This window comes from Hordeum vulgare, chromosome 1H (assembly GCF_904849725.1).
Source record: "Hordeum vulgare subsp. vulgare chromosome 1H, MorexV3_pseudomolecules_assembly, whole genome shotgun sequence".
NCBI classification, from domain to species: domain Eukaryota; kingdom Viridiplantae; phylum Streptophyta; class Magnoliopsida; order Poales; family Poaceae; genus Hordeum; species Hordeum vulgare.
The window spans coordinates 425,456,355-425,528,046 of record NC_058518.1 but is presented as its reverse complement, the minus strand read 5'-3'; the positions used below and the strand labels follow the sequence as shown (position 1 = coordinate 425,528,046).

Genomic DNA, 71,692 nt, shown 5'->3' with positions numbered 1-71,692 from the left:
GGGTCACATCTTGGGCGTGACAAAACTCAAATAAGATTCATAGATAATCTGATCATAAATCCACAATTCATCGGATCTCGACAAACACACTGCAAAAGAAGATTACATCGGATAGATCTCCTTGAAGATCATGGAGAACTTTGTATTGAAGATCCAAGAGAGAGAAGAAGCCATCTAGTTACTAGCTATGGACCCGTAGGTCTATGGTGAACTACTCACGCATCATCAGAGAGGTCATGGTGTTGATGGAGAATCCCCCCGTGTCCGAATCCCCCCTCCGGCAGGGCACCAGGACGAGCCCAGATGGGATCTTGCGGAGACAGAAGCTCGCAGCGGCGGAAAAGTGGTTGCGACGATCTCCTGATTTTTTCTGGAATTTATGGGAATATATAGGCGAAAGACCTAGGGAAAATGGCGTCTAGGGGGCCCACAAGCCTAGATGGCGCGCCCCCTGGCCGCGGGGTGGGGCTTGTGGGACCCCTAGGGCTCCCCTGCTTGGCTCCCAAGCTCCCCGATCTTCTTCTGTTCCAAATTAAATCTTTTCAGAGATTTTCTTCCGTTTGGACTCCGTTTCAAAATCTCCTCTGAAAGGGGTCAAAAACATGGAAAAACAGGAACTAGCACTTGGCACTGAGTTAATAAGTTAGTCCCAAAAAATATATAAAAGGCATGCAAAACATCCAAAGTCTGACAAGATAATATCATGAAACCATAAAAAATTATAGATACGTTGGAGACGTATCACACATCATTAGGAGAATCATGTGATGGACTAGACCCAAACTATGAACATAGCATGTGATCATGTCATTTTATTGCTATTGTTTTCTGCGTGTCAAGTATTCATTCCTATGACCATGAGGTCATATAACTCACTAACACCGGAGGAATACCTTGTGTGTATCAAACATCGAGTTAGTATGGATCAAGATTGCGATTTGTCACTCCGTGTGATGGAGAGGTATCTCGGGGCCCACTCGGTAATACAACATCACAAACAAGCCTTGCAAGCAATGTGACACAAGTGTAAGTCCCGGGATCTTGTATTACGGAACGAGTAAAGAGACTTGCGGGTAACGAGATTGAAATAGGTATACAGATACCGACGATCGAATCTCGGGCAACTAACATACGAAGGACAAAGGGAATGACACACGGGATTATATGAATCCTTGGCATAGAGGTTCAACCGATAATATCTTCGTGGAATATGTAGGATCCAATACGGACATCCAGGTCCCACTATTGGATATTGACCGAGGACTGTCTGGGGTCATGTATACATAGTTCTCGAACCCGCAGGGTCTGCACACTTAAGGTTCGATGATGTTTTAGTATTGTTGAGTTATATGTGTGGTTACCGAAGGTTGTTCAGAGTCCCGGATGAGATCACGGAAGTCACGAGGGTTTCCGGAATGGTCCGGAAACAAAGATTGATATATAGGATGGTTTCATTTGGTTACCGGAAAGTTTTCATGCATTACACGCAGTGTACCGGGAGTAACGAATGGGTTCCAGATGTTCACCGGGAGGTGCCCACCCACCCGGGAGTGAGCCCAGTGACCCTAGGGTGGTGCACCAGCCCTTAGTGGGTTGGTGAGGCTAGCCCAAGAGGGCTATAGCGCCACAAGGGGAAAATACCAAAGGAAAGGGAAAAAAGGAAAGAGGGAGGTGGGTAGGAAGGAGTGGACTCCTTCCCCCAAACTGAATTGGGGTGTGATACGTCTCAAATGTATCTATAATTTTTGATGGTTTCATGTTGTTATCTTGTCAACTTTGGATGTTTTATATACCTTTTATTTCTTTTTTGGGACTAACTTATTAATTCAGTGCCAAGTGTCAGTTCCTATTTTTCTGTGTTTTTGACTCTTTTCAGATGTGATATTGGAACGGAGTCCAAACGGAATAAAATCCTCGAAATGAATTTTTCCAGAACAGAAGAAGATCGGGGGACTTGAGGGCCAAGGCAGGAGGCCCACAGGGAGCCCACAAGCCCTGACGCCGCGGCTAGGGGGGCCCGCGGCGACCAGGCTTGTGGCCTCCCTGGCGCTCTTTGGCCTATATATTCCCTAAAATCCCACAAAAAATCAGGGCGTCCATGAAACCACTTTTCTGCTGCCGCAAGCTTCCGTTTCCGTGAGATCTCATCCGGAGACCCTTCCCGGCACCCTGTCGAAGGGGACTTTGGAGCTGGAGGGCTTCTACATCAACATCATCGCCTCTCCAATGACTCGTGAGTAGTCTACTTCAGACCTACAGGTTCGTAGTTAGTAGCTAGATGGCTTCTTCTCTCTCTTGGATCTTCAATACAAAGTTCTCCATGATCTTCATGGAGATCTATCCAATGTAATCCTCTTTGGCAGTGTGTTTGTCGAGATCCGATGAATTGTGGATTTGTGATCAGATTATCTATGAATTATATTTGAGTCTTTGTTGATTTCTTATATGCATGATTTGATATCCTTGTAAGTCTCTCCAAGTCTTGGGTTTTGTTTGGCCAACTAGATCTATGATTCTTGCAATGGGAGAAGTGCTTGGTTTTGGGTTCATACCGTGCGGTGACCTTTCCTAGTGACAGAAGGGGCAGCAAGGCACACATCATGTTGTTCCATCAAGGGTAACAAGATGGGCTTTCATCATAGATTTGAGATTGTCCATCTACATCATGTCATCTTGCTTAAGGCGTTACTCTGTTCTTTTTGAACTCAATACACTAGATGCATGCTGGATAGCGGTCGACGTGTGGAGTAATAGTAGTAGATGCAGAAAGTATCGGTCTACTTGTTTTGGACGTGATGCCTATATATATGATCATTACCATAGATAACGTCATGACTTTGCGCGGTTCTATCAATTGCTCGACAGTAATTCGTTCACCCATCGTCTACTTGCTTTCATGAGAGAAGCCACTAGTGAACACTACGGCCCCCAGGTCTATTCACAACTATCGTCTCCACTTTCACTTTTACTTTGCTTTGTTTACTTTTTTGCTTTCAGGTCTCACTTTTCAAACAATCTATAAGGGATTGACAACCCCTTCATAGCATTGGGTGCAAGCCCTTTGAGTTTGTGCAGGTACTTGTGACTTGACGCGATCCTCCTACTGGATTGATACCTTCGTTCTCAAACTGAGGGAAATACTTACCGCCGTTGTGCTACATCACCCTTTCCTCTTCAAGGGAACACCAACGCAAGGTTCCAAGGTCGTGGGGGGGGATCCTTTGCATATTTGCCAAGGAAGTCCCTATAGGCATAACCAGCAGCAGAAGGATTTCTGGCGTCGTTGCCAGGGAAGGTCTTTTGTAGCCGTAGCAGGGTGGGAGTTCACTTCTCCCAATCGCCCGACGCCCTTGGGGCTCCCTTGAGCCCCAAGGCTAGCCCCTCCCCTCCTCCTATATATATTGGTGGTTTTAGGGCTTTTGAGAAACAACTTTGCCACGTGCAACTCAAACCTATACCATGTAGTTCTTCCTCTAGATCGGATTTCTACGGAGCTCGGGCGGAGCCCTGCTGAGACGAGATCATCACCAACCTCCGGAGCGTCGTCACGCTGCCGGAGAACTCATCTACTTCTTCGTCTCTCTTGCTGGATCAAGAAGGTCGAGATCGTCATCGAGCTGTACGTGTGCTGAACGCGGAGGTGTCGTTCGTTCGGCGCTAGATCCGAACGGATCGTGGGACGACGGTAATTTGGATCACGAAGCTATACCACTACATCAACCGCGTTTCTTAATGCTTCCCGCTTAGCGATCTACAAGGGTATGTGGATGTAATCTCCTATTGTAGATGGACATCATCATGATAGGTTTTCGTGTGCGTAAGAAATTTTTTGTTTCCCATGCAACGTTCCCCAGCAGGTTCGTCTCATTTCTCTCATCAACTTTCATGTTCAAAACTTTTTCATCCGAATTATGGTTTATTTTATATTAATTTTTAAAGCTTAATTAATATTAAAAACTTAAAACAGATTATTTAAATATAATAATTAGGATTATGACATCAGCATGATGTCAACATGACATCTGCAGTCAACAACTTAGTTGACTCGTCAATATGACCAGTGGGTCCCATACGTCATAGGCACATTTATCATTAGGGTTAACTAAATATTAATCAGGTTAATTTAGGGTAGGACCCACCTGCCATTCTCACTAAAACAATTAATTAATTAGATTAATTAACAGTTTAAATAACTAATCTATTTAATCTTAAACATTATATTACGTAATTAATTAATTCACTAACTAATTAATTAATTAATTTAACTATTTATTTATTTATTTATTTATTATACATATTTTTCTAACTCCCCATTTTTATAGCATTTTAGAGGGGGGTTCTGGGCCCCTCTGTCATTCTCACGGGAAGGGGTATTTTGTGACACCCGAGACCGACGTCCGAGAAGATTCCCCTTTATTTCTGTTTCCGTCGTGTGGTTATTTTATTTTGTGGCCTCTTCATTTAGTTTGGATCGTCGCATCATGCATGGCATCATGTGAACTGTGTTTTGTCGGTGTTGCTTGTTGCTCCGTGTTGTTGGGTGTTAATGCTTTTGAGTGCTTTGTGAGTGTGGCGTTGTTCGTTGGCGTGATGAGAGTGGGTGCAAGAGAGCCGCTGCAAACCCTCTTGCACCACGGACCAAAAACCTTCTCTCCCCTCCTCTCTTCTCTTTTATTTGCTTTGGGTTGCGTAAAAGTTTCCATTTTAACCCTTTTAAAAATCGTCTTCTTTTAAAACTCCTTTTATTAAAAGGTGGGGGCAACCCCTTGGGTTTTTCTTTTACTTTTTCTTTTGTTTCATTCCAAAACTAGAGTTGCATTTTAGTTATAAAAGGGGTTTGATTTTATTCTTTTGTAAGAAAAGGGTTTATTTATTTCTTCAAAAAAGGTTTTAGTTTTATTCGTTTAAAAAAAATGCCCAATCTATTTTAAAGTTGGGATATTTTTAAAGGATTCAAAGGGCATTTTTTTTAATTTTATTAAAACCTTTCTTTTAGTGGTTGTTTTCTGCTTTTAAAAAGAAAACCAAAAAAAACAAGAGTTAGAGGGAGAGGAGCCAGCCTGCCAGGCCCAAGACCCAGCCAGCTAGGCCCAGCTGCCCCCCCCCCTCCAACCCTAGTGTCGGCCTCCCGATTACCCTCCTCGTCCCTCGTCCCCCCGTGCGCGCAGCCTCCCCTCGTCCCTCTCCTCTCCCCGTTCTGCCCGATCCCCCGCCGGCTTGCTTCCCTGCCGCCGCCTGCTCCACCCCGCGCGCAGCCCCTGGTCGCCGCCGCCAACCCTCATGAGCCGTCGTCCACCTCGCCTCCCCGCGCCACCAGCGGCTCGCCACGTGCCCCAACGTGCTCCCCATGGCCGCTGCCTCCCTCGCCCCGCCATGGCTTGCCGTCGTTCGCCCTCGCCCCGACCCCCTCTCCCCGCCGGTTGCCCGCCTCATCTCCCGCGCCCCGCCGGTGCGCCGCGCCCGCCTCTTCGCCTTCCTGCGTCTCTCTATGCGCTGCCGTCCTGCCCGACCTCGCCTCTTGCCGCGCTGCGCCCCGCTCCCGCCATGCCGCCTGCGCCGGTTGCCCGTCGTGCTCTGACGCGCCGCGCCGCCCTCCAGGCCCGGCCTCCTCCTGTTGTGCCTGTGTCGCTGTGTGTTGCTGTTGGCCGCTGTTACTTGGACATGCCTTCCCATGCTGCTTGCTTGCATGTAGCTGCTCCTGCCGTCGTTGCTGATTTCGCTGCTGCCTGATGTGCCTGCCTCGTGGTGTGTTGTTGTGTCAAAGCTCTTGTTGTTGCGTAGGGTTGTTGCTTCTGCTTGGAGTTGCTCTAGCTGTTGCTGTCAGATGCGGTTGTTGTGATGCTGCTGCCGATGCTCTTACCTACCCTGTTGCTGTTGCTGGCTGTAGATGCTGGCCGATACTTGCCATTTTGCGTTGCCAAGCTGCTGCCGTTGTTGCTTGCCGGCTGATGTAGCTGCTGCTGCCGAGATGTTGTTGTTGTCCCGTGTTGTTGTGCCGATGCTTGCTGCTAGTTGCTAGATGTTAGTTGCTGCCGCTTGTAGCCGTGGCCTTCGCTCGCCTTTGCTCGTGCTGCCGCTTGCCGTCGCCGCGTGCCCCATCCCCTCCTTCATGGAACCGACAAGATCGCGTGTTCAACGACGTCCTCGACGGTCTCTTCGGAAACGTGTTCGACTCCCGATGCTGAAGATCGTGTACCGACGACAAGAGTACGACTACCGTCGACGAGACCCGAGTACCACTACTTTCGCGAGGACCACGACGTCCGCTTCGAACTGATCTGCTCCGACACGCACGCTTCCCAAGGTATACCATTGGAACGTGACGCGAACCGAATGCTTGTGATGTATGAGATGTATCGTATGTTTGCGCCGTATGTTTGCCCGTTGCACGTTATCTCTCTTTCATCGCGCCCTCAACACATGGGAACCCGGTAACCGGGATCACCCCATCTTTAATTGGATTGTCCCGCACACGCGCTCCCTACACGTTGGCACGATATCTCAACGAGTTATCGGGATAGAAATGTTGCCGTGGCATCGTTTCCGTCTTGCTGTCATGGTTCCCTCTCGCTCGTCGTGGCGACATATGCTTCTTTCTCTTCTTGCTCGTGTTGTTGAAACTTGCATGCATGACGCATTCATGGCATATATCAAGTGTTGCATGTTTTTTGTGACGTAGCTCCGATCTATGTTTCGCGTGTTAACCGACTAGGATGACTGGCAGAATCACCCGCTTCACCCCTTGCCATGTTAACAACATTAAATATTGCCGTGTAAATTAATCGGGAGTGAACTTAATAATTAAATGTGGAGTTTCGTCGATAGGCAACTCGTTGCATATCGAGCTTCACTTAATATGTAGTGTTTGTTTGAGGTGAATTGCCATGCCATGCCTTGCATCAATGATCTGTTCATGCATCATAGTAGGTTGTGCATCATGTTGTGCATCGTGTGGTGAATATCTGTGTTGATGTTTGTTTCCGGTTTGCTCCGTCCCGATAGAGTTCCGCAAGCGTGTCGGAATGTGAGAACCCGTTCGACTACGTTGGTTCGACTGCTTCTCGGCCTTTCTAGCCAAGTGTTTTGTTCCACCTTTGCCCCCTTAGTTTCGGCTACCGGTGTTATGTTCCATAATTGAGTGCTCCTAACACGATCGGGGTTGTTATGGGGACGCCCTTGATAATTCGTTTTAGATTAAAGCTGGTCCGGCAAGGCCCAACATTGGTACTACATTTGCCAACATAATAACTTTGTTAATACTGAAAGCATAGGGAGTCATGAACCCGAGGAGTAATTTCACATAATACAGGGGGCCAGTGCTGATGGTGCTGGTCCAAAACTAGAGCCGTTTGCGGGGCCAACCCGGGGCAACTCGGGAGATTTCTATGAGGCCACCGTACGCTGTGCTTATCCGTCGTGTCCTGAGAACGAGATACGCGGCTCCTATCGGGATCGTCGACACGTCGGGCGGCCTTGATGGATTAGTTTTACCTTTGACGAAATATCTTGTGCATCGGGATTCCGGTGATGCTTTGAGTAATCTCAGAGTTGAGGTTTTCCACTAAGGAATCCGACGAGATCGCGAGTGTCGTGATCCAGGATTTCTATGCGGCTTGTGGTAATTTGTGATGGACTAGTTGGAGCACCCCTGCAGGGTTAAATCTTTTCGGAAAGCCGTGCCCGCGGTTATGTGGCAACGTGGAAACTTTGTTTAACACTGGTTCTAGATAACTTGAAGTTATCTTAAATAAAACGTGCCAACTGTGTGCGTAACCGTGACTGTCTCTTTCGTGAGTTCCTTCTCCGATCGAGGACACGATGGGGTTATGTCTGACGTAGGTAGGTGTTCAGGATCATTCATTTGATCATCAGTAGTTCATGTCCGCTATGTGTAGATCATCCCCCCTCTTATTTCTTGTATCGTAAGTTTAGCCACCTCATATATGCTTAGCCGCCGCTACAACCTCACCAATTAACCATACCTCACCCATTAAGCTTTGCTAGTCTTGATACCTTTGGAAATGAGATTGTTGAGTCCCATGTGACTCACAGATTACTACAACAGCAGTTGCAGGTACAGGTAAAGGTTACTCGACGCGAGCGCGTTGATTGTTCATTTGGAGTTGCTTCTTCTTCTTCTTCATCATCAATCTAGGATGGGTTCCAGGCCGGCAGCCTGGGATAGCAAGGATGGACGTCGTTCTTATTTTCTCGTTTGTTTTCGTCCGTAGTCGGACCCTGCTCTTACTCTTGATGAATATGTAATGTACTGATGTGACTCTGATGTAGCTTGTGGCGAGTGTAAGCCCATTCTTTTATATATCTCTTCTTTTCAGTACATGTACTTGTAACGATATCCATTCTTGCGACACGATGAGATGCGCTTCTATCCCTGACAAGGCCCTCGTGCCAAATTGAGGATAGGGTCGCATCTTGGGCGTGACAAGTTGGTATCAGAGCAGTACCGACCTAGGAGCCCCCTTGATTGATCGAACTTGGCCGAGTCGAGTCTAGTGAAAAACTGCTTTGTGTCTAGTTATATATCGGAGAGTAGGATTCTTTTTTCTCCTCTTCTATGCTCTGGTGAGGAATCCTGACGTAATAATTTATTCTACTCCTCTTCTCACTCAATTTTTTTAGGATCACGCGGATATTTTTGGAATCTATATGATGCCGATGTGACGGAGTTCTGTCTTGGTGCCTCCTGTCTGACTTGATTTTCTTCCGGGGAGTTGAGCTCCAGGGGATTCTCGAGCACATCGTTATCATACAGATTTCTTAGTATCTCAGAACGAAGGATGTTCGTAATTGCTTCAATACTAGTAGTGGCGAGATAACCCTGATGTCCCTAGTACTGGTGCAGATTGTTCGGGAGTACTACCCTACTTTGTATCGTTGTGATCACGAGGGTTTGTTGTAGATGGAGGTCCGAGATTCTGGTCGTGTGTTGTCGGGTGTGATACAGGTGACGGGTTAGTATAGGAGTTCTGTGATTATTACTCCTTGTATCCATGTACCCGATTGCATGACCAGATATATCGGGAATTCTTAGGTGGGAATGCAAGTAGTTGCTTATAGGACAATCTTCCAACAAATGCATGATGTTAGGTTGGGGTTCGACATCTAGTGGATTCGTTTGTTGACGTTCGACTTACAGCGGTTCTCGTTGTGTCTTAAAGAGTCCATGTAGCTTGCTATGACTCGGGGACGCTTCGTATGTCAGGTGCACTGCCTTGCACTTGATGGCTACTGTAAGGTTCGAGCCCGTGCGATCCTGTCCACGAAAATATCGAATGGAAATCTCTCTCATGAGTTTGTTCTCGCTTGTTTCATAAGCCTCATCCCTTTGTTTTGTTGAATATGGTAATTCAAGTTGCTTCAATGCCAAGTGGTGATTTCAGATCTTTCCTAAGTGGTGTTCTCATATTTTTATGAGAATCCTAATCCTTTTGCTCAAATCAGATTGTCATGTCAATTCTTGTCAACCGGAGTCATCGTGTCAATTGTTTTCAACCGGTGTGCGTCTTTTTAGTCAATTCCATCCTCTCCAATTTTGCAAGATCAATCTCTCATATCTTCCGGAGTTCATATCATCTGTCCCAAGTTGTCTTTGTTTTTCCCCGCCCTCCCACCCTTTTCTTTAGTGATTCAATTTTCATCCTAGAGCTGTCTTTTCATTGTGCTTCCATTGTCTGCTCTTTTCTCCCTTACCCGGTGATTCATTGTGAAGATTCTCAGGAGCTTCTTGTTCATCTTATTTAGTCCGGTTTTTTTTCCGGTGAATTTAATTCACCTATCCGTGTTCATTATATCCTAGTCATCCTTGTTAATTCTTTCCCATGTTGGGAATTCTTATCAGCCTATGTTGTTTATTCATTCCTCTCTTTTTTATCCGGAGTGCTGAAGATATCTCTGAGTTTCATGTTTTCAATTTCTTTAATTATTTTGAGGTGCTATCCTCATCTAGTTTTCTTATACCGGTGCAACATCCCTCTTTCTAGCAATCTTTTCAACGGTGGTTTCTTTGAGTGGGCCCATAACCCACAGGTTCTTTCCCAGGATCTTTCCTATCGCTTTTAATCTTTTCCCGGAGATCATTAATTCTTTTCAACTATGTCGTAAGTATGAATTTCATCAGACATATTCCTTCTTCAAGATCGCTTCAAATTTATTTTCGTTATTGGCTCAACCTTTCATTCTTATTTATTCTGGAGTGTCTCAGCTATTCTTGGTGTTGTTTCTCGTCATCATTCTTAGCTTGCAAATTCGAAGGAGTGTTTCTCTCAGTCTTGTTCCATTCTTGTGAAGACTGTCATCTCAGCTTCGTGTATCCTCTCATTTGTTGTCAATCATGAGTAATTCCTTTCTTGCTATCCGGTGCTTCTCTGAGTTGTTTTCATTCTCGATCCTCCGAAGGCCATCATTTCGGAAGACTTCTTCGTTCTCATCTTTCAGCTTTCATCCTCAAATTCTTCTCAATTGTTGTCTCTTCGTTCGTCTCTCGATTATCCGGTGCCTTGTTTATTTTTTCTTCTCTCAGGTGGCTCATGACCTCTTCATTCTCTTGTATCTACATTAATTCGTGGTGTTTCCAGTCAATTGTGAATTCTTACTGGCGCGTCCTTCAATCATGCCTCAAGTGGTGCTTATCTCTCTGTCTCTCCAAGATTCATTTCTAGAAGATTAAGTCGTATGCTAAATCCGTTGATTGTCGTCAATTTAACTTGATGAAGGATTAGCATAACATAATTCTTATTCTTGTTTCATCAAATGATTTCAATTTTTCTTCCGGAGTGGCTCATAATATCAATTCCTTTTTCTCAAGTGTGCTTATCTTTCTTTTCCGAAGTGCCAAGTTCTTTCAAGTAGCTCGTTGAGAAGCTTCATCTAAATCCTGGCAAGGTCATACTCTTATTCTTTGCTACCTTGATATCTTTGCATCATTCATTCGTATACCGAGGTCCTTCTTGGTGGTTCATCAAGGTTTCAATCTATTCTTAAGTGTTCTTAAAGATTCTTGTTGGAGAACCTCAAGTATCATTCTCTTGCATTTATATGTGCAATTGTTCTTCCTTTATTCTTGAGGTGGTATTATAGCATTCTTGTTAGTGTAGGAGCCTCGAAGAGTTTTCCTTTCAAGAATGAGATAATTAAATCCACCAATTCTTTGATCATGACATATTTTCAACTCATGATTTCTTCATTGAACTATCTTGGTTTAGACTTCACCTAAAGCTTGTCCAAGGATGTGGCTATCATGCTGCTTGTCATTTATCCAAGTTCTCAAGGTACCCTCTTGGTGTAAGAAGTTCTGATATCTTTGCTTTCAACTATCCTTGTTTCTTTTAGTGGTTGGTTTTCACCTCATATTTGTTGAGATGATTTGCATAAGCCCACTACTATCTTGTTGTTCTTTTGTTGTTGTTTTTCCAACAACTACGTCAATTCTCTGGCCGGAGGCTCTTCAACTCTATTGTGATGATAGTTGTCATTCCTTTCTTCATTCTCTTCTTCCGCTTGAGCTAGTCCCTATTCTATTGTTCCGGAGGCATTGTGATGTTGCTATTTTGGGTCAATCTTGTTGTTCTACCAAGATTGTGGTCTTCCCTTGTTCTATTTAGTTGTTTGTTATGAATATTGTCTATTTCTTCCATCTTATCGAGAGAAAAATTGTCCCATTTTCCTACCGAAGTGCTGCCGAAATTTTCCGTGAATTCTTGCTTGTTTCTCATTTCATTCCTCATCGCCTGGCATTCTTTCAAGGATTGTTGGTGTCACTCATTTGTCAAAGAAGCGACTAAGTTTTACCTCTTGTTCTTTCTCATCCTCTCCCCCCTTTCATTCTTGGATCTTGGGGCGAGATCCTCTTGTAGTGTAGGAGAGTTGTGACAGCCCGAGACCGACGTCCCAGAAGATTCCCCTTTATTTCCGTTTCTGTCGTGTGGTTATTTTATTTTGTGGCCTCTTCATTTAGTTTGCATCGTCGCATCATGCATGGCATCATGTCAAATGTGTTTTGTCGGTGTTGATTGTTGCTCCGTGTTCTTGGGTGTTAATGCTTGTGAGTGCTTTGTGAGTGTGGCGTTGTTCGTTGGCGTGATGAGAGTGGGTGCAACAGAGCCGCTGCAAACCCTATTGCACCGCGGACCAAAAACCTTCTCTCCCCTCCTCTCTTCTCTTTTATTTGTTTTGGGGTTGCGTAAAAGTTTCTGTTTTAACCCTTTTAAAAATCGTCTTCTTTTAAAACTCCTTTTATTAAAAGGTGGGGGCAACCCCTTGGGTTTTTCTTTTATTTTTCTTTTGTTTCATTTCAAAACTAGAGTTGCATTTTAGTTATAAAAGGGGTTTGATTTTATTCTTTTGTTAGAAAAGGGTTTATTTATTTCTTCAAAAAAGGTTTTAGTTTTATTCGTTTAAAAAATGCCCAATCTATTTTAAAGTTGGGTATATTTTTAAAGGAGTCAAAGGGCATTTTTTTTAATTTTATTAAAACCTTTCTTTTGGTGGTTGTTTTCTGTTTTTAAAAAGAAAACCAAAAAAAACAAGAGTTAGAGGGAGAGGAGCGAGCCTCCCAGGCCCAGCTCGGGCCCCCCTCCAACCCTAGTGTCGGCCTCCCGAGTCCCCTCCTCGTCCCTCGTCCCCCCGTGTGTGCAGCCTCCCCTCGTCCCTCTCCTCTCCCCGTTCTGCCCGATCCCCCGCCGGCTTGCTCCCTTGCCCCGCCTGCTCCACCCTGCGCGCAGCCCCCGGTCGCTGCCGCCAACCCCCGTGAGTCGTCATCCACCTCGCCTCCCCGCGCCACCAGCGGCTCGCCGCGTGCCCCGCCATGCTCCCCATGGCCGCTGCCTCCCTCGCCCCGCCATGGCTCGCCGCCGTTCGCCCTCGCCCCGACCCCCTCTCCCCACCGGTTGCCCGCCTCATCTCCCGCGCCCCGCCCGTGCGCCGCGCCCGCCTCGTCGCCTCCGTGCGTCCCTCTACGCGTCGCCGTCCTGCCCGACCTCACCTCTTGCTGCGCTGCGCCCCGGCCCCCCATGCCGCCGTGCCGGTTGCCCGCCGTGCTCTGTCGCGCCGCGCCGCCCTCCAGGCCCGGCCTCCTCCTGCTGTGCCTGTGTTGCTGTGTGTTGCTGTTGGCCGCTGCTGCTTGGAGATGCCTGCCCATGCTACTTGCTTGCATGTAGCTGCTCCTGCCACCATTGCAGATTTCGCTGCTGCCTGATGTGCCTGCCTCGCGGTGTGTTGCTATGCCGAAGCTCTTGCTGTTGCGTAGGGCTGTTGCTTCTGCTTGGAGTTGCTCTAGCTGTTGCTGTCAGATGCGGTTGTTGTGATACTGCTGCCGATGCTCTTACCTGCCCTATTGCTGTTGCTGGCTGTAGATGCTGGCCGATGCTTGCCGTTTTGCATTGCCAAGCTGCTGCCATTGTTGCTGGCCGGCTGATGTAGCTGCTGCTGCCGAGATGTTGTTGTTGTCCCGTGCTGTTGTGTCGATTCTTGCTGCTAGTTGCTAGATGTTAGTTGCTGCCGCTTGTAGCCGCGGCCTTCGCTCACCTTTCCTCGTGCCGCCGCTTGCCGTCACCGCGTGCCCCATCCCCTCCTCAATGGAACCGACAAGATCGCGTGTTCAACGACGTCCTCGACGGCCTCTTCAGAAACGTGTTCGACTCCCGACGCCGAAGATCGTGTACCGACGACAAGAGTATGACTACCGTCGACGAGACCCGAGTACCGCTACTTCCACGACAACCACGACTTCCACGACGTCCGCTTCGAACCGATCCGCTCCGACACGCACGCTTCGAAGGTATACCATTGGGACGTGATGTGAACCGAATGATTGTGATGTATGAGATGTATCGTATGATTGCGCCGTATGTTTGCCCGTTGCACGTTGTCTCTCTTTCGTCGCGCCCTAGACACATGGGAACCCGGTAACCGGGATCACCCCATCTTTAATTGGATTGTCCCGCACACGCGCTCCCTATACGTTGGCACGATATCTCGACGAGTTATCGGGATAGGAACATTGCTGTGGCATCGTTTCCGTCTTGCCGCCATGGTTCCCTCTCGCTCGCCGTGGCGACATATGCTTCTTTCTCTTCTTGCCCGTGTTGTTGAAACTTGCATGCATGACGCATTCATGGCATATATCAAGTGTTGCATGTTTTTTGTGACGTAGATCTAATCTATGTTCCGCGTGTTAACCGACTAGGATGACTGGTAGAATCACCCGCTTCACCCCTTGCCATGTTAACAACATTAAATATTGCATGTAAATTAATCGGGAGTGAACTAAATAATTTAATGTGGAGTTTCGTCGATAGGCAACTCGTTGCATATCGATCTTCACTTAATGTGTAGTGTTTGTGTGAGGTGAATTGCCATGCCATGCCTTGGATCAATGATCTGTTCATGCATCATAGTAGGTTGTGCATCATGTTGTGCATCGTGTGGTGAATATCTGTGTTGATGTTTGTTTCCGGTTTGCTCCGTCCCGATAGAGTTCCGCAAGCGTGTTGGAATGTGAGGACCCGTTCGACTATGTTGGTTCGACTGCTTCTCGGAGTTGTTCTTCTTCCAAGCGGGATCTCAGGCAAGATGACCATTTCCCCAGATACCTTTACTATCATTGCCATGCTAGTTTTATCGCTTCTACTGATTATGTCTCGTTGCCTACCACATGTTAAATATCAGCCTCTCTACAATGCCATGAATCCTTCAACTGATCAACCTAGCAAACCACTGATTGGCTATGTTACTGCTTGCTTACCCATGTTGTTAGCGTTGCTAGTTGCGGGTGTAGTTGCTTCCATGTGATAACATGGGTCCCTTGTCATATCATCATAGTAATGCTATTTAATTTAATGCACCTATACACTTGGTAAAAGGTGGAAGGCTTGGCCTTTCTAGCCTCGTGTTTTGTTCCACCTTTGCCCCCTTAGTTTCGGCTACCGGTGTTATGTTCCATAATTGAGAGCTCCTAACACGATCGGGGTTGTTATGGGGACGCCCTTGATAATTCGTTTTAGATTAAAGCTGGTCCGGCAAGGCCCAACATTGGTACTACATTTGCCAACATAATAACTTTGTTAATACTGAAAGCATAGGGCGTCATGAACCCGAGGAGTAATTTCACATAATACAGGGGGGCCAGTGCTGATGGTGTTGGTCCAAAACTAGAGCCGTTTGCGGGGCCAACCCGGGGCAACTCGGGAGATTTCTATCACGCCACTGAGAATGATGGTGCTTATCCGTTTGCGGGGCCAACCCGGTCCAAAACTAGAGCCGTTTGCGGGGCCAGTGCTGATGGTGCTTATCCGTCGTGTCCTGAGAATGAGATACGCGGCTCCTATCGGGATCGTCGACACGTCGGGCGGCCTTGCTAGATTAGTTTTACCTTTGACGAAATATCTTGTGCATCGGGATTCCGGTGATGCTTTGAGTAATCTCAGAGTTGAGGTTTTCCACTAAGGAATCCAACGAGATCGCGAGTGTCGTGATCCAGGATTTCTATGCGGCTTGTGGTAATTTGTGATGGACTAGTTGGAGCACCCCTGCAGGGTTAAATCTTTTCGGAAAGCCGTGACCGTGGTTATGTGGCAACGTGGAAACTTTGTTTAACACTGGTTCTAGATAACTTGAAGTTAACTTCAATATAACATGCCAACTGTGTGCGTAACCGTGAATGTCTCTTTCGTGAGTTCCTTCTCCGATCGAGGACACGGTGGGGTTATGTCTGACGTAGGTAGGTGTTCAGGATCATTCATTTAATCATCAGTAGTTCACGTCCGCTATGCGTAGATCATCCCCCCTCTTATTTCTTGTACTCGTAAGTTTAGCCACCTCATATATGCTTAGCCGCCGCTACAACCTCACCAATTAACCATACCTCACCCATTAAACTTTGCTAGTCTTGATACCTTTGGAAATGAGATTGCTGAGTCTCGTGTGGCTCACAGATTACTACAATACCAGTTGCAGGTACAGGTAAAGGTTACTCGACGCGAGCGCGTTGATTATTCATTTGGAGTTGCTTCTTCTTCTTCTTCTTCATCAATCTAGGATGTGTTCCAGGCCGGCAGCCTGGGATAGCAAGGATGGACGTCGTTCTTATTTTCTTGTTTGTTTTCGTCCATAGTCGGACTCTGTTCTTACTCTTGATGAATATGTAATGTACTGATGTGACTCTGATGTAGCTTGTGGCGAGTGTAAGCCAATTCTTTTATATATCTCTTCTTTTCAGTACATGTACTTGTAACGATATCCATTCTTGCGACATGACGAGATGCGCTTTTATACCTGACGAGGCCCTCGTGCCAAATTGAGGATAGGGTCGCATCTTGGGCGTGACAAGTTGGTATCAGAGCAGTACCGACCTAGGAGCCCCCTTGACTGATCGAACTTGGCCGAGTCGAGTCTAGTGAAAAACTGCTTTGTGTCTAGTTATATATCGGAGAGTAGGATTCTTTTTTCTCCTCTTCTATGCTCTGGTGAGGAATCCTCACGTAATAATTTATTCTACTCCTCTTCTCACTCAAATTTTTTTAGGATCACGCGGATATTTTTGGAATCTATATGATGCCGATGTGACGGAGTTCTGTCTTGGTGCCTCCTGTCTGACTTGATTTTCTTCCGGGAAGTTGAGCTCCAGGGGATTCTCGAGCACATAGTTATCATTCAGATTTCTTAGTATCTCAGAACGAAGGATGTTCGTAATTGCTTTAATACTAGTAGTGGCGAGATAACCCCGATGTCCCCAGTACTGGTGTAGATTGTTCGGGAGTACTGCCATACTTTGTATCGTTGTGATCACGAGGGTCTGTTGTAGATGGAGGTCCGAGATTCTGGTCATGTGTTGACGGGTGTGATACAGGTGACGGGTTAGTATAGGAGTTGTGTTATTATTACTCCTTGTATCCATGTACCAGATTGCATGAGCAGATATTTCGGGAATTCTTAGGTGGGAATTCAAGTAGTTGCTTATAGGACAATCTTCCAACAAATGCATGATGTTAGGTTGGGGTTCGACATCTAGTGGATTCGTTTGTTGACGGTCGACTTACAGCGGTTCTCGTTGTGTCTTAAAGAGTCCTTGTAGCTTGCTACGTCTCGGGGACGCTTCGTATGTCGGGTGCACTGTCTTGCACTTGATGGCTACTGTACATTTGGGAGGAGGCTAGGTTTTCCTTTTTCTCTTTTTTTTGTATTCAATTAATTATTTTCTTTTACTACTAAATGACTTTAGGTAGTCATGAAACTTGGCACATAATTGCTAGGCAATAAATTGGAGAGGCCCTCAAAGTTGACGTTTATTGGAAAGTATAAATATTTGGTTTATTTCAAAAGGCTATTTTATTCGTTGGTCGTCCACTTTATAATTTTCTAGGGGTTAATCGGTGAGTCGAATAATGTTGGGTCCAACATGAAAATACTTCAGAGAATAGTTGCGACTAAGCCAACATTTTTATTTTATAGTTTGATGAAATAATTTATTCAACTTTATTTTTAATTTGATATTGGCCTTGATTTTCATCAAGTAGAAACTTGGTTTAGTTAACCTTGATAACATGGCACCATTAGTGTGTGGTTACTGTAGCTTAACTACTGGGGCGTCACACCGGGCCACCAAGCGCCAGATTGCCTCGCGAGGTAATCTGGCGAGACCGCTCCACGAGGCCCGACGTACGGTACCAGTCAGGGGCTCCCTGCCCATCACGTAAGAGGCACATTCACGCAGACAAGGACGACAGAGGTCGTGCCAGCACACGCGGACAAGAAGGATTTCCTCTTTGGTGATTAAAGTGCAACACCTGTTGCCTTCCCAAGGCAGGTTCCCAAAGCTTGTCTTTCCTGTGAAAGAAGACCATGCTGACGCGGCTCGCCAGGACGGAGGTCATCACCGAGCCCACAAGCACGTCACGACGACGACTTTATCACGCGAAGACCGCCTTTAGTTAGGATAAGCCTCGACTCATGTCCTCCTTCGAATGGCCGTCTTGTGGCCATCCTTTCTTGTTCATGTTTTCTCGGAAGAGGACCAAGTCACTACAAAAGGGGGCGGGCCACTTCCATGTAAGGGGATGGATTGATTCTCCCCCACATCTTCGTGTACCTCGATCCACAAGCTCTCCATTACACACAAGCCAACACAGACAGGAGTACGGTATTACACCACACGATGGACTGAACCTGGGTAGCTCGAGCGTCCCCTTCGTGTCTGGTGAGATTGAGCGAGCTCGTCGTCGGCCTCTCGTAGTTGTCATCATGTTGCAGGTAGCCAAGCCAAGCACCCCAGTGTTCGAACCCTAGATCTTAAGAGAGTCTCTTGGACGCAGATCCCAAACTCCAACATTTGGCGCGCCAGGTAAGGGGACTTGCAGTCTTCGCACCTTTGACCTCGATGTCAACAACGACATGGACGATTTCGGCGCTCGTCGAGAGCGCGCCGTGCACCGAGCTCTCGCAGAGGTCCATGCGGAGCCCGCCACCCGCGGTGCCCCTGGGCGGCGCCCTCGCGCCACCAACAAGCCTGTTGGAGAGCAAGTGACCTCTTTAATCTACCTGTCGGTGGACAAGTAGGCGCTCGGCCTCTCCACTGTCACCTCCTCGCCCAGGAGTCGTGGTCCTCCCGCTCTGCATGCTGCCTTGCTCATGGCGCAGGGGTTGCTGCGCTGTCGCCTAGCCGGGGGGCGCGACTGTTGGAAATATGCCCTAGAGGCAATGATAAAATAGTTATTATTATATTTCCTATTACAAGATAATCGTTTATATCTGTGCTATAATTGTATTGAATGAAAACATAGATATATGTGTGGATACATAGACAAAACAATGTCCCTAGCAAGCCTCTAGTTGGCTAGCCAGTTGATCAAGGATAGTCAAGGTTTTCTGACTATGTGCAAGTGTTGTCACTTGATAACTGGATCACATCATTAGGAGAATCATGTGATGGACTAGACCCAAACTATGAACATAGCATATTGATCGTGTCATTTTGTTGCTATTGTTTTCTGCGTGTCAAGTATTTATTCCTATGACCATGAGATCATATAACTCACTGGCATCGGAGGAATACCTTGTGTGTATCAAACGTCGCAACGTAACTGGGTGACTATAAAGGTACTCTACAGGTATCTCCGAAGGTGTCCGTTGAGTTAATATGGATGAAGACTGAGATTTGTCACTCCGTGTGACGGAGAGGTATCTCGGGGCCCACTCGGTAATACAACATCACACACAAGCCTTGCAAGCAATGTGACTAAGTGTAGGTCACGGGATCTTGTATTACGAAACGAGTTAAGAGACTTGTCGGTAACGAGATTGAAATAGGTATGCGGATACCGACGATCGAATCTCGGGCAAGTAACATACCGAAGGACAAAGGGAATGACATACGGGATTATATGAATCCTTGGCACTGAGGTTCAACCGATAAAATCTTCGGAGAATATGTAGGATCCAATATGGGCATCCAGGTCCCACTATTGGATATTGACCGAGGAGTGTCTCGGGTCTTGTCTACATAGTTCTCGAACCCGTAGGGTCTGCACACTTAAGGTTCGATGATGTTTTAGTATAGTTGAGTTATATGTGTGCTTACCAAATGTTGTTCGGAGTCCCGGATGAGATCACAGACGTCACGAGGGTTTCCAGAATGGTCCGGAAACGAAGATTGATATATAGGATGGTTTCATTTTGTAACATCCCAAAATTACAAATTTTGGAATGTTATAACAAATAAATAATTAGGATTTTATTGTTTGAATGATATGTGATTGATTGTTTGAAATTGAGTGGAATTTTGTTTCACATGCAAAGTTCCCCAACAGCGACGCCCAGTTCAAGCGCTTCACCAAACTTGCTGATGACCCACAAGTATAGGGGATCAATCGTAGTCCTTCCGATAAGTAAGAGTGTCGAACCCAACGAGGAGCAGAAGGCTCTGATAGACGGATTTCAGCAAGGTAATAACTGCAAGCACTGAACGTAGCGGTAACAAGTGATGGTGTAGTGAGGTGAAACGTAGCAAGCGAAAAGTAACAAGTAACAAGTAGTAGCAACGGTGCAGCAAGTGGCACAATCCCTTTTGTATCAAGGGACAAGCCTGAACAAAGTCTTATAGGAGGAAAAACGCTTCCAAGGACACACGGGAATTTCTGTCATGCTAGTTTCATCATGTTCATATGATTCACGTTCGTTACTTTGATAGTTTGATATGTGGGTGGACCGGCGCTTGGGTACTGCCCTTACTTGGAAAAGCATCCCACTTATGATTAACCCCTCTCGCAAGCATCCACAACTACGAAAGAAGAATTAAGACAACGTCTAACCATAGCAATAATCTAGTGGATCCAAATCGGCCCCTTACGAAGCAACACATAGACTGGGGTTTAAGCTTCTGTCACTCCAGCAACCCATCATCTACTTACTACTCCCCAATGCCTTCCTCTAGGCCCAAGTATGGTGAAATGTTATGTAGTCGACGTTCACATAACACCACTAGAGGAAAAACAACATACAACATATCAAAATACCGAACGGATATCAAATTCACATGACTATTATCAGCATGACTTATCCCATGTCCTCAGGAACAAAAGTAACTACTCACAAAGCATAATCATAATCATGATCGGAGGTTTAATGAATAGCATCAAGGATCTGAACATAAACTCTTCCACCAAGTAATCCAACTAGCATCAACTACAAAGAGTAATCAACACTACTAGTAACCTTACAAGTACCAATCGGAGTCGCGAGATGGAGATTGGTTACAAGAGATGAACTAGGGATTGGAGAGGAGATGGTGCTCATGAAGATGTTGATGAAGATGCCTCCCCTCCGACGAGAGGAGTGTTGGTGATGACGATGGCGGCGATTTCCCCCTCCGGGAGGGAAGTTTCCCCGGCAGGATCGTCCTGCCGGAGCTCTAGATTGGATCTGCTCAAGTTCCGCCTCGTGGCGGCGGTGAAACCCCGAAAAATCTCCCGATTGATATTTTTTCTAGAACAAAACCCTTCATACAGCAAAAGAGGGGGGCTAGTGGGCCGTCAGGGAGCCCACAAGCTTGCCATCCGCCACCAGGGGGTGGCGGTGGCAGGGCTTGTGGCGCCCTGGTAACCCCCTCTGGTACTTCTTTAGCCCAGTATTTTTTATATAATCCCAAAAAAATCCACGTAACTTTTTAGGGCATTTGGAGACATGCAGAATAGTGGACTAAGATTTGCTCCTTTTCCAGTCCAGAATTCCAGCTGCCTGAATTCTCCCTCTTCAAATAAACCTTGCAAAATAAGAGAGAAAAGGCATAAATATGGTACCTCAAAGTAATATAACAGCCCATAAAGCAATAAATATCAACATGAAAGCATGATGCAAAATGGACGTATCACTCGCCTCCGCTGAATGCGGTGGCCAGGCGCCCGCTCGCTCCTCATCTGCTTCACCGCGGTGCGCCAAGCGACCCGGACGCACCGCTTCTCCTTCTTCTCTGGGCCGCAGGGCAGCTGGACGGAGTCGTGCGGTGTGCACCTCGGAGTTGTCCCACTATTCGTCTGCGCTAGACGGTGTCGCGGTTGCTGCCGAATGATCCACCGATACCCCCGTGGCGTCGCCGGGGTTGGGCGTGACGGTCGCACGGCTCCAACCAGGGGTGTTGTCACTAGTGGGGGCTCCCAAGAGCCCCGTAGGGTGGCTTGCATCCTACGAGGGTCCCAGGCCATCCGTCCTGCCACCACCTCAAGCACTTCTCATGCGAGGTGAACGCGGCGCTCCCAACGCCCGAGTCCGTCGGCCGCCTCAAGTGGTCCGAGTCCTCCTTCACCTTCGACGCTAGCGATCACCAGAAGTCCACTAGGGTTGTGGGCGTTGTCCCTTTATTGTGTACTCCCACTATTAGCGATGCGGCCGTCACCAAGACGATCGTAAGCGATGGCACACGCCTTAGCATGCTCTCGGTGGAGACTTTCGAGGTGCTTAAAGTGCCCTACGAGTGTATGATGCCCAACAGGCCCTTCTCAGACATCACTGATGGCTCCACTCCCCCCTAGGGCAGGTGCGCCATCCAGTCACCTTCGACCACCGCAAAAACTACCGCACGGATTTCATCGTCTTCGATGTGGCTAGATTGTCCTATCCTACAACGCCATTGTAGGATCCGAAGTATGTCTAGAGGGGGGGTGATTAGACTACTTGACCAAATAAAACTTAGCATTTTCCCAATTTCTGTTGTGGGCTAGTTTTAGCAATTATGACTAGTCAAGTTCACCCTACACATGCATATCTAAGAGTATAGTAGCAAAAAGTAAATACATGCAAATGTAATGTAGAGGGTAGGGAAGGAAGATCAAACACAAAGGTTGACATGTTGATCTTTGGCGTGGTTCCGATAGGTGATGCTATCGTACGTCCACTTTAGTGGAGACTTCAACCCACGGAGGGTAATGGTTGTGAGAATCCACTAAGAAGTGGCATTGTCTATTCCACCATGGCTTACTGATGTCTACGCATGCTTCTATTCTTGTAGACTATGTTGGGTCTCCAAGCGCAGAGGTTTGTAGGACAACAGCAATTTTCCTCAAGTGGACGCCCTAAGGTTTATCGGACTCAGGGAAGTAGAGGTTGAAGATGGTCTCTCTCAAGCAACCCTCCAATTGAGATAAAAGAAGTCTATTGTGTCCCCAACACACCTAATACAATTGTGAGTTGTGTAGGTGCACTAGTTCGAAAAAGAGATGTTAAAAGGCAAGTGATATGGATGGTAAAACAAGGTAATAAAAATATGTAATAAAAATGGCAGCAAGGTAGAAGTGACAAAAGTGAGCATAAACGGTGTAACAATGGTGAGAAACAAGGCCGAGGCTTCATACTTTCACTAGTGGCAACTCCCAACAACATTAACATAGTCTAATCACATGATATTTCCACTAAAACATGCAATGGTGACGTACTCGGAGGTCATTCCTTTGTGATCAAGAGAGGACGAGAATTATGTAGGGCTACAAAAGCACACCTCAGAGTTCGTAGTTCTCTCTGTGGATTTCCCAATGTCACCGCGGCCATCCAAAGAGAGTGCCACAATCACCACAACGTATCTCAAGGATAGTCAAAGACACGCACCAAAAGACTCTCAATCTTCAATCAATTCACAAAAGAGGAAATCACTCATGAAAATATTCTTCTAATCCATGTCCAATAGACCGCTGTCACCATGGTCTCGGGGATTATAATAGATAAGATCAAGTGAGTACATCAATCCAATACATAGAAGAAGGGGAAACATCATGGGATCACCCTAGATTAACATAACCTATGATCACAATCAAGATCACATCATGGGAGAGAGAATTAACCACATAGATACTGTAGAAGACCTCAGCCCCGAGGAGGAACTACTCCCGCTTCATGGAGGGAGGAAGCAACATCGATGGAGATGAATCCGGGGGCACTTACCCGTCCCGGTAGGGTGCCGGCACAGGAATTCTGGTCCCTCGAAACTTGTTGGCGATGGCGGCGGAGATCGGAATTGCTTCTGGAGAAAAGGGTTTCGGGCTCAGGATTTCCTTCACGGGGGTAAAAATAGGAGCCAAGATAGGGCACTAGAGGAGGTGGGCCCCACCCAGGCGACCTGTGGGCGTGGCCAGGAGGTAGGCCGCGTCGGGAGGCCGCCTGGGCAAGCCCTGGCTCCCCTATGGCCCACCTTGATGCCTCTCGAAGCTTCCGTCACGCTGATTTTTATATTTTTTTCTCAGGATTTTTGGGACTCTGTAAATTTCGGTAAAAGTCCCTGCAAAAGAGACATCAGCACACAGAAACTGGCACTGGGTGCACTGAGTTAGTAGGTTAGTCCAAATATGTGTAAAAAGGTATGAAAGTGTAGCAAAACATATAACAATGTCAGCCAAAAGATCATGGAACAAGCAGAAATTATAGATACGTTTGGGACGTATCACTTACGTCCACACAGGACTAGCCTCACTCACAGTAGATCTTCACGAATTAGGCGATCTCCTTGCCAGTACAAACTTCTTGGTTCAACTCCACAACACGAAGTAGGAAGATCCCGAGCGACACCTAACCAATCTAGGAGGCACCACCCTCCAAAACTTAATAGATGTGGTAGAATGATGAACTCCTTGCTCTTGTGCTTCAAAGGATAGTCTACTCAACACTCAATCACTCTTTCACGGATTTAGCATGGGTAGGAGAGATTGATTTTGTGGAAAGCAACTTGGGGAGGCTAGAGATCAAGTTTCAAATGGTTGGATTGGAATCTATTGATCTCAACACATGAGTAGGTGACTCTCTCTCAGAAATATGGCTCTCACAAGTGGGTGTGTTTTCTGAGTGCTTCCTCTATGAATGAGAGGAGGTGAAGGGGTATATTATTGGGGAACGTTGCATGGGAAACAAAAAAATTCCTACGCACACGAAGACCTATCATGGTGATGTCCATCTATGGGAGGAGATTTGGATCTACGTACCCTTGTAGATCGCACAGCAGGAAGCGTTTAAGAAACGCGGTTGATGTAGTGGAACGTCTTCACGTCCCTCGATCAGCCCCACGAACAGTCCCACGAACCGTCCCGCGATCCGTCCCACGATCCGTTCCGATCTAGTGCCGAACGGACGACACCTCCGTGTTCAGCACACGTACAACTCGACGATGATCTCGGCATTCTTGATCCAGCAAGCAGGACGGGGAAGTAGATGAGTTCTCCGGCAGTGTGACGGCGCTCCGGTGGTGGTGAGGATCTACTCCTGCAGGGCTCCGCCCGAACTCCGCAGAAATATGATCTAGAGGTAAAACTATGGTGTCTAGATATGAGTTGCACGTAGCAAAAGTTGTCTCAAATCAGCCGTAGACCACCACTATATATAGAAGGGAAGGGGAGGAGGCTTGCCTTGAGGTCCAAGCCCTCAAGGGTGCACCGGCTAGGGAGGAGAGGAGGAATCCTACTCCAACTAGGATTGGAAAGTGGAGTCCTTCTCTTCCTTCCCACCTCCCCTTTTTTTCTTCGGTTTTCTTCTCTTGGCGCATAGGCCCTCTTGGGCTGGTGCGCCACCCCTAAGGCCATTGGGCTTCCCCCGGGTGGGTTGCCACCCTCCCAGTGAACTTCCGGAACCCATTCGTCACTCCCGGTACAATCCCGGTAATGCCCGAAAACCTTCCGGTAACCAAATGAAGTCATCCTATATATCAATCTTTGTTTCCGGACCATTCCGGAAACCCTCGTGACGTCCGTGATCTCATCCGGGACTCCGAACAACATTCGGTAACCACACATATAACTCAACTATACTAAAACATCGCCGAACCTTAAGTGTGCAGACCCTGCGGGTTCGAGAACTATGTAGACATGCCCCGAGGTACTCCTCGGTCAATATCCCATAGCGGGACCTGGATACCCATATTGGATCTTACATATTCTCCGAAGATCTTATCGGTTGAACCTCGGTTTCAAGGATTCATATAATCCCGTTTGTCATTCCCTTTGTCCTTCGGTATGTTACTTGCCCGAGATTCGATCGTCAGTATCCGCATACCTATTTCAATCTCGTTACCGGCAAGTCTCTTTACTCATTCCGTAATACAAGATCCCGTGACTTACACTTAGTCACATTGCTTGCAAGGCTTGTGTGTGATGTTGTATTACCGGGTGGGCCCCGAGATACCGCTCCGTCACACGGAGTGACAAATCGCAGTCTTGATCCATACTAACTCAATAGACACCTTCGGAGATACCTGTAGAGCACCTTTATAGTCACCCAGTTACGTTGTGACGTTTGATACACACAAGGTATTCTTCCGGTGCGAGTGAGTTATATGATCTCATGGTCATAGGAACAAATACTTGACACGCAGAAAATAATAGCAATAAAACGACACGATGAATATGTTACGTTCATAGTTTGGGTCTAGTCCATCACATGACTCTCCTAATAATGTGATCCAGTTATCAAGTGACAACACTTGCACATAGTCAGAAAACCTTGACTATCATTGATCAACTGGCTAGCCAACTAGAGGCTTGCTAGGGACATTGTTTTGTCTATGTATCACACATGTATCTATGTTTTCATTCAATACAATTATAGCATGGATAATAAACGATTATCTTTAAACATGAAATATAATAATAAATATTTATCATTGCCTCTAGGGCTTATTTCCAACAGTCTCCCACTTGCACTAGAGTCAATAATCTAGTCCTCACATCGCCATGCAGTTTACATTGTAATAAATCGAACACCCATACAGTTATGGTGTTGATCATGTTTTGCCCGTGGAAGAGGTTTAGTCAGCGGGTCTGCTACATTCAGATCCGTGTGCACTTTGCAAATATTCACGTCCTCTCCTTCGATGTAGTCGCGGATGAGGTTGAAGCGTCGTTTGATGTGTCTGGTCTTCTTGTGAAATCTTGGTTCCTTTGCTAAGGCAATGGCACCAGTGTTGTCACATAACAGAGTTAATGGATCTAGTGCGCTCGGCACAACTCCAAGATCTGTCATGAACTGCTTCATCCAGACACCCTCCGTTGCAGCCTCCGAGGCAGCCATGTACTCCGCTTCACATGTAGAATCTGCTATGACGCTCTGCTTGGAACTGCACCAGCTTACCGCACCCCCATTAAGAATAAATATGTATCCGGTTGTGACTTAGAGTCATCCGGATCGGTGTCAAAACTTGCATCGGCGTAACCTTTTATAACGAGCTCTTTGTCTCCTCCATAAACGAGAAACATTTCCTTAGTCCTTTTCAGGTACTCCAGAATATTCTTGACCGCCGTCCAGTGATCCACTCCTGGATTACTCTGAAATCTGCCTGCCATACTTATGGCCAAGCTGACGTCTGGTCTAGTGGACAGCATTGCATACATGATAGAACCTACGGCTGAAGCGTAGGGGACGGAACTCATTTGTTCTCTATCTTCTGCAGTTGTTGGGCACTAAGTCTTACTCAATTTTATACCTTGTAATACTGGCAAAAACCCTTTCTTGGACTGATCCATTTTGAACTTCTTCAAAACATTATCAAGGTATGTTCTTTGTGAAAGTCCTATCAGGCGTCTCGATCTATCCCTATAGATCTTAATGCCTAGAATGTAAGCAGCTTCTCCTAGGTCCTTCATAGAGAAACTTTTATTCAAGTAATCCTTTATGCTCTCCAAAAGCTCCACGTTGTTTCCAATCAGCAATATGTCATCCACATATAATATTAGAATAGCCACAGAGCTCCCACTCACTTTCTTGTAAATACAAGATTCTCCAACCACTTGTATAAACCCAAATGCTTTGATCACCTCATCGAAGCGCTTATTCCAACTCCAAGATGCTTGCACCAGTCCATAAATGGATCGCTGGAGCTTGCATACTTTGTTAGCATTCTTTTGATCGACAAAACCTTCGGGTTGCATCATATACAACTCTCCCTTAAGAAAATCGTTAAGGAACGCCGTTTTGACATCCATCTGCCAGATTTCATAATCGTAAAAGGCAGCTATTGCTAACATGATTCGGACGGACTTAAGCATCGCTACCGGTGAAAAAGTCTCATCGTAGTCAACTCCTTGAACTTGTGAAAAACCCTTTGCCACAAGTCGAGCTTTATAAACGGTCACATTGCCGTCTGCGTCCGTCTTCTTCTTATAGATCCATTTGTTCTGAATAGCCTTGTGGCCTTCAGGTAATACTTCCAAAGTCCACACTTTGTTCTCGTACATGGATCCTATCTCGTACTTCATGGCCTCCAGCCATTTGTTGGAATCCGGGCCCACCATTGCTTCTTCATAACTCGCACGTTCATTGCTGTCCAACAACATAATTGTTAAGACATGATTACCGTACCACTCAGGAGCAATTCATGATCTTGTCGACCTGCGAGGTCCGATAGCAACTTGATCCGAAGTTTCATGATCATCATCATCAGCTTGCTCCTCAACCAGCGTCGCAGCAACACGGGTTTCCGCTTGCCCTACGCCACCATCTAGAGGGATTAGAGGTTCGACAACCTCATCAAGTTCTATCTTCCTCCCACTCAATTCTTTCGAGGGAAACTCCTTCTCAAGAAAAGCTCCATTTTTAGCAACAAACACTTTGACCTCTGATTTGAGATAGAAGGTATACCCAACTGTCTCTTTTGGGTAACCTATGAAGACGCACTTTTCCGCTTTGGGTTCCAGCTTTTCAGGCTGAAGCTTTTTGACATAAGCATCACATCCCCAAACTTTAAGAAACGACAATTTTGGTCTTTTGCCATACCACAGTTCGTATGGTGTCGTCTCAACGGATTTTGATGGTGCCCTATTTAAAGTGAATGCAGCTGTCTCTAATGCATAACCCCAAAACGATAACGGCAAATCGGTAAGAGACATCATAGATCACCATCTCTAATAAAGTACGATTACGATGTTCGGACACACCATTACGCTGTGGTGTTCCAGGCGGTGTCAACTGTGAAACAATTCCACATTGTCTTAAGTGAGCACCAAACTCGAAACTCGGATATTCACCCCCACGATCAGACCGTAGGAACTTGATCTTCTTGCTATGATGATTTTCAACTTCACTCTGAAATTGCTTGAACTTCTCAAACATTTCAGACTTGTGCTTCATCAAGTAGACATAACCATATCTACTCAAATCGTCAGTGAAGGTGAGAAAATAACGATATCCGCCGCGCGCCTCCACACTCATCAGACCGCACACATCGGTATGTATGATTTCCAACAAGTCACTTGCACGCTCCATTGTTCCGGAGAACGGAGTCTTAGTCATCTTGCCCATGAGGCATGGTTCGCACGTGTCAAGTGAATCAAAGTCAAGTGACTCCAAAAGTCCATCAGAATGGAGTTTCTTCATGTGCTTTACACCAATATGACCTAAGAGGCAGTGCCATAAAAACATGGCGCTATCATTGTTAACTCTAACTCTTTTGGTCTCAATGTTATGTATATGTGTATCACCGCTATCAAGATTTAATATGAACAATCCTCTCACATTGGGTGCATGACCATAAAAGATATTACTCATAGAAATAGAACAACCGTTATTCTCTAACTTAAACGACTAACCGTCTCGCAATAAACAAGATCCAGATATAATGTTCATGCTTAATGCAGGCACTAAATAACAATTATTTAAGTTCATAACTAATCCTGATGGTAACTGAAGTGAAACTGTGTCGACGGCGATTGCATCAACCTAGGAACCATTTCCCACGCACATCGTCACTTCATCTTTCGCCAGCCTTCGCTTATTCCGCAGTTCTTGTTTCGAGTTGCAAATATGAGCAACAGAACCGGTATCGAATACCCAGGCACTACTACGAGAGCTGGTCAAGTACACATCAATAACATGTATATCGAATATACCTGATTTTTCCTTGGTCGCCTTCTTATCAGCCAGATACTTGGGGCAGTTGCGCTTCCACTGACCCAACCCATTCCAATAATAACACTCCATTTCAGGCTTAGGTCCAGCTTTGGGTTTCTTCGTCGGATTCGCAACAGGTTTGCCGCTCTTCTTGGAATTACCCTTCTTTCCTTTGTCGTTTCTCTTGAAACTAGTGGTCTTATTAACCATCAACACTTGATGCTCTTTACGGAGTTCTGACTCTGCGACTTTCAGCATCGCGAATAACTCGCCGGGTGATTTGTTCATCCCTTGCATGTTATAGTTCAACACAAAGCTCTTGTAGCTTGGTGGCAGTGATTGAAGAATTCTGTCAGTGACTTGCGGGAGTTCAATCCCCAACTCAGCTAGACGGTTTGAGTACCGAGACATTTTGAGCACAGGTTCACTAACAAACGAATTCTCCTCCATCTTGCAAGCATAGAATATATCAGAGGTCTCATACCTCTCGATCCGGGCGTTCTTCTGAAAGATAAACTTCAACTCCTGGAACATCTCAAATGCTCCATGACGCTCAAAGCGGCGTTGAAGTCCCGGCTCTAAGCCATACAAGACTGCACATTGAACTAATGAGTAGTCCTCCTTACGGGTTAACCAAGTGTTCTTAACATCTTGGTCAGCCGTAGCGGGTGGTTCATCTCCTAGCGCAGCATTAAGGACATAATCCTTCTTCCCAGCTTGCAGGAGCAACTTAAGATTACGAGCCCAGTCTACGAAGTTGCTTCCATCATCTTTCAACTTAGCTTTCTCTAGGAACGTATTAAAATTCAGGGTGACTGTCGCGTGAGCCATTGATCTACAACACAAATATTTTCAAAGTGGACTTATACTATGTTCAAGATAATTAGAGTTTAACTAGTCAAATTACTTGTTAAACTCCCACTCAAAAAGTACATATCTCTAGTCATTTGAGTGGTACATGATCCAAATTCACTAACTCAAGTCCGATCATCACGTGAGTTGAGAATAGTTTCAGTGGTAAGCATCTCTATGCTAATCATATCAACTATACGATTCATGCTCGACCTTTCGGTCTCATGTGTTCCGAGGCCATGTCTGCACATGCTAGGCTCGTCAAGCTTAACCCGAGTGTTCCGCTTGTGCAACTGTTTTGCACCCGTTGTATGTGAACGCTGAGTCTATCACACCCGATCATCACGTGGTGTCTTGAAACGACGAACTGTAGCAACGGTGCACAGTCGGGAAGAACACAATTTCGTCTTGAAATTTTAGTGAGAGATCACCTCATAATGCTACCGTCGTTCTAAGCAAAATAAGGTGCATAAAAGGATTAACATCACATGCAATTCATAAGTGACATGATATGGCCATCATCATGTGCTTCTTCATCTCCATCACCAAAGCACCGGCATGATCTTCTTGTCACCGGCGCCACACCACGATCTCCATCATCATGATCTCCATCAACGTGTCGCCATCGGGGATGTCATGCTACTTATGCTATTACTACTAAAGCTACGTCCTAGCAATATAGTAAACGCATCTGCGAACACAATCATTAGTTTAAAGACAACCCTATGTCTCCTGCCGGTTGCCGTACCATCGACGTACAAGTCGATATTAACTATTACAACATGATCATCTCATACATCCAATATATCACATCACATCATTGGCCATATCATATCACAAGCATACCCTACAAAAACAAGTTAGACGTCCTCTAATTTGTTGTAGCATGTTTTACGTGGCTGCTATGGGTATCTAGTACGATCGCATCTTACTTACGCAAAAACCACAACGGAGATGTGCAAATTGCTATTTAACCTCTCCAAGGACCGCCTCGGTCAAAACCAATTCAACTAAAGTTGAAGAAACCGACACCCGCCAGTCATCTTTATGCAACGAGGTTGCATGTCAAGCGATCAAACCAGTCTTTCATAAGCGTATGAATAATGTTGGTCCGGGCCGCTTCAATCCAACAATACCACCGAATCGAGAAAATACTAAGGAGGGCAGCAAATCGAACATCACCGACCACAAAACCCTTTGTGTTCTACTCGAGATAACAACTACGCATGAACCTAGCTCTGATACCACTGTTGGGGAACGTTGCATGGGAAACAAAAAAATTCCTACGCACATGAAGACCTATCATGGTGATGTCCATCTACGAGAGGAGATTTGGATCTACGTACCCGTGTAGATCGCACAGCAGGAAGCATTTAAGAAACGCGGTTGATGTAGTGGAACGTCTTCACGTCCCTCGATCAGCCCCACGAACCGTCCCACAAACCATCCCGCGGTCCGTCCCATGATCCGTCCCGATCTAGTGCCGAACGGACGGCACCTCCGCGTTCAGCACACGTACAGCTCGATGATGATCTCGGCCTTCTTGATCCAGCAAGCAAGACGGAGAAGTAGATGAGTTCGCCGGCGGCGTGACGGCGCTCCGGTGGTGGTGAGGATCTACTCCTGCAGGGCTCTGCCCGAGCTTCGCAGAAATACGATCTAGAGGTAAAACTATTGTGTCTAGATCTGAGTTCCACGTGGAAAAAGTTGTCTCAAATCAGCCCTAGACCACTACTATATATAGGAGGGAGGGGGAGGAGGCTTGCCTTGAGGGCCAAGCCCTCAAGGGTGCGCCGGCTAGGGAGGAGAGGAGGAATCCTACTCCAACTAGGATTGGAAAATGGAGTCCTTCTCTTCCTTCTCACCTCCCCTATTTTTCTTTGGTTTTCTTCTCTTGGCGCATAGGCCCTCTTGGGTTGTCCCACCAGCCCACTAAGGGCTGGTGCGCCACCCCTAAGGCCATTGAGCTTCCCCCGGGTGGGTTGCCCCCCTCCCGGTGAACTTCTGAAACCCATTCATCACTCCCGGTACAATTCCGGTAATGCTTGAAAACCTTCCGGTAACCAAATGAAGTCATCCTATATATCAATATTTGTTTCCGGTCCATTCCGGAAACCCTCTAGATGTCCATGATCTCATCCGGGACTCCGAACAACATTCGGTAACCACACATATAACTCAACTATACTAAAACATCATTGAACCTTAAGTGTGCACACCCTGCGGGTTCGAGAACTATGTAGACATGCCCCGAGGTACTCCTCGGTCAATATCCAATAGCGGGACCTGGATGCCCATATTGGATCCAACATATTCTCCGAAGATCTTATCGGTTGAACCTCACTGTCAAGGATTCATATAATCCTGTATGCCATTCCCTTTGTCCTTCGGTATGTTACTTGTCCGAGATTCGATCGTCGGTATCCGCATACCTATTTCAATCTCGTTACCGGCAAGTCTCTTTACTCGTTCTGTAATACAAGATCCCGTGACTTACACTTAGTCACATTGCTTGCTAGGCTTGTGTGTGATGTTGTATTACCAAGTGGGCCCCGAGATACCTCTCTGTCACACGGAGTGACAAATCCCAGTCTTGATCCATACTAACTCAACGGACACCTTCGGAGATACCCGTAGAGCACCTTTATAGTCACCCAGTTATGTTGTGACGTTTGATACACACAAGGTATTCTTCCGGTGCGAGTGAGTTATATGATCTCATGGTCATAGGAACAAATACTTGACACGCAGAAAACAATAGCAATAAAACGACACGATGAATATGTTACGTTCATAGTTTGGGTCTAGTCCATCACATGATTCTCCTAATGATGTGATCCAGTTATCAAGTGACAACACTTGCACATAGTCAGAAAACCTTGACTATCATTGATCAACTGGCTAGCCAACTAGAGGCTTGCTAGGGACATTGTTTTGTCTATGTGTCCACACATGTATCAATGTTTTCATTCAATACAATTATAGCATGGATAATAAACGATTATATTTAAATAGGAAATGTAATAATAACTGTTTATCATTGCCTCTAGGGCATATTTCCAACATATATATAGGCATCCCCCAAAATTCAACCATTACAACATTATTGCCCAACTCGGTGACACCGAAATGAATCTCGGTGGTACCAAAAATGTGGCAACTTTTGAATTCTCGGTGAGACCAATATATAAATCTCTATGGTACCGATTCGATGACCTAGGGCAGTTTCCAAATCTCGTTGAGACCGATTTCATCCTCGGAGATTCTGATTCTTGTAATCTACTCAACAGAAAGTTGGTCACATGCTTTCGATGGCACCGATATGAAACTTGGTGGTACCGAGAGATTAAGGTTTGGCAAAGGATCTGACATGGGAAAAATTGAAAGGGCCGAGTGGGAAAAGTTGGTGGCACCGATTTTTCTATTTTGGCTTGGGACAGAGATATTTGTGGGAGAATGACTGAATAATTTTGGTGGCTATCTCTAAGCACTTGAGCAACCAATTTAGTATTGGCTTTCTTATGGACTCAAAAAGTGATTTCTCACAAATGCAAAATGTAGAGTCCTCGTGATTGAAGCTTGAGCCAATCATATTCCTTTCCTTGCATCAAGGGGTTTCTCATCACAATCCTTTAGCCAATGCATGTTTGAACTTTTCTAAAATATATTTGGATAAAATCATTAGTTCAATGACACATATGTTCTGATTAATTACCAAAACCACCTTAGGGGGCAATTGTGCTTTCAATCTCCCCCTTTTTGGTAATTGATGACAACATATAGATCAAAGCTTCAACAAAAGATATAATCAATGATTAACGTCGTAGCTTTGAGAAGTATGTGAAAAACAAGAGCTCCCCCTAAATTTGTGCATTATTTAATTTGCGTTTGAATGCAAATGCACAATCGATTAGGATCGTGGGTCACTCTTCCATGTCACATACATCTTGGTGGTGCGCATAAATGATATGAATGATTAGTAATGCACATAACACTAAACAAAAAGTGAATGGTGATCATGTAGATAGCTTAAAGGTATAATTTAGTAGCATCAACAATCAAAACGTATGATCAAACACAACGAAGTTTAAAACATCCACAAGACCAAAAGTTGTGTAAAACCAAACGAGAGCAAATAAAATGCAAAGCTCTCTCTCTCTCTCTCTCAAAGCCCTAATCGATCTATACACTTCTCCCCCTTTGGCAACAAGTTACCAAAAAGTTCAAAGTTCTAGAACTAATCGTCTCTCTGGGCTCGATCTCCTCTTGTGGCAGTCGATGGAGTGCATAGGATAGCATCGACAAAGGCTTCTGCGGATGTCCCGGGAGCTGGAGATGTAGACACTGGAGGTGCAGGAGCTGGAGGTGAAGCTGAAGGTTCTCAAGCTTGATCTGACGAAGTTGGTCTCGATTCCGGTACTGGCACAGCTGCTGACCTAGTCTGGGTCGTGAACTTAGTAGTCGTGGGAAGAGGCGATTCTTCATCATCACTGCTCGAATGGGGAAATTGCATAGAATCAACTTCATGCTGGAGCTGCTGAACAGTTATAGTCAACTCCATCACCTTAACATCGAGGTCATGGAATTTTGTCTCCATGGTCTTTTCAAGGCTCTTCTTGTTTAGCAATATCTTTGCAATTTTCTTCTCCTTCCCTTGGATGGTTCTCACAAGAAAAGACACCTGCTCCTCTCTAGATCTGAGCTGTGGTGCTAGTCGTGGAGCATTCCTAGCTGCCTCTGCCTCTACTGCCTCACACGCTGAAGCTGAGCTGGGATGGTTGGGGTCCATCACAACTGCATTGTCCTTGAAATATGGTTGAAGTGGCAGGTGCAGGCGGTCAAGTTCATATGCATGCTTGCTAATCTTGGCATTGATGAGCATCTGAATGTAAGGTGCATAGCCACAAGATCTCTTTTGGTCTGCAGCAGTCCTCCTGATAGTCTCTACTATCAAGTCCATCTGAAGATGCCCCCATATGCTAAGTATATGAAAGACATTATTACCAACAAAAAAATACCTGGAACTAAAATTTCTACCATGATTTCTAGTTATTATTTTGATGGCGGAGTGCCTAATAAGTTGGGAGATCCAGGTATACACACAAAACCTTGCTCCATTAAACAATGTTATGTTAAAGCTGCTTTATGTGATTTAGGATCCGGTGTTAGTGTTATGCCTTTCTCTTTATATAAAAGACTTGATTTGAATAAGCTTACACCTACTGAGATATCTTTGCACATGGTTGATAAATCTAATGTTATACCTATCGGGATTTGTGAAGATGTTCTTGTTGTGGTTGCAAATGTTACCATCTTAATGGACTTCCTTATTCTTGATATGCCCAAGGATGACAACATGTCGGCCATCCTTGGTAGACCCTTTTTAAATACTGCAGGGGCTGTTATTGATTGCAAAAAAATCAAGGTTACTTTTCATGTCAATGGCAAGCAACATACAGTGCATTTTCTAATGAAACAAGCTTCGGTAAATAATATTAATGTCAATGAACCAATTGCCACAATCACTATCGGGGGGTTCAAATTTCCACTTCCTACTGCCAAGAAGAAATGTGTGAGTAGTTCACCACAGACCTACGGGTCATGGCTAGTACCTAGATGGCAATCTCTCTCTCTATCTCTCTCTCTCTCTCTCTCTGTGTGTGTGTGTGTGTGTGTGTGTGTGTGTGTGTGTGTGTGTGTGTGTGTGTGTGTGTGTGTGTGTCTTGATCTTCAATACAATGATCATCGCATCTTCGCTTTGATCCATATGATGTAATCCTTTTTGTGCGGTGCGTTTGTTGGGATCCGATGAATTGTGGGTTTATGTTCAGATTATTCATTATAAATATTTGAGTCTTCTATGAATTCTAATATGATTCTTATGTGCATGACTATGATAGCTTCATAATTTTCTCTAACCTACTGAAATAGTTTGGCCAACTAGATTGATATTTCTTCGGTGAGAGAGGTGCGTTGTACTAGGTTCAACCTGGTGAGTTTCTATATCCCAGTGATAGAAGGGGACAAGATGCGTCTTTGTGTTGCTTCTACTAAGGATAACACGATGGGGTTTATTCATATTGCTTGAGTTTACTTTGTCTACATCATGTCATCGTTCTCCATGCATTACTCTGTTTTACTTAATACTCTAGATGCATACTGGATAGCGGTCGATGAGTGGAGTAATAGTAATAGGTGCAGACAGTTGTTGGCATATTTGTTTATGGCTGTGATGCCTAAATATACATGATCATTGTCGTGAATATCGCATAACTATCCTCTTTTCTATCAATTGCCCAACGGTAATTTATTTACCCACCGTATGTTGTTTTCATGATAGATGCCACTAGCGAAAACTATGGCCCCCGGGTCTATTCACCATATATTTACAAAACCTTGTGTACTTTGTTGACATTTACTTGTTTTCATTTTATTTTGCAATTTACAATTATCTATAACTATCTACACATCTCACTTGCTTGCAAATAACGAGACCAAGGGGATTGACGACCCTCTTGCCCGCGTTGGGTGCAAGTTGTTTGTTCTTTTGTGTGCGGCCGCTAAAGACGGTTGTTGTTGATATTTGTATTGGTTTGATAAACCTTGGTTTCATAACTCAGGGAAATACTTACCCACATTGTGTTGCAATAACCCGTTCCTCTTTACACAAAACCCAACGCGGATCACAAGTATCAGGCATCCCTCCTCCTAGGGCCAACACACCAAGGGAGGAGGATCCCCTCCATATCCCCATGAACCACTTGGCTTGCCCTTGAATCCAGGTGGGTGCGCTGCCCTATGTGGGCCCTTTGACTCAAGCGACTGCAACTCCTTGGGCCAGCCAAGGGGATAGCCCACTAGGGCCACTTGAAACCTTTCAGAAGGTTCTGAATCTTCAAGAACCTTCATGTACCTTCCAGGATGCCTCCGCGATGCTCCTAGTATTACCGAAACATTTTCCGAACCTCACTAAAACACTTTCAGGATTACGAAAACATTTCGATGTATTTTTATCGTACTCCTAATAGCTCCCAATAGTCTATCAAACCACTAACCGCTAAGGGTTTGACCGTGTTGGTTCAGTAATATGCAGAGAGGGCCTTGAACACCTTTCAGTAGATAATCAATAACGGGGTCTAAACACCCATATTGATTCCCACGTACACACCAAGATATTTATAGAGCGGACCTTTTGTTTTCGCACACAATTCCTTTTGATTCACAATATTTAACCAAACCCATGCGAGATTTCCATCGATATCCTTGTGAAGCCACTACTTGATCACAATACCAAGTTATCCTTGTTATCGGTTCTGTTCTCTTTTCTTGTTCCGTATCTCGGTATCCCTGTGATCATATTACGTTGTGTCTGGCCATATGATGTTGGATACTTTTGATTCACAATACTTAACAAAACACATGCGAGATTTTTATCAATATCCTTGTGAAGCAACTACTTGATCACAATACAAGTTATCCTTGTTGATGGTTCTGTTCTCTTTTCTTGTTTCCATATTTCGATATCGATGTGATCATATTATGTTTTGGCTAGCCATACGATGATGGATACCATAGTACCGAGTGGTCCTGGAGAGCATCTTTGCATCGGGGAGGAGTGAATCCGAGTCTCAAACTATCGAGTCCCTTGACATATTTTTCCAATGTACCCGAAAGTTAACATTATGATCACCCATTTATGGTTACTTTTGGCAACCCAAAGAAATTGTACTATATGAAGGTACACGGCATTCTCGTGGTCTAAGGACGTGAGTATATGTTAACTCTTAACATAATAATGTTGATAATGTGACGATGAGATCTCATAGTATATCATTAGTTGGGTCCATCCACGCCATTATTCTGCTAACAATGTTGAGATCTCATAGAGGATGCCACACCATCATCCTCTCCTAACTCTTGGGTCAGCGCCTCTTCTTACCAACGGTGTGGCGTCCTGCCAGGACGTGAGGGTTGGGGCCCTCTTCGGCAGTAGAGAAGGAAGGAGTTGCTTCTTCTCAGCCCAGTGGAGCAGCCATGGTCTTGATCTTCCCCGTGGCAATCGGATGATCCTCTGCTCCTCTTCTACTTGTAGTTCTTGGGGAGTGTAGTGGGCAACACCATTTGTGCTTGCTAAGTTGTGTTGTAAGCTGCTCACGAACCTTGTAATTCCTGGACGGTTGATGGTTTTGTTAATTCAAAGTCTATTGTAATCCTTGGCATTGTGTTAATTCAAAATCTCATTATATCCTTGATCGATTGATGGCTTTGTTAATTAAAAGTCGAACACGTCTCAAGCCTTTTTATCTAGAAAAATCTTCTCGAAGAGGAGAGGAAGTGCACATGAAATGGCGCCAAGTTCTGCTCCTTGTTTAAGATAATTGATAATGCGAAGATAAATTCATTCACATAATACAAAATGCATTAACATATTCAATCATGTAAAGATCTTGGTTTTGTATTGAGTTTTGACGACCCTTTAGAATATAAGACGTTTTTTTTTGGCAACGTCACTGTCAAAAAAGGTCTTACATTTTTTATACAAAGCGAGTGGTGACTTGTATATATGTAGGTTCACCGAACACATGCCTTGTCCTTCGGGACATGAATGAACAAATGAAGGCAACACTAATAATGCCATAATGTACTTACCTGGGCATGAACAGTATGTAATATACAGAGTCACCACGTTTTAAAACAAATATACAGAGTTCAGACGTCAAACTGTCAAAAGCTCAAAGAATGTCCGTGTGACAGCATATAGTAGTACTATCTAACAGGGGATGAAGACTTTGATAACAGACTAACGGTGGATAAAAACTTTGCACAGGGGAAACTACTAGTAGTACTTAAGTTCACAAGTTGCTGGCAGCTACATTTCAGAACCTCATGTTCCGACCTTCACGCCTTCCAGTTCCATACTCCATGGAAGCAACCTTCACGCCTTGTGTGCCTGGAAATCAAAATTGGGTTATATTTTGCCACAATGTGCTCACAAATAACTCAATGGAGCAAATAAGTAATGCTCGTTACGACTTAGGTGGTGTTTCTTTAGAGGGACTAGACTAAAAAAAATCCCTTTTAGTCCCTAGGTAAAAAAAACAGGAGGGACTTTTTCTTAAGGGACTAGAAAAAGACTCTACTAGAGGGACTTTTTTCTTTAGTCCCTGGGACTAAAAAAAGTCTAGTCCCTTGGAAAGAAACACCACCTTAGTTCTTGTGGTTATACCCCCAATAACAGAAGAGTGTATCTCATGCAAAGTCAATTACCCCCTGCACTTCTAATACTTGGACTTTGATCAACTCACCCATAACAAGCAAGTTATTGTTTAAATCAATCTGGACAAAATACCTCTTATAACCCACAAGCACCAGCAATCAGGTAAAAGTGTGCTATGATGGGTATAACTAACATGGGTATTTTCGGAAATTTCACCATGCGGTTAGGGAAAATGCCAATAATTTAGGAAGAAAAACATCAGAAGTGTCAAAGAATCTGTGAATGATGTTGTCGACTTCTTTTTTACTTTGAACACTATTTCTTGTAATTTTGTGTTTGTGCAGACAAATTTTTTTGAAGTACTTCTAGTGACATGTCTAGTGACATATTTCACATGTCCCATCTAGATAGTTTCAAGCATATAGATCCGCAACTTTAAGTATGTTTGGCGACGTGAATAACATTATATCAATTGTCTACTGGCTTCTAACATACTCCCTCCATCCCAAAATAAGTGTCGTGGTTTTAGTTCAAATTTGGGACTGAAGGAGTACATTATTTCAGAATATAAGTTTTTTGAAAATCGACCGTGAAGGATAATAGAACGCCATGGTACCAGCATCTTGAAAATAGGGGCAGCCCGGTGCACGTAGCTCCCGCTTGCGAAGGGTCTGACCACTTTGGGTCTTCTATACACAGCATTTCCCTGCATTTCTGCAAGAGACTGTTTCCAGGACTTGAACCCGTGACCTCATGGAACAAGGCGACAGCTTTACCTCTGCGCCAAGGCTCCCCTTCCAGGATCTTGAAAATAGGTTACTCAAAAAATGGATAAACTATGTCATCACTGCAAGTTGCAAATGATTTCATGGGGAAGACCTGGTGTTGGTGTATGATTGACTATACTTTCTTCAAACAGAGAACAGAAAAATGAGTGACACTAGGTGGTGGTGGATTGCAAATGCTTAGATCTTTCATGTTCATAGTATGTGGATAATACACTTGCGACAGCAACCTAATTTGGATTAGGATGTTGCCTCTCGAATAAAAGACTTCTGCAGTAGCAAGACAACATGATAAGTCCTTATTTATTTCTTACTAGGGAAGTTAAATCATCAACCATAAGACATATTAGCCCATGAATATGAACTACTTGACATTTTGATGGTGACTGGAAAAGGCATTGTGACGAGTTGAACATGAGAAGGGGTGATCAAACAGACCTGAGAAGAGGACGAGTCAACAGAAAGTCCAGTGTTATCGTTGCTGTGCATCTTGGGTGCCATGTCGGTTTGAAGGGACAGCTTGAGGATAGCTGGGAAATTTTACTTTTATAAGCAGAAATCATCGTTCTTAATAGGTTGGACTAATTAATTACCAAATCACGAAGTATTTGATAAATGTTTATACACGGATGTGATAATTTGATCTTTTGCAGAGTTCTCTTGCTGGACTATTTTCATTTTATCTGGCCCAATCCAGGTGTTGCCAAACAGGACATGTTTTCCAGCATTAAAGAAGTTATTCAGACCATGCGACAAGACAAACCATTAGCATTGAAATACTTACAGAACTAGATAGTACTACCTCTGTATCAAAATATAAGACGTTTTTATATTTTGATACAGAGTTAATACTTGATAACATTCAACACTATCACCTTAGATATTAAGAAAGCTAGTGAGACCAAGAATACCTTGCCCAGTGCTACCATCAGAAGCAACGGAAGACTCAGACTGGAAGTCCCCGGCATGACGGAACTCGACAACCGCCTTGAAATTTTGCCACGGCTTCACCCATACCTTTGCCTTGTACATACTTTTCTTTCCAGAATCCACTACCTCCACCATCAGGTTGTGCAAGGTCCCAGCAACCACTTGCCTTTTCGCGTCCACAACCCGTGTAAACTCCAATGCAGAACCCTGCACAGCAAGACTAACATCAGAGGAAATCTACCATGTTTTCATGAAGGCTACACAACAACATTAACATCAGAGGAACTTAAGCATTATATATTTTGACGACGAACGCAGCCTATCAGATAATATAAGCAAACATCAAAATGTCCCATATGGTGACAAAATCTGGAAATATAAGTTCCATCATGATGATCCAAAAAAACGTGTCAAGGAGCAACTCAATCCATGATCAGATATATTCATGAGCTCATAAAGTGCACGCGAAACTGCAATCATCAGAACATGAAAGACGCAACGATGGACGCTAGCTGTTTAAAACCTATGTTTCCACTGAAGCCAGCAAAGTCTGCAATTTAACAATTAGGTCTCAAAACTTGCCGCTGGGCGCTTAGAACGCGGAATAAATAGTACTAGAATCGCTATAGCTGCACTGCACACGTTTCACTTAAGTCAACGAAATTCGGAAATCGACAAGTAGATCCCCAAACTTGCATGCTATCGCGCGCATCATTACGCCCTTAAACTTGCACAGATCGGCCCTACGTCAAGCACTTGCTTCTTCGGCTCATGGACGGGCCCAACCGTAACACGCCGTAGGGCAAACACAGTTTACTCCGACGACGGAATCCGCATCGACCGAATAAAATTGGACTGGAGCGAGCGAGCGAGCGAGGGACGGCAACCGAGGCGCACCTGCTTCCTGTTGTGCTCAGCGACGGCGAAGCGCGCGGCGTCCTCGGCCTCGGCCCGCTCGCGGACGGCGGCGAGCATGCCCCGCACGAGGCCGCTCTCGTCGCCGCCGAGGTGGAACCCGGCGGCCCCGGGGACGGCCGAGGCGGCGAGGAGGGCGGCGAGGGCGAGGAGCGCGGCGCCGACGGAGCAGCCGCTGCGGCGGGCCATCGTCGCTCCTCCCGAGCTCCCGATTGGTTCGCGGGGTTTGGCGTCGGCGTGTGGTGGCTGTCTGCCTGCCTGCTTGCGTCGCGTTGCTTCTTGGGTTGGGGAAAGCGAGTGGGGCAGGTTCGGTTGGCGTGTGGGGGACAGCGACGGATCGAGGCATCCCAGACGTCCACGGCCCGGATCGGGCGGTGGATCGGAGCCGATTTGTCCGGCGAATCTCGTGTTTGGTTAGCGCGGAATATTTCTAGTGCAAGTTAACGTCTTCTAGTCGATTGCGACACGCTTGTGGTTGGACGATGGTTTTACTAGGAGTAATGTTACACCTACAAAGGCTTACGTAAATATTTTACGTATAAATTGATGTGTAAGATTGTGATTGGTAACTAAAGGGTGAGGGCCCCACCTCCACTGAAAATCAGGAGGGAGAGAAGAGTTAGTTTAGAAGGTTAAGTAAACCTTTGTAAGTTTTTGTATGTCTAGCATTATTGGTTTTACTAGTACTCCCTCCGTACGGAAATACTTATCCTAGAAATAGATGTATCTAGACTTATTATAATTATAGATACATCTATTTTATACATTTTTAGGACAAGTATTTTTGGACGGAGGTAGTACTAATTTTGAATTTTTGATGTTTGGTGATTTTGGTCATCTTTTTATTGTGTCTGCTTATTAGTGTCGTCTCCGTGGGTTTGATGAGGGTTGCCTAGTCAATCCACATAGGTAAATGAAAATGAAGCTGGCTATCAAATGCACTTCCTTTTCATCCGGTTCAAGACTTCGGTGGCCGTGAAACGCCCGCTGCTACCCGCAGTCTCGCCAACCACTTCTAATCAGCATGATCGAGACATTGCAGGACGTCCTCCTTGAATGATTCAGATCACAACAATTTCAACAAACTAACACATGCGTCTATTATTTTATTTTTTAAACATGGTACGGTAGCAAACCATTAGGGCAACTCCAATCGCGTGACCTAGATGGATACGCGTTTCGTCCGTATTTTCTTCATTTGGATCACCTGACGGACATCCATGTCCGCTTTTGTAATTGGGTCGGCGTTTGCGCCCAACCCAAGACCAGCGGTAATTCTGGCATAATGTCGACATGAAAGACTAGCGATATTGCCACGAATCCACATTACATTAAACAGAAAATTTAATAAGCTAAAAACGAGGAGGTACACTGCCCTATGCGTCATTCTCCTCGTCGTCGTTGGGCCTGTGAGGTCGACGAGCGTCGGGGACGGGCCAGCCCAAGGGAAGGCCGTCTCCCATGCGACGGCGATGTTGTTCGCCGGTGGCTGCACCGGCGCTAGCTGGGCAGTACATCACTCCTCCTCAGCTTCGGCCTTGCGCTCCAGCTGCTCGGTCCGCCGGGCCGCTACCCGCTCCTACGCCAACTGCCGCTACCGCTAGTGCTCCAGGTAGGCTGCCTCCTACTACGGCGTCGCACCCAAACAGACAGGTGGCGTGCTGACCCAGTCACTCACCACCCCGTCCCAGGCATACTGGTCGGGCCTGAGGACCAGCGGCCCTAGCTCAGCCTTCACGGAGGACGGCGGGGCCAACGGCGGCACGACTGCAGCACCGGCATTGGAGAGCGCCATGGCCTCCGCCATCTGCGCCTGGTAAGCCGCCGCCTCCTCCTCCTCCTCCTTGAGGCGTGCTTCCTCCTTGCTTGCATGCAGGACGGCTGCCAGCGCGTTTTAGTACGCGATTTCCACCTCCTGGTCTTCTTCGCACACGACGAGGGCGGCGACGGTCCAGCCACCATGTCACGGACGCCACGCCGACGCTGCTCCTCGTGCTCCCACGCAAATCAGGCCTCCCATTCGGGAGAGTCTGCAGCGTACATGAGGTTACGTCGCTGCTCTGGCGTCAGCTGTTGTCGCCGGTGCCTCACCTCTTTCGCATGCGCCCGCATCGACCGTGGCACCGCTGGCACTGGGATCCTCTCTAGATCCAAATGTCAGTCGTGCGGCAGCATGACGTCGGGGTAGGGAAGGGGGATGTGGTGCTCTAGTGCCACCTCGCCTGGTGCACTGGTAGGCTGACCCATTGCCGAGACTGAGCCGGCATATCATCTCGAGATTTTTACGAAGTCAATGTAGACGCCTCGTAGTCGACAGAAACGTCTCCTTTCATTAAACGCGCATCGCCGAAAATCTTGAAATAAATACAGAAATAAATATGAGCATCAGAATTTGAAACCTCATGGGCTAGAGATACCACTATCCTCATAACCATCCAACCACGTTATAAACGCTCACATACACATACATACACTCATGAGTATGACATATGTTCTTGATCTTAATCACACTTTGTCTTCTTAATGCCCCCCTCCCAGAGTAGAAGTACACGAACACGTTATGTTCTCAAATATGCCCCCTCGTTGAATTCACCCCTCTCCGTTCCTTATACACCGACATACAGCTCTTCATTGCCAATGCTACGTGATTTCGATGATGCCACGTCATTGGTTTGGGCCGGCGTTGCCTGGTCGTCCTCATGACCGGAGTCGCCTCGTTTCACACATGCGTCGCACCATTGCCTTCATGGTTTATTTACCCTTTTCCTACATTCCCTTCCCTCTATCTTTTTTTATTCTACTCTCACGACAAAACATCACCTCCATTGCAAGAGGGACCGGATCTTGAGGCATCCATCTGTTTCTGGTCTAATGCATCTCCATTGTGATACTCCCTTCTTTCAAACTCTTGCAAAATGGTACCACCTTCTGTGTTAACCGACGTCAATCTAGAATCCTTCTTTTGATGATCATTACCAAAACACACTTCAATATCACAGAGTTGTGTGCATAAGGCATAGACCAACAGGTTGACCGTGATCGCTAAAATAGGGTACACCGATGCGTGATGGGGATAAATGCAACTAGAGGTAAACATGGATACATGGACACAGAGGGCCTCCATAATCTACACAACTCCGTTGGGGTTACCGACTAGGCTTTGAGCGAATCGTCTTGCTTTCAAGGAGAACACGAACTAACGCTATGATTTGGCTACATAAGAAGCCAGGTCTCTTTGGTTTTGTATCCTCTTTGAGTCAATAAAATTCACCTTTTGTCGACAACATAAGAAGGCAGGTCATAATGTCTTGCTTCTGAATTTCTCTGTTATCACTTTTGTACTTACCCTTTTTCTTCCATCTGGTTAAAGACTTCAAGCTAAGATGGCCGTGGAGCGCCCGTTCCTCCCCACACTCTCCCCAATAGCTTCTAACGAGCACAATCGAGACACTTTAAGAGATCACCGCGAACTATTGCCAATCAAACAACGGATTGATGCGTGCAACTGCCATTGATCTTGATCTTGATCACGCGTGTTGCCTTCTTAATCCTCCTCATCCCGTGGTAGAAATTCTTTTACTCCCCCATTTTCTTCCATATGGTTTAAGACTTCGTGGAGCCACAGTGGCCCGCTCCTCCCTGCACTCTCCCAGATAGGTCACACAGCCTAAACGCCATTGCCAATCAGAGAACAAAGTGATACATGTGTCTGGTCTTGGTTTTCCTCATCCCGAATACAGGCGCAATAAGGAGCGGAGTCGTTTTGCTCACTCAAATATGCGCCATCCTCGAATCCGACCCTCTCTATGTCCCCAAATCACCCACATGAATGGCGGGGCTACACTCCTACTCCATGGCAAGGGATGATGGTGCCTTTGAACTCGTTGTTGTCAATGTCCGGAGCGGCCTTACTTCGCACACGCCTTACCCCACATCATTCCTATATTGCTTGAAGCTCTAGCTTCGTCCTAGGTAAAATTATGTTTACATTTGATCAAATTTATAGAAAAAGCATACAGTAGACATCTACTACTACAGATATTTTCATAAAAAGAGTTGAGTTAGGAATAAGCTAGAACTTCAAGTATTGCTACAACAAATAGAAAGTGAAAGCAGTCAGTACATTGGGTAAAGCTTCCTTGTGCCTACACCAAGCGAGTGCGCAACAAAATTGGCATTGACATGTCACTAATCGTTTATTTATACTATAGATTAAGCTATAATCTCGGTATATATACATATCATGTCAGCACGATTTTAACTTGTCTCAAATACTGATATTCTGCCGCCACCCAAAAGGCCAAGCTATTCCATGACAAGTCCTGGAAATATAAGTTCACTAATTTTGCTCGTACAGAATGGAGACATTCTAAACGATTATTACCACCATTTTTTATTTATCGAGCAAACTCAGGCAATCCTGACGATCTTCAGCCATCTTCAGTTCAGCAAAGTTCCCAGCCATCCTCGTTGGAAGCCCGCTGCTTGCTGTTGTCTTCACTCACTGAGCTTGCACCTTCACTGTCACAGCCATCTAACATTTCAACCTTTCTCGCGTTGACATCCGGATCTTCAGCCACTGGCCCTGCAACTCCAGTGACTGTATGTTTATCTTTAGACTCAACGGCTTCGGTGGTCCTGTCTGACGAACTCGCACTCTTGTGAAGCGAAGAATGCAGTGAAGAGGAGAGACTTGACATTGTTGATCGCTGCAACTTGCTCCAAGATAAGCGCTCATCCACTATTTGCTTGAGTTGAGACACATCCTCGCAAATGACAGCCATCTCACCTCTGCATAAGGACAAGGATATGTTTCAGTACTCCTATAAACTGACACAGCATTATCAAGAATCTAATATTTATAGTTAGCTGACTGCTCTGTTACTTCAGAAAAGATGCTTAGCTGACTGCTCTGTTACTTCAGAAAAGATGCCTGAACAGTTCCAAACATCATACAAAAATAACAAAAATAATTACAAATGGAATACTCACGATCTGTAAATAAATGATGTTGAAAACATGGGATGATAATATGACAGTTATTTTTTGTACTAATATGTTGGGATGATAATACTGCAAATATAGTTTGCATGAAAACTCTAATAGAACATAATCCCCTTACAAATCTCAGAAAGAACAGTTTGCAAAAAAAATAGTTTGTACTATCTCCATAAGCTAATGCAAGACGTTTGTGCAGTTTAAATTGAACTGCAAAAATGTCTTATGTTAGTGTACAAAGGTAGTATATTAGTTGTCCACACAGAGAAGTTTGAATGCATGAATTCTAAAATGTCACTTATTTCTGAACAGACGAGCCACACAAGAATCATCTTATTCACAAGGTCATTTCTTGCTTCACTGAGAAGACTATTATATATTGTCTGAAAAATAGCCAAACTACATAAGCATAATGCTGACGTTAAAAGGTGCAAGAGTAGTAAGCATGTTGTTTTACTTCCAAAGATGGCACAAGATAACCTGAAGTTCCAGACAATCCAGAGTCATCGAAGTATAGTTTAATTTCAGAGATAATTAGGTAAATAAGTTATAGGGCAGTCTATTGCTATGGAAAACTTAAGCGGAGCAAAGTAGCTGACATGAAATGATAACTTACTGTAGTGTATCAACAATTTGACCCCGCTCAACCAAGAATTCCTTCAGCTGCACATCCGACAATACACGCAACATTAACAATTGAAATCAATTTCAAACTAATTCACAATATGTGCTCCCAACACATATTATTCTACTTCTAGCAGTGCTAAAAGACAGATGTGTGTGAACTCCATAAGAACAACACAACCCATAAAACCTTTTCTAAGAATGCAAAAATAATGATAATCAGTACTCCCTCTGTTCCATATTATTCTACTTCTAGCAGTGCTAAAAGACAGATGTGTTGCTGATTTAGTACAAACTTTAAACCAGCAACACCTAATAATGGAACGGAGGGAGTATCAAACATAAAGAAGCATTTACTTTTAAAGGCATTAACTATTGCCCTGTAGATTTAATTAAGAGCCACTTTGAGCAGTACCCATAAAAGATTTTATTATACAGTAAATAATGATATTCAGTATCAGATGTTGATAGCAGTCCAAATTCATATTATTTATTACACAAGAAAGTTACAGACACAAAGGTAAAGCATATAAAGGCTGCACGGAAATACCTTCAAATTCTCCTCTGCTTCTTTCTGCAACTTTCTTGATTCTTCAACAATGGAATTCATCTCCCTTTCCTGTTCACTGAGTAGTGCCTGAGCAGAAGCTTCCTTCTCGACTTTTTCCTTCACGGCTGCTTCATATTCCTGCTGTGCAGCAACCAATCTTTCCTCAAGAGTTTGCCGTATCTATATAGATCAGATTGCAGATGTGTTTAGATGCAACTCAACTTTCATAATCTAAAAATACTTCTGCAACCCAATATACCAATATGAACTTCAATTTTTTTTAATTTGTACTCCCTCTGCAAAGAAATATAATAGCATTTAGATCATACGCTTTTATATTTCTCTACAGAGGGAGTACTAGGTAATTATGTTTTCTCATAAAATTAAATTGTATAACAACATTAAAGGACAAAACAACTGAAGACAAATAAAACATGATGGGCCATCCATTCCAATGTTCTGTCAGGAAGCTCAGTAGATGAACAAAATACCATCAAACAAAGCATTAAGATGATACCTCTTCAATAACAACTAGATAACTATTCCTCTCGTCTGACAGCCTCTGAAGTCGTGATTGGAGCTCCCGTGCCTCCGTGGTCAAAATAGATCTCTCGCCAAAAACCTCACCAGCATGCTGTATATAGCACAATTGATGAGACTCCTTTAGGCTAGGCAACTAAAGGGTTCTCTCTTTTATAAAGTTTGATCAGGGGATAAAAGGACAAACCATATCATTTGCTTCTTTTGCATGATTCAACATTTCTTTGAGCTCCTCAACCTTGGTGAGAATGCTCGTACCAGAAATAGACGATTCACGCTTGGCTACTTTAGCTTTTTCTTCAAGAAGTTCTACATCCTCTATCATCTTAGTAACCAGCTCAAGTGAGGGTAACAGATCGTTCTGCATTAATGTCACAGCACAAGAATAAGTGTCCAACTTCAATAGTTATCGGCGAATCAGACACTATAATATACAATGTGTATTTTACATCTTAAATTAGTCATTGTAAATAGTTTTTTTTTAATTGAGAGAATAAACTAAAACAGATAAATCATGGTCGATTCAGTTTCTTGCACAGTAGTATTCAGGAATATAAACGGTAGTTTTCTCTTTGTAGTTTATCGAGTTGTGTATCGAATTTGGATTTATTTATTTTTTGGAGTGGCAAATTACCTCTACGCCAACTTCAGAAAGTTTTAAGATGGCCTAGCACACTAGTACAGAACTTAAGGGTGCCAGTAGACACTATATGTCCCCTAGTTTTTAGCTACTTAGACACTGAAGGAGTCGCTAACTGTTCAAAATGTGAGGAAACTGTAGGTAGAATACGGCTTGCATAAAGTTAGCAAAGGATGGATCAATGTGGCTAATGGACCAGCAATAAGGCAGCTTTTTTTCTGTAAGTATAGCATGCCATCCTAAGGGGACGAGAATGGCTGATATGCCCAGAATCACTGACAATGACTAAAAATGACTCCAGTAAACCTACTACAGCCCGGACTGACCAGTGACTATAACAAGTCAGCTAGCACCAAATGCACATTGCTTCAAGAAATGCAGCTGAATCTCAATTGTATTCTTTATATACACCAGAATAACTATGGCGATATCATTAATTCTTACTACTCATTTCTGCTATAAGCGCTTACTGAATCAGTTGACTAAAATGGTATTTTTAGCACTATCCTTCTTTCACTTCATTTCAGTCATTCAGTGCATGAAACATAATCTATTGAGCTTAGCTTGTGTGTTTAAAGCAAAGCATTCTCTTTTAATACAGTGCACTTTGCGTTCGTGTCTAATCTGCCGATTTGATCTAGACACATTTTAGTGTTAGATACATCCATATCTAGACAAATCTAAGACACGAATTTTCGGATGGAGGTAATATATACTACTACTAACACAAAATGCCAAAATGGCTTAAAATTTCAATTTTCATCTACTTACATTTGGTAAGCAGGTCATCAACCTAGATGTAAATATTCATGCCATGCAATTTTTTCAACATAAAAGAAAGGGTGTGCATGTTGTCTCAGCCTAAGGCCCTGTTTGGAACCACCCAGATTATGATAATTCAGTTTTTATAATCTATACTGTCTCCAAACAGGACAGATTATGTTGTAGATTATAAAAACTAGATGGACAGATTATTAAGAACTCAAAATCTACTCTGCCCCAGATAAAACCAGATTATGGATTGCTAATGACCCATTATCCTTGTAAAGTTGGAGGTAGTTATGGATTGCTAATAAACCACCACCCTCCTCCTTTTTTTCTCCTCAACGCACGCACAGGACAGACAGGACATTATGCAATGTAAAAATCTGGATTACAGTTTATATAATCTGGTCTCCAAACATGCCACCTAGATTATTTTTATAAACCTGATTATATAATCTATCTTCATAATCCAGATTATCATAATCTACTGTGGTTCCAAACACGGCCTAAGTTGTCTCAGCATAGCTCCTACCGAGACAGAATTTAGAACTTGCTATCCTCTTTGCCTAATAGGCAAAGATTGACCTCTGTAGAAAGACTGATTCATTCGGATCGATATGGTTTGCGAGCCAAGGTAAGATCGGCTCGGGATCATGGGACCCTTTTCTATCAGATAGGAGGAGGATTTTTGGCGAGCCAACGTCAAAACTCAGCCACTCTTATGGAGATGAAACCCAGAAAGGAAAGAGTGTGCATTTTAAATAAGAGAGAACAAACAATCAAACTAAGCATAATCCACATAACCACAGGCCCATACACACATGCAAGCACATGAGAGTAAATGTGCCCAAGAAAGTGTATATACAACAAGTGTTCCAAAAAAAAGAGTGGTGGGAGTTTATATAATTGGAGTACCTTTTTGTTTTTTGCATCAGCAATGGAATCCTCAAGTGACTCGATACTAACAGAATGGCTTGAATGAGTTGAAGCCATGGAGGCAAAGTGATTCGAATTCAAATCAGGAAGCAACTCACTTGAAGAAGACAAGAATGTGTCACCATGCTCAACTCTATCCCCAGAGTTGTAATCAATGTCAGCACAGTTGTTATCCTTGTGTACTAAGACTCCACCAGAACCAACAAAGGATTCTTGGGTGTCTGAAATAGGAAAATCCAGCGCAGGTGCAAGGATGTCTTTTTCAGTACTGAGAACACCAGTAGAAGTCTTGGAACAAAAAGAGTTATCCACATCTGCATGATAACAAGGAAGCTTCAAAGGATTATCCTGGGAAATACAATCACCAACTGGGACTGTGATATCAAAATCCTGCTCTTGGACTTGTGCAACATTAAGATTTATGCTGTCGCTCCGAGGTTTCCCCATGAGTGATTGAATAAAGTATTCACTTGATAAAGATCCACCATTTCCAACTTGATTAGCTAAATGATCTGAGTAACACGATTTTAAAATATCTTCAAGGGCCAAAGCACGCTGCTTATCTTCAGGGTCAGAGATGGATTCCCCAAATGGGTCCGTGATGTCCACATCATTCCCATGGACTTGCGCAACATTAAGATTTATGCTGTCATTGCCATTTTTCCCCAGGAGTGATTCATCAATGTATGCACTCCATAGAGACCCGCCATTTCCAACTCGGTTATCTGAATGATATGAGTTACATGAATTTAAGAAATCTTGAACGGCCAAATCACACTGCTTATCATTAAGTTCAGGCACAGAACATGAAGGGAAATCTAGTTGTTCATTCATCAATTGTAATGATGGAGTCGCATCCAGTTCACCCACAGCATTTTCTTGCATGTCGGTTATGATTGCAGAATCAACATTTCCATTAGCTTCATCGACATGCACATCATAACCTGATTTGAGTCCATTCATTAGCACAACTTCAGAAAACGAGAAAGGCTCTAATGAATATTATATATCAGAGAAAATGTTCTTGCAATTTATTGAAGATAAGGACTTTGTACAGATTAGCGCTGAAGTTAAACCCACAAGAGCTCAATGAGTAAGATATAAGTGCAAGGCAAGAATAAGAAATCCCATAATCACGCAGCCTTTGGGTGGTTAAATTAACACTAACATCATTGTAACAAGTTAAATTACAAAACAGTCAGTACTAGGGTTTCTACACAAATCACCTAGTGCTTAGTGCTACAAGAGTAAACATTTGGGCCAACAGCCTATCCTAAACCCAGAAGATCAAGAACATCATCCTTACACAACAATTAAACCTATGCATGCAAATTTTTTGATTAGATCTCACATATGTCAATAGAAGCACCCTGATGGAGCGCCTTCTACACTAAGCCTAGATTGATAGAATCTCAATCTTTTTACTTACCAGTAGATGATGAACTTCCGGTTTCTCGCACAGTGTGATTAGCAGATAAATTTCTGAAAAGATCGTGCGTAAATTCCACAGGTTCATGATGGGTGCTTGAAATTCTGACTGGACCTGTCATAGATAGCATGACTTCATCAAGGACAGCTACCACCATGAAATGAACATCTTTATGGTGTTCTACATGGCGACAGCCTTCAACATACAAGGATCAACTAATGTCGGTCTTTATACTTACCAGCAGATGATGAACTTCCTGTTTCGCGCTCATCCTGATTCGCAGATAAGCTTATGAGAAAATCGTCCTTAGATACCGCAGCCTCATGATGGAGGCTAGAGACTTCGACCGAACCTATCATAGATGGCATGACTTCGTCAAGGACGGCAACCACAGCAGAATCGGCATCTTTATGGTGCTCTATCGCGACAGCCTTCAGCATGCGGGGATCAACCTGCAGAAAGAGCACACAAAAATGTCACCCCTTAGACGGCAGCCATGGACAAATCAAGGATTACCCATGCAGAAGACACAACAATTCCCCTAAAAAGAATAATCTAACTCTTTCAGAGGAAGTATGAATTGATCTAGTGATAACCCAGTTGTTCCAAAGGAAACTAAAATCAGACCCCGGCCACGTCCCGCCTCATGGTAAAATCCTGGTGCGTCCGAATGGAAATTCACTATTCCCAATCTGTAACAAGTCTCCTCCTGCAGGCGAAATTACCAATAGCCCAAACCCTCGCCTCGCCGCCGAACAAAAAATCGAATCCTCCCCACGTTTCCCCTCCGAGCAACACCAATATCCCCGTGCCAGATGGAAAGGCGGATCGGCCGTACCTGAGGGAAGAGCTCGCGAAGTGAGCGGAAGACGGTCATGTGGTCGCCCATCTCCGAACCCTAGCAGCCAAGGAATTAGGATCGGCTATGAAGTAGAGGAACCCCCGGGAAAGGATGGATGGTTCCGGCTGCGAGGAGCGGAGGGGGATTAGGGTTTGGGGGATTCCTCTGATCGCGTGAGGGGAGGGAGGGAGGGGAGGAGGCGAGATGGAGTGAAGAAGGCGAGCGAGGGAGGAGGCTGCACCCGAGAGAGATAGAGGCCCAACGGTGTGGTTTTACCGACTGGCCATCGCTTAGGTTTTACGTTTAGGCCCTCCTTGTATATTCCTTTTCTATAATATATACTCTCTCCGTCCCAAAATAAGTGACTCAATTTTGTACTAACTCTAGTACAAAGTTGAGTCATTTTTTAATCGCTTATTTTAGGACGGAGGGGGTATATAAATAAATAAACTCTCTGTTTCGAATTATAAGAAAGTTTTATTTTTTTCATGAATCGGATGTATGTCCAGAATAACTCATCCTAATTGACACGATTAGTGCATTTGTTCACTCACTTCAATCTGTATATACTCCCTTCGTTTTTAAATATAATTTTAAAAAAAATCTATTACGAACTACATATGAAGAAAATAAATGAATGTAGTCTATATAATCCGTATGTAGTCTGTAATGAAATTCTTAAAAAGACTTGTATTTAAAAACGAAGAGAGTAGTTCATATTAAAATATCCAAACCACATTATAATTGGGAACAAAGGTGGCAGTAATAACTATCAGTGATTTCCTGGTCAGTATTTGTACAATATACAACCACTCGATCTCGTTTCAGTCACAAACTTAAAAATAAGATTGTCCCAATTGACTTAAATTAAGATCGTCCGTCTCAAGAAGAAAACTGTGTAACAGTGCACGGCAAGTAAAGGCGAAGGCCTGGTCTCGAAAAAGAATAGAGGTGACTGAATTGGACCGCCATTGTGTTTTTAAAAAGGACAGATTTGGGAACAGATCAAAGCACCACGTACTGAAATGGACCTCGGAGGAAGATCCCGGTTGCAAAATTTGATTACCCCAAAGAAAGAGCATGCAGCTGCATGATTTATTAAGGTAAACGGAAGAGGGCGACGGGACGTGTGAACAGGGGAGCCGCGGCATTAATCATATCTTAGCCACGAAGGAAGTAGTAGCACCATAACACATAAAGAGCAATCTTCGACATGTATACGAAACCTTTGCGGCGGAGAATGCAAGAGGCCGTTGGCTCGTCCAACTCAGCGGCAGTGCCCATGCAGGTTGTATCATTATTCTGTGGATGGATAGAAACCACACGCACACGGTGCTTGGATCAATCTGCCACTGCCGACATGGTGTAGGCAGCATCTAGTCAACCCCATGGATCCAGCGGATATCACAGCACGGCGTAGTGTACGTTCCTAAAATATCTCGGCAAACACATGCCATGCCAATGTCTCAGCAAATATTTTTTACCAGAGAACCGAGAAGGTGCTAAAAGCATGAAGAAGAAGAAAATGTTCAACCGAAGTTACAAAAGTGCAGATAAGCCGCCCGTCTGGCTGCTTGCGCTTGGCTCAGTTCAAAACAATTGAGCCACAGTGAGCTCTCTTCATGTGAAAATTTTAACCCATACTGTGGACATTTCAGAAGCTAACCGGAGCAAAAAGATATAGTGGCCAGTCCACCACCCTAGCACACGACTAGTCCTCCTCCTCCACCTTCAGGCCCTGCAGCTTCGAGCCCAGGCCACCGTCGCCGTTATCGTTCCCGTCCTTTTCCTCGTCCTCGTCGTCCTCCTCTTCTTCGTCATCTTCAGGGTCCCCCTCGGGATCGTTCTCATCCAGCGGGCCAAGCACCTCCAGCGAGTTCTCGCCTCCCTTTAGGATCTCCTTCACCTCGTCTATCCCTTCGTCGGAGATGAAATTCGAATTGATGTTCAGCAATGCGAAACCTGGCTTGTTCGCGACTGCTTGAGCAAAGCACCGGGCTCCAGACCTCTGAAACAGATTCGTGCTCACATCAAGCTCCTCCAGACCTGGGTGGCCTTCCTGCAGAGATTTGGCAATTGTCACCGCCCCGGCATCCTTCAGTTCATTCTCGGCCAAGGTCAGCTTCTTGAGCGACTGCATTGCTGTTAAGCATTCTGCTACAGCCTTGGCTGCTTTGGCGGTTATTTCATTTCCTGCCATTTCAAGGACCTCCAGCTGAGGTGCTGACTGCTTCAGGACATCCACAATTGCTATTGTCCCCTCGTTCTCAAGATTGAGGTCACTGAGATACAGCTCAACGAGACCACCAAGCTTTGGAAGGGTTTTGCTGAGAGCTACCCCTGCCTCCACACCAAATAAGTTGTCCCTGATATCAAGTTTCTTCAGACGAGTACATGTCCCTAATGCCTCAGCCAGTGCCACTCCACCATCAGATCCTATCCTTGTCGCTGAGCACCTGAAACTCTCTAGGTTTGGAGAACGCTTAACCATCTCAGCGATTGGCATAGCACCTTCATCACCAGTCATATTGTTGTGGAAGTGGAGAACCTTAAGCTTCTCTGTTGAAGGAATAAGCTCAGATAGAGCTTTTGCAGCTTCTCCTGATATGCCATCGTTCATCACATATAGTTCTTCCAGGTCGCCCTGTGATTTCAGCAGCTCGGTGAATGCCCTCACACCCTTCTCGCCTAAAGCATTGTCGGAGATGTTCAGGTACCTCAGTACAGACCCTGCTAAAGCTTTGGAGAATATGCGCATCACATCAAGGGCTTCGTCCTCGGGTCTTCCAGCGACAAAATCTGAGATATCTACCTCTGTGAGCTGCGATTTTATTGATTCAAGAATTGGTCCAGCAACATTGGCAGCACCAATACCAAAGCTCCTGTTGCTGAAACAAATCCTTTTATACGAGTTTCCTGGTTTTGTTAGTGGACTGAGAAGTTCCTTTGCTTCCTCTGCCTCAATGAAAGCGCGCTTGCCACCAGATATATCAAACACAGTAGCAGCAGGCTCAAGAGGTGCATCAATAACAGGTGCTTCTGGTTCTGCGGTTGTCCTTGGGCCTTTTTTCAGGACTTCAAGCATCAGCTTGCTAGTTTCTTTTGCATATAGCTGGACAGCAGAACTCCCATCACCATCAGGCTCCTTCTTGAAATGCTCATCTGCAGAAGCAAAGCACACTTCTTCGATCCTCTTAGCATTCTCATGAGCCTCCTCTTTGCCCAAAATGCCATACTTGCGAGAAAAGATGGACTCGTCGGATAGGTTCTTGGTCATCCTCTCTACAAGCATCAGACGAGTGCTTTCACTCGGTGGCCACAGTTTGATGGTGAATGTCCGGGGTTGGAAATCTTGCGCAGTTGAATCCATGTGGAAAGGTGGCACTTCACACAGCAACCTACTGGTAAATCACCAAGAATAGGCATTAGCATGATCCCAAATTACAGAAAGTAATACAATATTAAGTAAACAATGAAATTAGTGGAGCAATTCGAGGGCCTGCCCCTGAAGTACCATACACTAGTACCAACAAGGACTACAACTAAACACCAGTTAGCAAAATATAGTTAAGTCTACAGGTGTAACAACAACATCATTTCTTCTTCTTAACCTTGTGACCATGAGGTCACGGGTTCAAGTCCTGGAAACAACCTCTTGCAGAAATACAGGGAAAGACTGCGTACAATAGACCCAATGCTGTCGGACCCTTCCCCGGACCCTGCGCAAGCAGGAGCTACATGCACCGGACTGCCTCCCCTTAAAGGGGCCACATGGCCCCATAAGAAAATGGAGAACACCAACTTCATTCGTTCGTATTGAAAAGCATTTTGCTCAGAGTGGCTGGTTTACAGAGGAAATCAATGATACAACTAGCAATTACAGAATAACAGTGGTTCAACCTTAGCACAAAAAAAAAACAATGTGCAATGTTACTATATCTTTTTTTTAATAAAAAGGGATTTCTACCCCAATTTCATTAACGAAACCAGCACCTGTTTTTACAACCAAAACACATCCCCAGCCGCAGAATCCAAACCCCACTTAGAGAACAGAAGGAGCCTGGCCAGCCCGGCACAGGTAAAAGAAAGTGACAGGTAAAGACAGTTTTTGAACCAACATTTCACCACAGGGACCAAACTACATAACAACCAGAAGTCCATCTTCAGACATCATTTACTGCCGACAAGAACGCCACCAGAGAATGTTACTATATTTGCTATCACTGTCTATTACATTCACATATTGCAGGACTGACTAGCACTAGTATAGAAGCAGCAGCCCTAATGGGCAGATATTGCTTCCACAACACGACAACCAACTATTGGCTAGGACCTTGAGATCTATTTGATCCAGCAAAGCTTAAAGTTACTGCAAGTTGTAATCTCCTACAGCCATGCATTCACTTCAGCTTCTTGTATATAAGTATGGATTGCGATTGGAGAGTGCCAGTTTATAACTCAGATCTCTCCCGTCGTATCTCCAGTCTTACTCGAGGGAAAAAAATGAAGTTAAACTAAGCCAAACACATACAGAGTGTCTTACTCCAACCATGGTCAGCGGGGAGATAAAAAAAACACAGCACAACCAAATTTACACGCATTTGTTCGATTTGAAAAAGCACTAAGGATTTGCGGACGAACCAACACAGAAATAAGATGCCCGCGGCACCGTCTACCTCAAGGACAACGATCGCGGCGGCAGACTGGAGGCGAGAGGCGGCGGCTTCCCCCCGAGGCCGGCTGCGTCGACGGGAGGTTCGGGCGGCGCGACGGGGAGAGTGGACGGAGAGGACTCGCCGGAAGAAGAGGGTGGGGGGAAGGGGAGGGGCACGGTACTGGAAGGGGAAGAAGCGGCGGCCGGCGGAGCGTGGGTTTGTGTTGTGTGGGGGGAGGGTTTCTCTTTCTGGACGCGGACGCGGACGTGACTGGCGAGGTCGCTCCGTGGCCGTCCGATCGGGAGTGCTCTTAACCGACGATTATAGTCAGGAGAAATTGTTCCGGGGGCGTGGACTTATAAACAATAATGCTAGACATACAAAAACTTACAAAGGTTTACTTAACTTTCCAAACTAACCCTTCTCTCCCCCCCTGATTTTCAGTGGGGGTGGGGCCCCTCATCCCTCAATTACCAATCACAATCTTACACATCAGTTTGTACGTAAAATCTTTACGTAAGCCTTTGTAGGTGTAGCAAGCGCGCCGGTGATCCGGAATTCGAAATTCAAAACCTCGCTAACGTGGACTCTGCTGCCAAGGCGGCGGATCTAGATTCTCTGCCACGCAGCGCAAGCGTGTTTTTTTTTCAAATGATAAATGTTACACGTATGACATGAGACACTCTGTTTTTGATACTCCCTCCGTTCCTAAATATAAGACCTTTTAGACATTTCACTATGGACTACATAAGGAGCAGAATGAGTGAATCTATACTCTAAAATGTGTCTATATACATCCGTATGTAGTTCGTAGTAGAATCTCTAAAAGGTCTTATATTTAGAAACGGAGGAAGTATATTTTTATAATTATTAAAATTGTCATCCAGAAAAACATGAAAAATATTGAAACTTGTCGTCCAAAAAATAAGTTGTCATACTTGATAACTAAAGTTGTTATACTTATGTCATTAAATTAGCATAAAAAATGTTTGAAGTTGCCATCTGTTAGTGTCACACGTGTAAACTTTCAGGGTCTTTCTTTTAATGGATGGATGGATTGGATTGGATGATACGCTTGTGCTAATCTGTTCGTTCTTCCAAAATTCAAATGGACATGATGTGGATTGTCTTGGTTTTGGGAGCAAACCAGGAGCGTCGAATTTTCAAACCATGCCAAACTCAGTTATATATATAAATACAATGTTTGAAGGAGATTGTTTATTTTTTAAATATGACGGTTGGAGGAAAATTGTTTATTTTTTAAATATGATCTTTGGAGGAAACTGTTTATTTTTTACCTAATATTTTTGTTTAAAGAATAGACTGACTGATTTTTTGTGTGATAAGTCGTCTCCAATGCTGGACGCATGTCCCTATGGGCCACCAACCGTTTATCTCATCGAGCCTTATCCCCCAGCGAAGCCCGTCTAGATTTTTTCTCTCATGTCTTCGCCTTCCTTCTTCCCACATGTGATGACTCAGGAGGATACCAATCCATCTTGGGTTTTTAAAGTATCGCAAAGCAAAGGGAATGTCACATGGTAACCAAAGGTTCACTCGAACATCATTCGTTTGCTCGTAGGGATCGATATGGACGTTCATTGTTCTGCTACCGGTCATTGAACGAAGGGATTTTCGTTCATGTTTATGAGTTACGAACCTACGGGGTCACAAGCTTAAGGTAATCATGATCTACTGAGTGTTAGTAGGACGGGAGTGATGATAACATATTTGTGAAATTGTTTCATTAATATATGAAATAGTTTCGAGGGGATCGAGAAGCGTTTCGGAGTCACCGGAAGGGTTTTAGAGAGTATCGGGTAATACCTGGTATTACCGATAAATCTCTACTATTAAAACAAAATCGAACGTCGTGGTGATGGTTTGACTTCCTTTCTCACGTATGATCCCTCCCTCTCGCGCGACTCACCAAGCCAACGATCCCTGCTCAAAACTAGAAACGAAAAAAGAAAACAAAAAAAGAAATAACCAGTACCCACAAACACACGTTCCCCCTCCCACAACTCCTCCTTCCCGATCACATCTCTCCCCCCCTAAAAAATCACCGCCGCGCACGCGTCTCGCCATTCCAGATTCGATTCATGGAGGACTCGCGTGGCCAACCCATGCCTCACATCATCGTTGTCCTCCTCATCTACATCGTGGTCGCGGTCCTGGTGGTGGACGGTGCCGCCCCGGCCCCACTCTCTTCTAGATGATAACCTATCCACCGTCGTTCACCGCTCTTCTCCAGATCCTCGCACCTCCCTCCTCTCCATTGCGTTGGCACCTCCCTGTACGATGACGCGCGGATAGTAGATGCACGCTTTATTGCTGTGAGTGCATGCGGGAAGCAAGCATGGGAGGCTCGTGTAGGCGGGTGGCTATGGACAACGTCCCGCTCAACCGCCACCCTTTATTACTTCTGCGAAAAATATTTTCCTGCTCATAAGAAACAAGCTGCCTTACAGGAGATATTTAACTTTGTGCAAATTGAAGAAGAGAATCTCCCTCAAGCTTGGGGGAGGCTTCTCCAGTTACTTAGAGCTTTGCCTGATCATCCTCTTAAGAAAAAAGAAATACTTGATATCTTTTATAATGGACTAACCGATGCTTCTAGGGATTTCCTAGATAGTTCTGCTGGTTCTATTTTCAGGGAAAGAACCGTTAGACAAGCTGGAGAACTATTGAATAACATATTGCAAAATGCTAATGAGTGGACACTTCTCGAACCACCAGCGAAGCCTATTCAGAAGAAAAGAGGTATTATATTCCTCAGTCATGAAGATATGCAAGAAGCCAAGAAATCTATTAAAAAAAAAGGGGAACTAAAACTGAAGATGTCAAGAAATTACCAAATATCAAAGAAATACATGGACTTGACACCCCGTCAGAGGTAGCAGAGGTACAATCTCTGTGTACCTTTAATAAAAGTGATATACCTTACACTAAGACTCCTACTCAATGTAGGGATGAATTCGATAATTTTATTGTTAAGCAAGAAAATTTTAATAATTATGTCAAAGATCAATTAAGACATAATGCTATGATGATAGATCGTTTCAGTGACTTGATATTTAGAATTCCTAATGATGTTAAGGGTCTAGGTAAATATGCTTCTATGGTTCACACCCAACTAGACCAATTTGATAAGTCACAAAATGATTTGCTTGCTAAGATAAATGGTAATATGAATGGCAACGTTGTTAGGATAATGACTAGAGGTGGTCGCATGACCCATGAACCTCTTTATCCTAAAGGTCATCCTAAAAGAATAGAACAGGATTCTCAGAGAGTTAATGATGATACACTTAGTCCATCTAAGATAAAAAAAAGAAAAGAAGAATGATAGTACTTTGCATGCTTCTAGTGAACCTGTTATAGAAAAACCTGCCGAAAATCATAATGGTGTTTCTATTTCTGATGCTAAGACACAATCTGGTAATGAACATTCACCTAGTGATGATGAGAATAATAATGTTCATGTAGACGCTCCACCAGATAGTATAATGAACCTGATAATGATGTGGAAATAGAACCTGCTAAAGATCTTGATAACCCAGTGATACGTTGCTACTTCTCAAACAACAGCGCCAGAAATTGACACGTTGACGGAGACTGGGCTTGCGTTGGTTTTTTCCCTTGAAGAGGAAAGGGTGATGCAGCACAGGAGCAGTAAGTATTTCCCTCATTTTGAGAACCAAGGTATCGATCAATAAGGAGGGTCTTGTCAAGTCCAGAGTACCTGCGCAAACACAAACAAGCTTGCACCCAGTGCTTCGAAGGGGTTGTCAATCCCTTCAAGATTGTTTGCAAAGTGAGATATGAAGGCGGAAAGTGCAACGAAGTAAAAAGTGTAAGGCTAAAATATGGTGTGGAGTAGACCCTGGGGCCATAGTGTTCACTAGAGGCTTCTCTCAAAATAGCAAATATCACGGTGGGTGAACAAATTACTATCCAGCAATTGATAGAACCGCGCAAAGTCATGACGATATCTAAGGCAATGATCATACATATAGGCATCACGTCCGAGACAAGTAGACCGATACTTTCTGCATCTACTACTATTACTCCACACATCGACCGCTATCCAGCATGCATCTAGTGTATTGAGTTCATGACGAACAGAGTAACGCCTTAAGCAAGATGACATGATGTAGAGGGATAATCTCAAACCAATGATGAAAACCCCATCTTTTTACCCTTGATGGCAACAACACGATGCGTGCCTCGCTACCCCTTCTGTCACTTGGTGAGGTCACCGCACGGTATGAACCCAAAACCAAGCACTTCTCCCATTGCAAGAATCATTGATCTAGTTGGCCAGACAAAACCCACAACTCGAAGAGAATTACAAGGATATGAAATCATGCATAAGAGAGATCAGAAGAAACTCAAATAAGATTCATAGATAACCAGAGCATAAATCCACAATTCATCGGATCTCGACAAACACACCGCAAAATAAGATTACATCGGATAGATCTCCATGAAGATCATGGACAACTTTGTATTGAAGATCCAAGAGAGAGAAGAAGCCATCTAGTTACTAGCTATGGACCCGTAGGTCTATGGTGAACTACTCACGCATAATCGGAGAGGTCATGGTGTTGACGAAGAAGCCCTCCCTATCCAAATCTCCCCTCTGGCTGGGCACCAGAACGTGCCCCAGATGGGATCTTGCGGAAACAGAAGCTTGCGGCGGCGGAAAAGTACTTTCGCTGATCTCCTGATTTTTTTTGGGATTTTTAGGGAATTTATAGGTGCAACCCCTAGGGTAGAGGTGTTGGAAATATGCCCTAGAGGAAATAATAAAATGGTTATTATCATATTTCCTTGTTCATGATAATCGTCTATTGTTCATGTTATAATTGTATTAACAGGAAACAGTAATACATGTGTGAATAAATAGATCACAATGTGTCCCTAGCAAGCCTCTAGTTGGCTAGCTCGTTAGTCAATAGATGATCATGGTTTCCTGATCACGGGCATTAGATCTCATTGATAACGGGATCACATCATTGGGAGATTGATGTGATGGACAAGACCCAATCCTAAGCATAGCACTAGATCGTATTGTTCGTATGCTAAAGCTTTTCTAATGTCAAGTATCTTTTCCTTCGACCGTGAGATTGTGCAACTCCCGGATACCGTAGGAGTGCTTTGGGTGTATCAAACGTCACAACGTAACTGGGTGACTATAAAGGTGCACTACGGGTACCTCCGAAAGTATCTGTTGGGTTGGTACGAATCAAGATCGGGATTTGTCACTCCGTGTGACGGAGAGGTATCTCTGGGCCCACTCGGTAGAACATCATCATGAGCTCAATATGACTAAGGAGTTAGTCACACGATGACGTGCTACGGAACGAGTAAAGAGACTTACCGGTAACGAGATTGAACAAGGTATAGGTATACCGACGAACGAATCTCGAGCAAGTTCTATACCGACAGACAAAGGGAATCGTATACGGGATTGATTGAATCCTTGACATCGTGGTTCATCCGATGAGATCATCGTGGAGAAAGTGGGAGCCACCATGGGTATCCAGACCCCGCTTATGGTTATTGGCCAGAGAGGTGTCTCGGTCATGTCTGCCTGTCACCCGAACCCGTAGGGTCTACACACTTAAGGTTCGATGACGCTAGGGTTATAGGGAATTGTTATACGAGGTTACCGAAAGTTGTTCGGAGTCCCAGATGAGATCCTGGACGTCACAAGGAGCTCCGGAATGGTCCGGAGGTAAAGATTGATATATAGAACGGATGGTTTCGGACACCGGAAGTGTTTTGGGCATCACCGGTAACGTACCGGGACCACCGGAGGTGGCCCCGGGGGTCCACCGAAGGGGGGCAACGACCCCGGGAGGTAAGGTGGGCCAAGTGGGGAAGGGAAGCAGCCCCTAGACGGGCTGGTGTGCCTCCCCACTCAGCCCAATGCGTGGGGGAGAGAAAAGGGGGGGGGCAAACCCTAAGCCAGGTGGGCCTAAGGCCCACCACGGGTGCGCCACACCCCTCCTCCCCCCCTTGGCCGCCGCACCAGCCCCATCTAGGGCTGCCGCCCCCCCAGGAGAGGGAAACCCTCAAGGGGGTGCATGTTGGGGAACATCGCATGGGAAACAAAAATTTTCCTACGCGCACGAAGACCTATCATGGTGATGTCCATCTACGAGAGGGGATGAGTGATCTACGTACCCTTGTAGACCGTACAGCAGAAGCGTTAGAGAACGCGGTTGATGTAGTGGAAAGTCCTCACGTCCCTCGATCCGCCCCGCGAACAATCCCGTGATCAGTCCCACGATCTAGTACCGAACGGACGGCACCTCCGCGTTCAGCACACGTACAACTCGACGATGATCTCGGTCTTCTTGATCCAGCAAGAGAGACGGAGAGGTAGAAGAGTTCTCCGGCAGCGTGACGGCGCTCCGGAGGTTGGTGATGACCTTGTCTCAGGGCTCCGCCCGAGCTCCGCAGAAACGCGATCTAGAGGGAAAACCGTGGAGGTATGTGGTCGGGCTGCCGTGGCAAAAGTTGTCTCAAATCAGCCCTAATACCTCGGTATATATAGGAGGGAGGGGGAGGGAAGAGGCAGCCTCAAACCCTCAAGGTTTGGCCGAAATTGGAGGTGGAGGAGTCCTACTCCAATCCTACTTGGAGTAGGATTCCACCTTCCCACTTGGAAACTCTTTCCACCTTGTGTTTTTTCCTTCTCAAACCTTATGGGCCTTAGTGGGAACTTATTCAAGCCCACTAGGGGCTGGTTTATCTCTTCCCATAGCCCATGAGACCCCTTGGGGCGTGACACCCCTCCCGATGGTCCCCGGCACCCCTCCCGGAACTCCCGGTACACTACCGATGAGCCCGAAACTTTTCCGGTGACCAAAACAGGACTTCCTATATATCAATCTTTACCTCCGGACCATTCCGGAGCTCCTCGTGACGTCCTGGATCTCATCCGGGACTCCGAACAACATTCGGTAACCAACCATATAACTCAAATACGCATAAAACAACGTCGAATCTTAAGTGTGCAGACCCTGCGGGTTCGAGAACTATGTAGACATGACCCGAGAGACTCCTCGGTCAATATCCAACAGCGGGACCTGGATGCCCATATTGGATCCTACATATTCTACGAAGATCTTATCGTTTGAACCTCAGTGCCAAGGATTCATTTAATCCCGTATGTCATTCCCTTTGTCCTTCGGTATGTTACTTGCCCGAGATTCGATCGTCAGTATCCGCATACCTATTTCAATCTCGTTTACCGGCAAGTCTCTTTACTCGTTCCGTAATACAAGATCCCGCAACTTACACTAAGTCACATTGCTTGCAAGGCTTGTGTGTGATGTTGTATTACCGAGTGGGCCCCGAGATACCTCTCCATCACACGGAGTGACAAATCCCAGTCTTGATCCATACTAACTCAACTAACACCTTCGGAGATACCTGTAGAGCATCTTTATAGTCACCCAGTTACGTTGCGACGTTTGATACACACAAAGCATTCCTCCGGTGTCAGTGAGTTATATGATCTCATGGTCATAGGAACAAATACTTGACACGCAGAAAACAGTAGCAACAAAATGACACGATCAACATGCTACATCTATTAGTTTGGGTCTAGTCCATCACATGATTCTCCTAATGATGTGATCCCGTTATCAAGTAACAACACTTGCCTATGGCCAGGAAACCTTGATCATCTTTGATCAACGAGCTAGTCAACTAGAGGCTTACTAGGGACAATGTTTTGTCTATGTATCCACACAAGTATTGTGTTTCCAATCAATACAATTATAGCATGGATAATAAACGATTATCATGAACTAAGAAATATAATAATAACTAATTTATTATTGCCTCTAGGGAATATTTCCAACAGCGCAGCCCCTCCCCCCTATATATAGTGGGCACTTTTGGCCATTGGAGATCAGACTTTTGCCTCTCTCTCGGCGCAACCCTGCCCTTCCTCCTCCTCCTCTGTGCTGGTGCTTGGCGAAGCCCTGCCGGGAGACCTCGTCTCTCCATCGACACCACGCCGTCGTGCTGCTGGAGTTCTTCCCCAACCTCTCCCTCCTCCTTGCTGGATCAAGGTGCGGGAGACGTCACCGGGCTGCACGTGTGTTGAACGCGGAGGTGCCATAGTTCGGCACTAGATCAGAATTGCTGCGAGTACGACTCCATCAACCTCGTTCTAGCAACGCTTCCGCTTAGCGATCTTCAAAGGTATGAAGATGCTCTTACCCCTCTCTTGTTGCTGGTCTCTCCATAGGAAGATCTGAATATGCGTAGGAAAATTTTGAATTTATGCTACGTTACCCTACAGTGGTATTAGAGCCAGGTTTTCTATGCGTAGATTCTATGCACGAGTAGAACACAAAAGTTGTGGGCGATGATTTGTCAATTTGCTTGCCGCTACTAGTCTTATTCTTTTCCGGCAGTATTGTGGGATGAAGCGGCCCGGATCGACTTTACACGTACGCTTACGTGAGACTGGTTCCACCGACAGACATGCACACCGTGCATAAAGGTGGCTAGCGGGTGTCTGTCTCTCCTACTCTAGTCGGATTGGATTTGATGAAAAGGGTCCTTATGAAGGGTAAATAGCTTTGGCATATCATCGTTGTGGCTGTCACATAGGTAAGAAGGCGTTCTTGCTAGAAACCCAAATCAGCCACGTAAAACTTGCAACAACAATTAGAGGACGTCTAACTTGTTTTTGCAGGGTTTGACATGTGATGTGATATGGCCAAAGTTGTGATGTTGCATGTATGATGTATGAGATGATCATGTTATTGTAATAGGTTTCACGACTTGCATGTCGATGAGTATGACAACCGGCAGGAGCCATAGGAGTTGTCTTAATTTATTGTATGATATGCAACGCCATGTGCTTACTACTTTTACTTCATTGCTAACGTTAGCTATAGTAGTAGTGATAGTAGTAGTTAGCATGACGACTTCACGGAGACACGATGATGGAGATCATGATGATGGAGATCATGGTGTGACGCCGGTGACGATGATGATCATGCGATGCCTGAAGATGGAGATCGAAAGGGCGAAGATGATAATGGCCATATCATGTCATTATATGATTGCATTGTGATGTTTATCATGTTTTACATCTTATTGCTTAGAACGACGGTAGCATAATAAGACGATCCCTCTTAAAATTTCGAGAACGTATTCCCCTAAGTGTGCACCGTTGCGAAGGTTCGTTGTCTCGAAGCACCACGTGATGATCGGGTGTGATAGATTCTAACATTCGCATACAACAGGTGTAAGCCAGATTTACACACGCGAAACACCTAGGTTGACTCGACGAGCTTAGCATGTATAGACATGACCTCGAATACAAGAGATTGAAAGGTCGAACATGAGTCGTATGGTTGAATACGATCAGCATGAAGTTGCTCACCATGGTGACTAGTCCGTCTCACGTGATGATCGGACACAGATTAGTCAACATGGATCATGTATCACTTAGATGACTAGAGGGATGTCGATTTAAGTGGGAGTTCATACTTAATTTGATTAAATAAACTTAATTGTCAGGAACTTAGTCTAAAAGTAGTCTTTATAAATATTGTAGATGGCCAACGTCAACCTCAATTTCAACGCATTCCTAGAGAAAAACAAGCTGAAAGATGATGGTAGCAACTATGCGGACTGGGTTCGCAACTTGAAGCTCATCCTTGAAGCAGCCAAAAAGGCTTATGTCCTTGATGCGCCGCTAGGTGACCCCCCCCCCCCCCCCGCTCCCGCGGCAGCCCAGGACATTCTGAACGTCTGGCAAACGCGGAGTGATGACTACTCTCTGGTTAGGTGTGGCATGTTATACAGTTTAGAAACGGGGCTCCAAAGGCGTTTTGAGCAACACGGAGCATATGAGATGTTCCAGGAGACGAAGCTAGTTTTTCAAGCTCATGCCCGTGTCGAGAGATATGAAGTCTCCGACAAGTTCTTTAGCTGTAAGATGGAGGAGAACAGTTCTGTAAGTGAGCACATACTCAAAATGTTTGGGTTACACGGTCGTCTGACTTCACTTGGAGTCGAACTTCCGGAGGATGCTATAATTGACAGAATCCTCCAGTCTCTCCCACCAAGCTACAAAGGCTTTGTGCTTAACTACAACATGCAAGGGATGGAAAAGACCATTCCCGAGTTGTACTCGATGCTCAAGTCTGCAGAAGTAGAAATCAAGAAAGAGCATCAAGTGTTGATGGTCAACAAGACCACTAGTTTCAAGAAGGGCAAGGGTAAGAAGAACTTCAAGAAAGACGGCAAAGCTGTTGCCGCGCCCGGTAAGCCAGATGCCGGGAAGAAGAAAAAGAATGGACCCAAGCCTGAGACTGAGTGCTTCTATTGCAAGGGAAAAAGGTCACTGGAAGCGGAACTGCCCCAAATACTTAGCGGACAAGAAGGTCGGCAACGTTAAAGGTATATGTGATATACATGTTATAGATGTGTACCTTACCAGCGCTCGTAGTAGCTCGTGGGTATTTGATACCGGTGTTGTTGCTCACATTTGCAACTCAAAGCAGGAACTGCGGAATAAGCGGAGACTGGCCAAGGACGAGGTGACGATGCGCGTCGGGAATGGTTCCAAAGTCGATGTGATCGCCATCGGCACGCTACCTCTACATCTACCATCGGGATTAGTTTTAAACCTTAATAATTGTTATTTAGTACCAGCGTTGAGCATGAATATTGTATCAGGGTCTTGCTTAATGCGAGACGGCTACTCATTTAAGTCAGAGAATAATGGTTGTTCTATTTATATGAGTGATATGTTTTATGGTCATGCTCCGCGGGTGAATGGTTTATTCTTGATGAATCTCGATCGTGATGTTACGCATATTCATAGTGTGAGTACCAAAAGATGTAAAATTGATAATGATAGTCCCACATACTTGTGGCACTGCCGCCATGGTCATATCGGCGTTAATCGCATGAAGAAGCTCCATACTGATGGACTATTAGAGTCTCTTGACTTTGAATCACTTGACACATGCGAACCGTGCCTCATGGGCAAGATGACTAAGACTCCATTCTCAGGAATAATGGAGAGAGCAACCGACTTATTGGAAATAATACATACTGATGTGTGTGGTCCAATGAACATTGACGCTCGCGATGGCTATCGTTATGTTCTCACTCTCACCAATGATTTGAGTAGGTATGGGTATATCTACTTAATGAAGCACAAATCTGAGACGTTTGAAAAGTTCAAGGAATTTCAGAGTGAGGTTGAGAATCAACATGACAGAAAAATTAAATGTCTGCGATCTGATCGTGGAGGGGAATATTTGAGTCACGAGTTTGGCACACACCTAAGGAAGTGTGGAAACGTTTCACAACTGACGCCGCCTGGCACACCGCAACGCAACGGAGTGTCTAAACGTCGTAATCGCACTTTATTAGATATGGTACGATCTATGATGTCTCTTACCGACCTACCGCTATCATTTTGGGGATACACATTAGAAACTGCAGCATTCACTTTAAATAGGGCACCGTCTAAATCCGTTGAGACGACACCGTATGAACTATGGTTTGGCAAGAAACCTAAGTTGTCGTTTCTTAAAGTTTGGGGCTGCGATGCTTATGTGAAGAAACTTAACCAGAAAACCTCGAACCCAAAGCGGAGAAATGCGTATTCATAGGATACCCAAAGGAAACTATTGGGTATACCTTCTATCTTAGATCCGAAGGTAAGACCTTTGTTGCCAAGAACAGATCCTTTCTAGAGAAAGAGTTTCTCTCGAAAGAAGTAAGTGGGAGGAAGGTATAACTTGATGAGGTAATTACACCCCCTCTCGAACAGGATAGTAGCGCAGCGCGGGAAGTTGTTCCTGTGGCGCCTACACCAACTGAAGAGGAAGTTAATGATGATGATCATGAAGCTTCGGATCAAGTTACTACTGAACCGCGAAGGTCCACAAGGGCACGCTCCGCACCAGAGTGGTACGGCAACCCTGTGATGGAAATCATGTTGTTAGACAACGGTGAACCTTCGAACTATGAAGAAGCGATGGCGGGCCCGGATTCCAACAAATGGCTTGAGGCTATGAAATCCGAGATAGGATCCATGTATGAGAACAAAGTATGGACTTTGGTGGACTTGCCCGATGACCGGCGAGCCATAGAAAATAAATGGATCTTCAAGAAGAAGACTGATGCAAACGGTAATGTAACCGTTTACAAAGCTCGACTTGTCGCAAAGGGTTCTCGACAAATTCAAGGAGTTGACTACGAAGAGACTTTCTCTCCCGTAGCGAAGCTGAAATCAGTCCGAATCATGTTAGCAATTGCCGCCTTTTATGATTATGAAATTTGGCAAATGGACGTCAAAACAGCGTTCCTGAACGGGAACCTTAAGGAAGAGTTGTATATGATGCAACCAGAAGGTTTTGTCGACCCTAAGGGTGCTACCAAAGTGTGCAAGCTCCAGCGCTCCATCTATGGGCTGGTGCAAGCATCTCGGAGTTGGAACATTCGCTTTAATGAGGTGATTAAAGCGTTTGGGTTCATACAGGTTTACGGAGAAGCCTGTCTGTACAAGAAAGTGAGTGGGAGCTCTGTAACTTTCCTCATACTGTATGTGGATGACATATTATTGATGGGGAATAATATAGAGATGTTGGAGAGCATAAAGGCCTATTTGAACAAAAGTTTTTCAATGAAGGACCTTGGAGAAGCTGCATACATATTAGGCATCAAGATCTATAGAGATAGATCAAGACGCCTCATAGGTCTTTCGCAAAGTACATACCTTGACAAGATATTGAAGAAGTTCAATATGGAAAACTCAAAGAAAGGGTTCTTGCCAGTTTTGCAAGGTGTGAGATTGAGTAAGACTCAGTCGCCGACCACGTCAGTAGATAGAGAGAAGATGAGTTCTGTTCCCTACGCATCAGCCGTGGGCTCTCTAATGTATGCCATGCTGTGTACCAGACCTGATATAAACCTTGACATAAGCTTGGTAGAGAGGTACCAAAGTGATCTCGGTATGGAGCACTGGACAACGGTCAAGAATATCCTTAAGTACCTGAAAAGGACTAAGGAAATGTTTCTCGTTTATGGAGGTGACGAAGAGCTCGTCGTAAAGGGTTACGTCGACGCTAGCTTCGACACAGATCCGGATGACTCTAAGTCACAAACCGGATACGTATATGTGTTGAATGGTGGGGCAGTGAGCTGGTGCAGCAGCAAGCAAGAAGTCATGGCAGCATCTACATGTGAAGCGGAGTACATAGCTGCTTCAGAAGCAGCTCATGAAGGAATTTGGATGAAGGAGCTCATCACCGACCTTGGAGTGGTTCCAAGCACGTCGGGTCCAATGACACTCTTCTTTGATAACACTGGGGCCATTGCCATAGCCAAGGAGCCCAGGTTTCACCGGAAGACGAAGCACATCAAACGCCGCTACAACTCCATCCAGGACCATGTCCAGAGTGGAGTGATAGATATTTGTAAAGTACACACGGATCTATGCCCTAGAGGCAATAATAAAATGGTTATTATCATATTTCCTTGTTCATGATAATCGTCTATTGTTCATGCTATAATTGTATTAACAGGAAACAGTAATACATGAGTGAATAAATAGATCACAATGTGTCCCTAGCAAGCCTCTAGTTGGCTA

General features: G+C 44.8%; 3 protein-coding genes across 7 annotated transcripts; all 3 read right to left on the bottom strand.

Annotated features, from left to right (window-relative positions):
• Positions 1–38,819: 38,819 nt before the first annotated feature.
• Positions 38,820–42,315, bottom strand: LOC123442463 (cysteine proteinase inhibitor 3-like). Of its 2 annotated transcripts, XM_045118515.1 has the most exons (4): positions 42,043–42,315; positions 41,127–41,352; positions 40,654–40,745; positions 38,820–39,163 (listed from the first exon to the last, which is right to left on the bottom strand). In XM_045118515.1, exons 1-4 carry the CDS (start codon positions 42,247–42,249, stop codon positions 39,149–39,151), a joined length of 540 nt encoding a protein of 179 aa, XP_044974450.1. In that variant the 5' UTR covers positions 42,250–42,315; the 3' UTR covers positions 38,820–39,148. The 2 variants fall into 2 exon arrangements, with proteins under 2 accessions (XP_044974450.1, XP_044974459.1); XM_045118524.1 differs by lacking the exon at positions 40,654–40,745.
• Positions 42,316–46,245: 3,930 nt separating this feature from the next.
• LOC123442448 lies at positions 46,246–53,622 on the bottom strand. Of its 2 annotated transcripts, XM_045118498.1 has the most exons (9): positions 53,381–53,622; positions 52,781–52,994; positions 52,543–52,656; positions 51,093–52,057; positions 48,960–49,133; positions 48,750–48,866; positions 48,233–48,412; positions 47,675–47,721; positions 46,246–46,851 (listed from the first exon to the last, which is right to left on the bottom strand). In XM_045118498.1, the coding sequence occupies exons 1-9, from the start codon at positions 53,429–53,431 to the stop codon at positions 46,506–46,508; spliced, it is 2,208 nt and encodes a 735-aa protein (XP_044974433.1). In that variant the 5' UTR covers positions 53,432–53,622; the 3' UTR covers positions 46,246–46,505. The 2 variants fall into 2 exon arrangements, with proteins under 2 accessions (XP_044974433.1, XP_044974440.1); XM_045118505.1 differs by lacking the exon at positions 52,543–52,656 and having other exon boundaries at positions 53,381–53,606.
• A 1,223-nt stretch (positions 53,623–54,845) lies between these two features.
• LOC123442426 (RAN GTPase-activating protein 2-like) lies at positions 54,846–58,317 on the bottom strand. 3 transcript variants are annotated; one of them, XM_045118474.1, is made up of 2 exons: positions 58,060–58,317; positions 54,846–56,784 (listed from the first exon to the last, which is right to left on the bottom strand). In XM_045118474.1, the coding sequence occupies exon 2, from the start codon at positions 56,751–56,753 to the stop codon at positions 55,095–55,097; it is 1,659 nt and encodes a 552-aa protein (XP_044974409.1). In that variant the 5' UTR covers positions 56,754–56,784; positions 58,060–58,317; the 3' UTR covers positions 54,846–55,094. The 3 variants fall into 3 exon arrangements, with proteins under 3 accessions (XP_044974409.1, XP_044974418.1, XP_044974424.1); XM_045118483.1 differs by having other exon boundaries at positions 58,025–58,314; XM_045118489.1 differs by having other exon boundaries at positions 54,846–56,781; positions 58,060–58,273.
• Positions 58,318–71,692: the final 13,375 nt, after the last annotated feature.

What these genes read in the sequence shown, in the direction of transcription:
- LOC123442463 (XM_045118515.1), bottom strand. Translation starts at nt 42,249, where the DNA reads ATGGCCCGCCGCAGCGGCTGCTCCGTCGGCGCCGCGCTCCTCGCCCTC. An exon ending in CTGAGCACAACAGGAAGCAG is followed by an intron (nt 41,353 to 42,042) that starts GTGCGCCTCGGT and finishes CTTGCTGTGCAG; the next exon opens with GGTTCTGCATTGGAGTTTAC. An exon ending in TGATGGTAGCACTGGGCAAG is followed by an intron (nt 40,746 to 41,126) that starts GTATTCTTGGTC and finishes AAAATTTCCCAG; the next exon opens with CTATCCTCAAGCTGTCCCTT.
- LOC123442448 (XM_045118498.1), bottom strand. Translation starts at nt 53,431, where the DNA reads ATGGGCGACCACATGACCGTCTTCCGCTCACTTCGCGAGCTCTTCCCT. An exon ending in AAGCAGAGGAGAATTTGAAG is followed by an intron (nt 47,722 to 48,232) that starts GTATTTCCGTGC and finishes TCGGATGTGCAG; the next exon opens with CTGAAGGAATTCTTGGTTGA. An exon ending in CAAATTGTTGATACACTACA is followed by an intron (nt 46,852 to 47,674) that starts GTAAGTTATCAT and finishes GTCCTTATGCAG; the next exon opens with AGGTGAGATGGCTGTCATTT.
- LOC123442426 (XM_045118474.1), bottom strand. Translation starts at nt 56,753, where the DNA reads ATGGATTCAACTGCGCAAGATTTCCAACCCCGGACATTCACCATCAAA.